General features: G+C 46.8%; 2 protein-coding genes across 3 annotated transcripts in view; both read right to left on the bottom strand.

The window, feature by feature from the left end:
• HDAC1 (histone deacetylase 1) overlaps positions 1–8,651 on the bottom strand; it is a 28,032-nt gene extending 19,381 nt beyond the window's left edge. The window contains exons 1-2 of one of the 2 annotated variants that reach the window (XM_015408060.1): positions 8,606–8,651; positions 933–1,045 (exon numbers count right to left, since the gene is read on the bottom strand). In XM_015408060.1, coding sequence (XP_015263546.1) covers positions 933–1,007 — 75 coding nt within the window. In that variant the 5' untranslated portion in view covers positions 1,008–1,045; positions 8,606–8,651. Of the gene's footprint in view, positions 1–932; positions 1,046–8,407; positions 8,559–8,605 lie in introns of those variants that run through there. The other variant, XM_015408059.1, reaches the window with a different exon arrangement.
• A 4,732-nt stretch (positions 8,652–13,383) lies between these two features.
• On the bottom strand, positions 13,384–69,651 carry LCK (LCK proto-oncogene, Src family tyrosine kinase). Its single transcript, XM_015408061.1, has 13 exons — positions 69,549–69,651; positions 56,398–56,498; positions 55,629–55,710; positions 53,203–53,293; positions 51,964–52,062; positions 47,746–47,849; positions 45,274–45,423; positions 43,105–43,257; positions 35,022–35,201; positions 23,795–23,871; positions 22,802–22,955; positions 18,093–18,224; positions 13,384–13,771 (listed from the first exon to the last, which is right to left on the bottom strand). The coding sequence occupies exons 2-13, from the start codon at positions 56,494–56,496 to the stop codon at positions 13,569–13,571; spliced, it is 1,524 nt and encodes a 507-aa protein (XP_015263547.1). The 5' UTR covers positions 56,497–56,498; positions 69,549–69,651; the 3' UTR covers positions 13,384–13,568.
• Between the last annotated feature and the right edge of the window lie 1,845 nt (positions 69,652–71,496).

Below are 71,496 nucleotides of genomic sequence, written 5' to 3'. Positions count from 1 at the left end.
AGACTACCAGATTTGCTATGGCCAAAGCTTTCATGGCTACAGTGTCCTTTGCTAGATGCATAAAATGAATTCTGAAATACAGATTTATATAAACACACAAAGGGGAAACTTTGAACAAAGGTGTGAAGTGGTCATAAAAGTAGTATACCTGCTGACATTTGTGCAAAACTCACAATTCACAATAAGCGCTGTAAACATTCATAACATAAACGGCAATAACAGAGTCTACCTAGTTATATACACTTAACATCTGAAGAAGCTAAAAAAGGTACCTGTTCTATTTAACCTCCCCTGCCTCGACGGGAAGGGTGGGGTATAAACTAAATAAATAGGTTAATACAGTTAAACTTATTAATTCTAACTCAGCTATTTCCTGTCAGAATCTCCCTTTTCTCTGTTGACAAGTGGAGACTTTCAGGTCAGCCACAGCTTAAAAAACCCCATGTTCTCATTGGCTCCTAAATACCGCTACTCTTTCAATGCCAAATTGTTGATCATTTGTTTTTTTGTGCAGAGACTGAAGTATGACATTGTTGACAGAGGCTGACATATATTAAATTCTAGGATGAGTGAGAAATGAGCCCCTGATGGGAGGGCCAAAGTAGTAACCGATTTAAACTAGGGAGCTATTCATAAGCAAGGAAAACCTACAGCTCAAAACTTCTAAAACACAAGTATTAGTATCTAGCATGGGCTGTACTGTAGATCACTGACAATGTGACACAGTGATTTGAGCCAGGAACTCTAGGTGACACCAGGGATGTGCTATCTATTTCTTGACATCCCAATTACAGATTTCTTTTTTTTAAAAAAATTATTATTATTTTGATGTAACTGAGAACGTTTGTTTCTTCAACACGGCTTCTTGACTGATGTGTCTTGCCCCTGGCTTAAGTGTGGAATTTAAAAACAGATCTGTTTATTATACTCACATAGATTTCCATTTTTCTGTAAAGGCCATAGTTGAGGAGGAGGTTGTGGGTCATCCTGATCCTGTGGGGTTTCATAGGGTGGCCTTGACCATAATAATAGTTCCCAATATCCCCTGAGAGGTGAGATGAAAACAAAATAGTTACATCTTGGGTACTGGGGCTGAAAGATCTGACTAGGCACAACTTCCCACAGCACTCCAGGCACAGAAAGGGTTTAAGTAGCACTAGATGATATGGAACAGTGGCATAAGTCAGGGAAAAGCTGATTTATTAACAGTTATACGAAGGCTTAAAGCAAAGGTGTCGAACTCATTTGTTACAAGGGCCGAATCTGACATAAATGTCATTGCCAGGCTGGACCACGTGTACTATAAAATGTAACATGAGCTACTGCAGATATAAACTTTATAAGGATGATTTCAGATGCCAAATGGCAATGGGCTTGATTGGATTAGGTGTGATATGCAGAGGGGTAGTAGGCGTGGAGATATCAGCAATGGTAATGTGACAGGAAACCTAGGTCTCAGTTTAGTCCAGGATGCAAAGAATAAATGGACCTAAGTCTGAAGAAGTGAACAATGATTCACAAAAGCTCATACCTTGCCACAAATTCTGTTAGTCTTCAAGGTGCTTCTGGACTTTTACTCTTTCTACAGCTATAAGAAGCCACAGCATTCAAAAACCAGTGGGGAGACATTTTAACCTTCCAGGACATTCAGTTGCTGACCTAAGAGTAGCAGTTCTCTTACAAACGAATTTCAAAGGGAGATTAGAGAGAGAGACTGATGAATTGCAAACCGATAATGAAGCTCAATGCATCCTCCTGGGCTGAACTGAAACCTACGTTTCTTCTCTCGTTACCAATGGCCGCTATTATTTTTTGGCGTCTGAAATCACTTCACTCTTCAAGATACAAGGACAGATGGACTCACATTCTAGCTGTATCTGAAGAAGTGAGCAGTGACTCATAAAAGCTCATGCCCTGCCACAAATTTTGTTAGTCATTAAGGTGCTACTGGACTCTTGCTCCCTTCCACTAATAAAGATTGCAATCTGTGCTGTTAGGTTTCTTTTATTATTATTTTTTCATCTGTTAGAACTGGAAAGGGGATCTCTCCAAGTAAAATAATGTGTTGCTTTCAGACTGGACAAAATCCACTCATTGCTAATGATGATAATAAAGACGTCGATACCAGGTAAATTGGTGGAAACTATTATTAAGGAAAGAATTAGTAGGCACACAGATGAACAAAACCTATTGAAGCAGAGCATGAGTTCTGTAAGGGAAGATCTTGTCTCACTAACCTCTTAGTGTTCTTTGAGGGGGTGAACAAATATGTGGACAAGGAGGATCCAATAGATATTGTTTACCTTGACTTCCAGGAAACTTTTGATAAAGTTCCTCATCAAAGGCTCCTAAGTAAGCTCAAAAATCATGGGATAAAAGGACAAGTCCTTTTATGGATCAAAAACTGGCTAATTAAAACAGAGAGTGAGTATAAATGGGCAATTTTCTCAGTGGAGGGTGGTAAGCAGTGGGGTACCGCAGGGATCAGTACTTGGTACACTGCTTTTTAACTTGTTCATTAATGATTTGGAGTTGGGAGTAAGCAGTGAAGTGGCTAAATTTGCGGATGATACAAAGTTGTTCAGGGTGGTGAAAACCAGTGAGGATTGTGAGGCACTCCAAAGGGATCCGTCAAGGATGGGCAAGTGGGTCTTAAACCCACTTGTAAGAGCAACCTCCTACAAAGAAAACATAATAAAGATGATAAATAGGTGGCACTGGACGCCAGATAGGTTGCAAAAATGGTATACAAATGTCTCAGGCTCCTGTTGGAGATGCAAACATAATATCGGCACGTATTTCCACATTTGGTGGAAATGCGAAAAAATACAAAAATTTTGGAAAAGTGTTAAACAGATGTTAAAAGAAATAACAGGGAAAGACTTAGCACTGATACCAGAGATCTTTTTGCTGAATGTAACACCTGATGGGCTAAAGTTTAACGAGAAATGTAGTATCTTATATGTTATTACAATGTCTAGGATTTCTATTGCTAAAAACTGGAAGTCTGATAAGTTACCGAGAAGGGATGACTTGACCAATATCTTGTATGAAGTAATTGAGATGGATAAGCTCAATATGTGTTTGGCGGGTAGAACAGAAGAACAATTTAATTCGAAATGGCAAAAGGCCATAAAATGGTATGAAGACAAAAGTTGATTTAACCCCCAAATGTATGTAACTGTAACAAGACTATATGTAAAGTTGGAAAACTCAAAATAAATTAAAAAAAAAAAAGGATGGGCAAGTGGGCATCGACATAGCAAATGGGGTTCAATGTGGCCAAGTGCAAGGTGATGCACAGTGGAGCCAAAAATCCTAAATATAAATACACATCGATGGGGTCTGAACTGGCAGAGACTGATCAAGAGAGAGATCTTGGAGTTGTAGTAGATAACTCACTGAAAATGTCGAGACAGTGTGTGACTGCAATAAAGAAGGCCAATGCTATCCTGGGGATTATTAGGAAGGGTATTGAAAACAGATCAGCCAATATCATAATGCCCCTATATAAATCAATGGTGAGACCTCATTTGGAATACTGTGTGCAGTTCTGGTCACCACACCTTAAAAAGGATATTATAGCTTTGGGAAAAGTGCAGAAAAGGGCAACTCGAATGATAAAAGGGTTGGAACACTTTGCCTATGAGGAAAGGTAAAAGCGCTTAGGGCTCTTTAGCTTGGGGAAAAGATGACTGAGGGGTGACATGATTGAGGTTTATAAGATTATGCATGGGAAAGAACAGGTAGAGAAAGAGGTACTTTTCTCCGTTTCTCACAATACAAGAACTCGTGGGCACTCCATGAAATTGCTGAGCGGTCGGGTTAGAACGGATAAAAGGAAGTACTTCTTCACCCAAAGAGTGATTAACACATGGAATTCACTGCTACAGGAAGTGGTGGTGGCTACAAGCATGGACGGCTTCAAAAGAGAATTAGATAAGCATATGGAGCAAAGTTCCATCTGTGGCTATTAGCCACAAGGTATAGATAGGGACTCTGGGGCAAGTGATGCTCTGTCTTCTTGGTGCTTGGGGGGGTCAACAGTGGGAGGGCTTCTAATGTCCTGGTCCCACTGGTGGACCTCCTGATGGCACCTGGTATTTCTGGCCACTGTGTGACACAGTGTGTTGGACTGAATGGGCCTTTGGCCTGATCCAACATTGGCATCTCTTATGTTCTTATGTTCTTAAAGTTTAAAAAGAAAGGGGAGAGTTAATGTGAAGAAAGGCAGCCAGTGAGGTGGGAGGGGAGAGAGGGAGACCACGTGTTGAACTGGAAAATATGGAACTATTAATTTATTTTTAAATACTTAGCCATCTACTTCCAGTCATTAAACAATGGAATCCAATTCAGGTGCTGTAATTCCTAATCAGGGTCTGTCACGGCTCAGGTGGGTTGTCACCTGACGCTGCCACCACTCTGGTTCCAGGCTCTCTTGAAAAGGCCCAGAGCACCCTCCCAAGACCTTAAGACCTCTCTTTTGGCCAAATAATAGGCGTGAGGACCAGGCAGAGTGAACAATGAAAATACTTTATTTTATAGGAGGTCAAACAAACAAGGTGCAGAATAATAACAGTAAGTGGGTGGGGGAAAAAATCAAATGCCTTAACGCGTCTAAATATATACTGTCCCTAGCTAGTAGGCCTCTGGTGGCACTGCCCAGATCATGACAGGGTCTTTTTGAAAGAAAATCCCAGATAGGCAAAGAGAAATCTAATCTCAAAAAAAAAACCCCACCACTTTTCTGAATAAGCCAAAATAATTCCCCTTTAATTCCCCTTATCCCAGATGCATCTCTTTCCTGACCCCCTTCCTTTTTTAACATGAGTGTGTGTGAGTGATCAGGTCCCAAAGTAAACAGCAGAGCATGGCTTGTCAGAAGAATCTCCCTCCCTTTCAAAGAACTGTGCATGCACAGGAAGGCTTTTACCTGGAATAAAACTTTGTTGGTCCTGAAAGTGCCATGGGACTCCCTCTCCAAATGTGGGAAGAGTGGCTTGGGAATGCAGCAGCAGCCCCAGAGGAGGAAGCAGGAGGAAGTGGAGGGAGGTTTTCACTAGTGTGCGTGTGTGCACTCTCTTTTTCCTTCCCCCTCCCTTCCTCCCTAAAGGAGGCTTGGCAACACAGCCGCAGCCACAGAGGAAGAAGCAGGAGAGAGCAGAGGGAACTTTTATCTGGTGCGCACATGTGCACTCTTTTTCCTTCCCCCTTTACAGCAGCAGTAGTGGCCATACAAAGGAAGCAGCTGTTTGTAGGCTGGATATCAGCCCTGCGGAGGCTAGATCCAGCCCGCAGGCCGCATGTTTGACACCCCTGGCCTAGAGTTTGCCGCAGCTGCAGATAGGGTGTACACTGAGACCAAAATGTCCAGACAGGGAATTTATGCAGAGCAAAGGAGCTCCAATAGCTAACAACACACTCCTAAAGACACACACAGGTCTTGGGGAAGCTTCACATATTAAAAGGCAATCATGCTGGCTGCAAGTGTAACTGTTTCCTGCTCCAGAAACAAGACCTGAACAGTGGAATACAGTCACTCAACCTCAAACACGACGCATCAAAAAGAGTTACAGAAAAAAACCACAAACACAGTCAAAGGAGGAGACACCCCTTCCTTAGGAGGAAAGGCTAAGGTGAGCCTGCACCCTTTAACAAGAACAGTATGTTGGAGTCTGGATGGAGCATGAGAACATAAGAGAAGCCAATGTTAGATCAGGCCAATGGCCCATCTAGTCCAACACTCTGTGTCACACAGTGGCCAAAAATACCAGGTGCCATCAGGAGGTCCAGCAGTGGGGCCAGGACACTAGAAGGACACTGTTTGCCCCCCCCCAGCACAGAGTGCATCACCTGCCCCAGCCTGTGAGTTCCTATCTATATCTCGTGGCTAATAGCCTCTGATGGACCTCTCTTCCATACTTCAAAATTATGGCTACCAGCAGATGAGACCTTTAAAAATGCAGCAAACCAAGGAATTTGGACCTTTCAGAACTTGCAAAATCATGTGACTGTAGCCAGCATCAGTCCTTCTTCGAAAACATGGCTCTTGGTGGTCTGGAAAAGGGAGGAAAGGCTGCCTAGAGTAGGAAAGTGGCCTACCTTTCTTCTATCAACACTATGTTAAAGAGAAGAGCCAGGAGGCAGAAGAGAAACAGCCTAAGTTGGAGCGCAGCTGTGGGAGAGAGCTAATACCTCAGCACTTGGGAAAGCACCCAGATTGAAACATTTCCTGGCACCCCACTGTATAAAGCTCTCTGCCTCCCCACAGATATAAGAAGCTACCCTGGGAAGTGTGGGAAGGAAATCAGAGGCAGGCATGTGGGGGGGGGGATTGTTCCTGTGGTTGAGCAGTAGATTTTTAAGGCACCACAATCTTCACAACTGAGTTGGCAACACTGAAGAACATGCCCCATTCTTACTGCCTCTCCCAACTGAGTTTTCCTTCCCAGCACCACTACTTCACTCATTTCTCTTCTAAGACCTTCCGATAGCACCCCCTAGTTACAGTTCCTATCCACAGCAGACCAAGGGCTCATCTCTTGTAGCACTCATTTCTTTGCAAGACTTTCTTCCTGCACATGGCACTCAACTCCTAGGGCCCCCACACTGACCTTCCAGCCCCCTTGCTTCCAGCCTCAAAGATGTGCCAAGGAGAAATTGTCTCATGAAAGTTGGGCTTTGGTCAACTGGAAGACAGTTGTGGCCTTTTACCACTTTTAGGGGGAAATAAAGGATTACTAATGTTCTTATTTGTGGGAACACATACTAATGAAAGCTTCTGCAGGTCAAAAGCGTATCTGAAGAAGTGAGCAGTGACTCCTGAAAACTCATAAAGGTAAAGTTTTCCCTTGATCGAAAGCTAGTCAATTCCGACTCCAATCCAAATAACCAGCGCTGTTTGAAGACTTCTCCGTGGGCATGTGGCCAGAATAACTAAACCCTGAGGTGCACAGAACACTGTTACCTTCCTACCAAAGCGGTACCTATTTATCTACTTGCAATTTCTTGCTTTCAAAAACTGCTAGGTTGGCAGGAGCTGGCCCAGAGACGGGAGCTCACTCTATTAGGTGGCACTAGGGTCTTGAACTGCCAAGCTACCAATCTTCCCTGAGCCACCGTGGCCCCGCAAAAGCTCATACCTTGCCACAAATTTTGTTAGTCTTTAAGGTGCTACTGGACTCTTGCTCTTTTCTACTGCTACAGACAGACTAACAAGACTACCCATCTTGAAATAACTTTTCTGAGATTCTTTGCCAGGTTTTGAACCCTGGCCCAAGTTTTTGCTGCTCATCTCCCAGTTTCTCCCCGCAGCATCTTCACAGTGCCATCCTGCTCCTTCCAACTAGCTCTAGTATTTGCTTCTCACTTCCAGACCCTGCACACCTTCACTTTCACTCTAGTCCAGCCACTAACCACCACACCCTGCCACCTTGATTCCTCCCTTCTTATCCAAGCCCCAAACTGCCTTGTCCTCCAAATACTTCTCTAGCAAGCACAGCAGCCAACAGTGCAATCCAAGAAATGGCCACAAGGAAACCCCCACTGTATTTCAGTATTTCCTTTTCTATATACTTCCCTTCCCTCCCACCGGTAGTATAGAGGTACGTTCATCTGCCAAGGTTGTTGTATGGATTACTGAGGATACATCAAACACACCAAATAAGGGCAACATAAGCACTTTGGTATGATTACAACCAGCTAATTTCTCCCCTTGTGATTATCCCTTTTCCTTCTCCAGGCTTTAATCACGGTGGGGTGGTCATCACTTGCCTCTCCTGAGAACTTCCCCTCCTCCTGCACTTTTCCTCCTCTTTCCCACCCTGCATTCTTTATTGCCCCACCCAGCAACCCTCCTCCACCTTTCCATTCCCACCCTCCTCCCCACCCAGCTTGGTGTAGTGATAAGCAAGCACATCAAATCCCCACCTGGGTGACCTGCAGCCACCCAGTCACTCTCAGCCTAGCCTACCTCACAGGGCTGATGCTACGAGATTAAAAGAGAGGGAAAAAGAGACGTAAGCCGTTTTAGATTCCTCACTGGGGGGAAAAGCAGAGTATAAATAGCTTAATAAATAAAACTGCCACAGCTAGAGTCCTCCCTTGCTCTCCCACTGCTTTCCCCCACTCTTCCCTCCCCGAGTTTCCCCACTGTCCCCTTAGATCCCCAGGTCCTCTTGCATCCCTCACCCCCTCCCAGCCTTCCTCTCTACCTCTGTCCTCCTCCTCCACCCGTCATAGGACGCTCCCCCAGCTCCAACTCTCTCTACCTTTCCCCAAAACCTTCATCTTCAGCGCCCCCCAAGCCCTCATCACCCCTCCTCCTCGGTTCCCTTTCCCCAGCCCCCTCCTCCTTTGGCCCTCCCCTTCCTCGCCAGGCCCCTCCCCCAAAGCCCCCCTTACCCACCGTCGTAGTAGTAGCAGACTTTCCGCTTGGTCCCCTGAGTGAGCGCCATTTTCCACCCCCTCCTCCTCCTCCTCCTCCCGCCGCCTCCCGACAGCTCCTCCGTCCGACCCCAAGTTCTACCACACAACAGAGCGCGCCCGATGGAGAAAGGAAAGGCTTCTCCGATGCTTGCCCCGCACCCTTTCTAAGCTTACCGACCTATCGCAGCGTCGACGGCTGTCGTGTTACCCAATTAGAAGTCGAGGGAGGCGGAGCGATTCCCGCCAACAAGTTAGATAGAGCAGGCGAGCAGTTGCTCGGACTGTACCATTTCATCGCAGGAGGGTGATAGGCAGGGAAAGATAGGATCGTACCATTTCCATGGAAGAGGGAGGCGGTGGCTGGGCGGGGTTGCGACCCCCGATGAGTAGGCGGGATTCACCCCTGGCTAAGGGGAGAAGGGAAAGTGGATGCGCGAGCGTGCCGTTACCGTGGCGGGGAAGGCTGAGCGAGCACGTCCCGTCTCCCGGACATCAAAACTTTCTCCTCGAATCGTTTTCCCCCAAGTTTCTTAAGAAACCTGAGTTGTCACTGTCAGGCAAATAATGTATGTGGTCAATGGCCTTGGATTTTGCGGAGAGATCTTTGCGTTGCCCCTTGGCCTGCCAGTTGCGATCTCTTTGGATCCCTGGGGGGGGGGTTCTTCACATTTTATTCCGATGCTTTTGATCTCTCTGATAGTTTTTACCGTTTTCATTGCTTTGGGGCTGTTTTTCGACTGTTCATTGCCACTTTTTAAAAGAAAAGTAGTTTGATACTTTGCATTTTGTTGTTTTCGTTGTGAGAATGACAGGGTAGAAATCTTTAGAATAAAAAATACTCAAATATATTTTCGAGCTTTAGCAGAGATTTGGCCTAAACACACACGGGAAAAGCAGGTGGAGTCAGTCTACCTGTGACATGGCCTCCTTTTTTCCTCCATGCAGAGAAAATTTACACGGCAAAGAATCAAAATGTAAGTGATTCCCTGCCTTCCTCCCCACCTACATGTAATAAGGGTTCTCAGTTTGATTTCCACACATACCCAAAAAAGTGAGCTGTGGCTCAGGAAAGCTTCCCCACTTCTCATAACTCCCCTACTCTTTCCTCCCAGCCTTGATCTACAGCCAGCCTGTTTCCCCTTCCTTGTGTCACCTGCCTTGGACCAGAGTTAGGGGGATTTCTGAGACTTTCTTCTTGGGAACATCCCTGCCTACGGTTGCCAACCTCATGGTGGGACTTGAAGATCTCCCACTATTACCATTGATTCCCAGAAAACAGAGATGGAGAAAATGGCTGCTTTTGAGGGTTGAGGTCCCTCCCTTCCCCAAACCCTGCTCTCCCCAAGCTCCACCCCCCTAATCTCCAAGTATTTCACCACCCTATCCCTGCCAAAGGTGGGGAGGAGCACATGAAGCCGCCTTCTACTGAACTGGTCCCTTGGTCCATCAAGGTCAGTATTGTCTACTCAGGCTGGCAGCAGCTCTCCAGGGTCTCAGGCAGAGGTCTTTCACATCACCTTACCCTTTTCCAGGGCTTTTTTTGTAGAAAAAGTCCAGCAGGAACTCATTAGCATAATAGGCCACACCCAGCAGCAGAAACTCATTAGCATATTAGGCCACCCCCCTGACTGCACCACTCATTAGCCTATTAGGCCGCATTCCCATGTTACCAGAAGTGTGGTCATCCAGCCACACCCACCTTTTGCTTCTTATTCTGTTTACCTTGTTTGTTGTCAAAACCCAAGGCTTTTTTTGTTGCAGGAACTCCTTTGCATGTTAGGCCACACACCCCAATGTAGCCAATCCTAATGAGTTCCTGCTGTTGGGTGTGGCCTAATATGCTAATACAGGGGTCCTCAAACTACGGCCCACATGCGGCCCGCCGAAAACATTTATCCGGCCCGCCGGCAGGGCTGGCTCGCTCGTACGTGGCCCGGGGTCGCCTCTTGGCCTGCGTGGCTCCCCCCACTCCACGCCCCCATCCCGCGGGAGCGCCGCGTGTGGGCTGAGTGCCGCCGCGCCTCTCGGAGCTGCAGCCCTGGGCGGGGAAGCTGGAGCGGCCCAGTCGGCTCCGCGGAGGAGATGCCATGGCGCCGCCAGCTCCAGGGCTCACCTGCTTCAGTTGCCGGGTGTGCAAGGTGCGCGGCGGGGGGAGCCAGTGGCTGGACCGGGCTTTTGAGGGCTGCTGCCCGCCGCACCACCTGGGACCCCGCTGGAGTGTGGGCGCTGCCAGCCTGCCGGGTCCCGACGGGGTTGCCCGCCAGAAGTGCCGGCGGTGGCGGCAGCACAAGGGAAGGGGCCAGGTCTCTCCCTCCGCCAGGTCCTTCTGTCTGTCCCCGGGAAGGGAAGCGCCGTGCGTGCGGGTGCTGGGAACAACTCTTCTGAAGCGGGGGGAGGGGAGACCTGGCGGGGGCGTGACTGCGAGGGACCCGGCGGTGCAGGGCACTGGCCAGAGGGGCTCGGTCCCGAGAGGAGGGCAGCGGGGCCATGGACAGGCGGAGGACATGGATTTGCCGCTGACCGCGCTCGGAGCCTGTGTGTTTGTGCGCGCGCGCATGAGCGCAGCAGAGCATCGCCGCCTTTGGCTCTCGGACGTTGTGAGCCACCCACCCACCGCACCCACCGCTTGGGGCCTGCAGAGTGAGAGAAAGCGGAACCCCACCCGGGCAATTTTCCCTCTAAAGCACTGGTGTCTTGTGAGCAAAAATTCTACTGGCATTCAAGTTGTGATTAGTTTGCTCTGGAGCCCTCCTTCCTGAGCTAAGACAAACATCGCTTCACCTCGAGCCCTACAATAAGGCACTCCGGGGCTAGATTAACAGGTTGCTGGAGTGGAGCGGCAGAAAGAGAGACCCTCGCTGGAGGGAAGTGTGTCTGTATTGCAGGGCTTTCCCTTTTGAAATCAAGCCTTGGCGGGCTTCACTTGCCCTTTCGCTCGGCTGTCGCCATGACTTCTTCCCACATGCGGCGCTTCTCCCGCCTGGCCACACGCCGGGCCCTGGAGGCCTGGCTTCACACTGCGGTGGTGGGGAGGGACATTTTCGGAGGGATCCCTCGCTCACAGTTTTAATGCCAGGAGCTCACAAGACTCCACAGGGAGCATTGGTCAGGAGCGTGTCTCAGGATTTAGGTGGGGAGACTCTCTTGCTAGGTGCCCTCCCCTTCAAGTTAAAGCCATCTACATCACCAAAAGGGCGTTATACTGGAAACTGAGGCAACATGGAAGTGCATTTGACTTGAGCCAATGAGTCAATGCAAAGAGAGGTGTGAGCGGCTGCGGCGACTAGCAATGACAAATATGGGACCGGACAATGACCATCTCATTAGCCAAAAGCAGGCCCATAGTTCCCATTTAAATACTGGTAAGTTTGTTGATTTAACTTTACTTGTTCTTCATTTTAATTATTGTATTTGTTCCCATTTTGTATTTTTACTTCAAAATAAGATATGTGCAGTGTGCATAGGAATTTGTTCATAGTTATTTTAAACCTATAGTCCGGCCCTCCAACAGTCTGAGGGACAGTGAACTGGCCCCCTGTTTAAAAAGTTTGAGGACACCTGTGCTAATGAGTTCCTGCTGGGTGTGGCCAACTTGGGAGCCAGCCGGAACTCCGTTCCTGTGCGTTCCTGCCCAAAAATAGCCCTGCCCTTTTCACTAGGATGCCGGGTATTGTACCTAGGACCTTCTGCATACCAAGCAGATGCTCTACCACGACCCCTCCCTTGGGAAGAGATAAACTACCAAGTTCAGCATGAACCTAAGCACAGACATACAACCCATGGTCTTTTCCCTGCTAGATCAGAAGATTCAGCGAGACAGCGACTGCTTCTTGTACAGCAATAGAGCATCTTTGGCCCCTGGCACACGGGACGGCTGAAACGCGGCTACTCAGAGCCGCTCCAAACTTGAGACGCCGCGGCGGGATCCCACGGATCCCCTAGCCGCGGCGCATCACTCCCCGGCACGATCAGATGCCGGGGAGGAAAAGTCCGAGGGGAGGGGGGAGGCTGCCGAACTGCGCATGCTCGGGCATGCGCAGTACGGCCGGGGGGCGGGATGCGGCGGCGCAAGGATGCGCCGCCGATCCCACAGCCCGACCTGAGCCGCACCAATGGATGCAACCACCTAGAGAGGTGGTTCTTTTTTACGGCGCAGTATGGGCTGTTGGGACGGATCAGGGACGGAGACGGCACGCTCCCCAGATGTTGAGGTGAGATCGCGCCTGTTTGCTCCGCCCCAGTTCCGTCCCGCTCCCAGACCAAATGGGCTCGTATGAACAGGGCCTTTGCTGGGTATTTACAGTGCTGGAAGCTCACCCAGGATTCATTCCAGAGCTTGGTTTTGGTTGCCACCACCCAGTGCTGGAATGGGTTGTGTGCTAGTCACCAAGGAACAAATGCAAATGGCCTTCTCACAACTAAAAATGGTCATGATTGTCTTGGATTATTTATATTTATCCTTGTACATGGTGCTTTGCAGAGCAATGTAAGCAAAATGAAACCCAAAAAACAAAGGTAGGGCTCTGCCCCAAGAAGCTTACAGTCTAACAAAGTGCTGCATCTAGGATTATGGGGTGGGTGCTCCCATCACCGACAGAGTTGCCTCCAGTTGGGAGCCCAGAGATATCCTGGAATTACAACTGATCTCCAGACTACAGTGCTCAGTGCACCTGGAGAAAATGGCTGCTTTGGAAGGTGGCATTATATATGTATGGCATTATAACCTGCTGAGGTCCTCCCCTCCCCAAACCTTGCCCTCCTGAGACTCTACCTCTAAATCTCCAGGAATTTCCCAACCTGGAGTTGACACCCTAGATGGCTTTGTCCAAATACACTTAAACATTTTACAGATGAAGCATTGATTAAGACAGTGAAGGCCGGGCTTGCTTGGAGCCAGGCTTAGCCCCAGGACCATGTTTCTTAGCCCTGGTATATGTGAGGTAATAGAGGGAATAATCATCTCCCAGCCGTATCCACAGCTTACCCCACAGAATGGGGACTTAATGAGAAAGCCTTTCAAGTCTCAGAGGGTGTAGCATCTAGCTGCATTGAGCCTTTCCAGGCTGTGCCAGTGCAAAATGTTTTAAGAAGGGATTGGCATGCTTGGAGATTTGGTCAGCATTATATGTCTGGTGCTGTGGTCACACCTGCTGCTCGTACTGTCCCTCTGTGGCAGTGAAAAAGTCCTCCAGGACAGCCTTTAGGTATTCGAAGGTGGGCCTCTGCTCTGGGCTGTCCTTCCAGCACTGCAGCATCAGCTTATACAGCTCATCTGGGCAGTTGTCAGGTGGGGGCATGCGGTAGCCACGTTCCAAATTCTGGATGACTTCCGGGTTGCTCATCCCTATGATCACAATGCAAAACACTGAGTCAGAAAAGGCTGAGAAAGACAGCACAAAGACTTTCCACATTACCATTCTAAACCAGATGTTATTCGTTGTTGGCCTGATTTTGAGTAAAGCGATACAGGGACGGGGGGTTCATACAGCTAATCCTTCCATTAATGAGCTGTCTCTGAAGCCCTATGGTAATTTCAAATAGTGCTGTTTTCCCACACACACCCTTTTTCACCGCACAATCTTCCTCGGACTTTTAAAAAAATGTTCTAAGGTGAGAACTCACCTTAGGCTGAGGTCACATGGAGCATTAGCCACACTACTGAGACGGATGATAGGTGGATTTTCCGGGCGCGATCACACTGCAACATCTGGGAAGCGTAGAGCTCCCATGGCGAACCCGAGGCTTCCCGCCGAAGATGTGGAGTTAAAAACTAGTACCGCCGAGGAAACGTCTGATCGCGTTTCCGGTGGTAGTCCGTGGCCTCTGGCGCCCACCCATGTCCCGTCGCAAACAGGGTTCCCCCCCCCCAAGTCTCCACAGGATGCGCACAAGCACCCAACGGCGCATGCGCATGAAGAGGAAAGCTAAAGTTCCGTTGCTCCGCAGAATCGCGTATGCCGTTGGTGAAATCGCGCCACGCCGCTTCTTTGCCACGCTGCAGGATCGTGTGATCGCCACCTTACCCCTACCCACGGGACCTCGACGGGACCTGTGATCGGGCGGCCGCGCGTTATTTTGCTCCGGGCCAAACTGCCACGCTTCCCCCCAGCATTTTACAGCCCGTGTGACCGGGACCATAGAATGTTTTTTAAAAGTCTGAGGAAATGGCATTGTAGGAAGTGCTATGGACATTTTAAACAGCACACCACAGTGATTCAGAAGTGCAACAAAGGGGTTAAAAATGGGGGGGGGAGCAGTTTTCCTCAAAAGTGCTCAACCACACTTTGCTAACCTGATGTAAGCGGGTTTGTATGAACAGGTAAATCCGTTAGCAGCCACTTACTAAAAGGACAGAAAAAACTCTGAAATGACAGAAAAAATCCTTTAGCAACCAGTTACTAAAATGGAATACAAAGGCAGTTTGAAAAGGGTCATATAGACTGGAGATGGAGGTGTCCCCCACCCATCTTTGGGTCCCCTTAAAGGTCCAAGGTACACCTCTGGATCCTTGAATCTTTAGTTGCAATGCAAACAAGAATTCTATCAGAACAGTTTTATTAGGACTAACTAGAATCACAACACAGTTAACTTGCTGTCATGTTTCAGAGAACTCTTGCTGAAGCCCAATGTAAGTAAAAAAGGAAGTGTTGATTGGAGACATGAATAGAAGCTGCATGAGTCTGCAATTTTTTTGTTGTTGGTTCTAGTCCCATACAGCTTCACTTTATCCCCTGATTTCTGCACTAATTTTTGTGCCTTTAGTTTTCACTTTTTGTGGCCGGTTTTGTATCCCCCCCCCCCCTTCTCTTGAAACCACTTTTACCCCAATCCTTTCCTGGAAGCTGATTCTGAGCCACCTTTTTTCCTGTGCATAACTGCCATCCACCTCCAGCCTCCTTTTTAATGATAGACTGTGGTCATCATCAAACCACTCCTTATCCTCCCACTCCATGAAGATGAGTTTTTCATTTTTTAAAAAAAATACAACCCTTATAGCAATATAGTGATATAAGCGTGCACATACTGATATAAGCATGCACCAAAAAAAATAGATTTAGCAGATTCTCTGAATTTCCCAGCTTTCATTTTGTAAAAAGTCAGTCCTTGAGGAGATATGCCTTTTTCCTTATATCTCCATAAAGGAAGGAACTAGAGACGATCTTTCTTTTAAAAATGAAAGCTGGTAATTCAGAGTTACCCTAACCCTAACCCTAAACCTATCATTACAATGGTATAGCGATATAACAATATTTCAGTGCTAATTTTAAAAGAAATGATGCCATGATATCACTATATCAATATAAGGATGCACAAAAAATAAGGGGGGGGGTACTATGATGCCACCAATGACAACAGCATCCTTCCTTGAAAATCCTGGTTATTTAAGGTACGTGTGGAAGAAAATGAACTGACTCCACAACTGTGAAAATGCAGAGGAAGGGCAGATGTGCAGAAGAACCATGCCCAAACCAATTCCAATGCTTGTGGATTGGTTGCCAAGAAAATCATAAGTCAAGCACATGGACAAGCCCTTAGTCTGGTAACTCAGGAGAATCTTGGCAAACTAACATGGGCAGCGTTCACACGCATGAGATAATGCGGGGGGGAAGTGAGGCTATTTGCTCTGCAGGAATTTGACCTGCATTTGGGAGCTGCAGGAGCGGCCCGCCACTGCGTGATAAGACACAACCACGGGTGAGTGTGTGTAGGGTTTGGCCGCGTATTTCCGGTGCGCTTCAACGAGGGATTGATGATTCGCATCTCCGCACCGAGTGCTCCCTATGCAGTGTGCAATGATGCGCATACCGAAATGGGGGGGGGGGACAACGCCATGGAGTCAGGATAGCCCGATCAGACCATCACGACGATATGAAAGTGCGCTGGCACAATCACACTGGGGAAAGTCCGTTCCTGGCCTGTAGCAATCCCGTTTGCTACTGCGTTTTCCCCGGTGTCTATTTACTCCACATCTGCAGTGGAGCAAAACAGGTTGCCGACGGGAGCGGGACGCTTGGCAGATGTTGGCGTCTGATCACCCCCTTAAAATCTGCTTGGCATTTGCGCCTATGGCGCGGCTAATTCTGCATCTGATTGCGCCCATGGTTAGTTTGTAGCTGGTGTACCATTGAATCCTATAGTGCATCTGAGATTCTAGGGAACAGAATTTCTGGATCAGAAGGGAAGGTTTCCATGCAGGCTTAAGCCTAGGGTTGCTAGCTCTGGGTTGGGAAATACCTAGAGATTTGGGGCATGGAGCCTCTGGAGGGCAGGGTTTGCAAAGGGGAGGAGCCTCAGTGGGGTATAATGCCATAAAGTCCACCCTCCAAAGCAGCCATTTTTTCCAGGGGAACTGATCTGGGTTGTCTGGAAAGTCACTGTAATAGCGAAAGATCTCTAGGTGCCGTCTGGAGGCTGGCAACCCTGCTTAAGCCCCAACACTGCATTAAGAAAGGAAATGGACCTGATGGCAGATCTAAATTCACAATGGAACAGGGAGGGCATACTGGAGAATATGTGTTCCATTGCTGACTAACAAATAGCAGGAAAATAGGTGGTTGCAAAAAATATGCTATTTATGGCTGCAGTCCTATAAATACTTTCCTGGTAGTAAGCGCCCCTGAATAAAATGGGACTTACATCTGACTAGCTTATAACTTATGATGACCCTATGAATTACTGGCCTCCAAAATGTCCTATCATTATCCTCGCTCAGGTCTTGCAAGCTGAAGGTTGTTGTTTCCTTTTTTGAGTCAACCCATCTTATTTTGGGTCTTCCTTTTCCTGCTGCCTTCACCTTATCCTAATGTTTTTGGCTTTTCCAATGAGTCTTGTCTTCTCATGATGTAATCAAAGTCCAATAGCTTCAGATTAGTCATTTTAGCTTCTAGGGAGAATTCAGGCTTGATTTGATTCAGAACCCACTTATTTGTCTTTTTGACTTCTAAGTAGAGTGGTCCAGAATATCACTGAGGTCATGAGATCCTCTTTCCCTTTTAAAAACACTCTTCATTCGGCTCAACAGTGCAATCCCATGCAGAGTTATGCCAGTCTAAATCCACTTAAATCAATGGGGATGCAAAAAAACTTTTTTGCAACCACCTGTTTTGCAAACAGAAGTAGCTCTGCATTACAAAGGGGATGCAAAAAAACTTTTCTACTTGGCCAAGCTTTCTGGAGTCAAGGATAATAAGAGGAAGGCTGGTGTGTGTGATTTCTTTAATGGTGATATTTTACAGTTCTGGCTTATAGTTGATCATTTTTGTATGCCGCTAAGTTTTTAAGATTGGTAGAAGATAAATCCGATAAATAAATACATTTGGGAGGGAGCTAGATTCAAGTACAGCAGTACTTTAGAAACCAACAAGATTTTCGGCGTATAAGCTTTTGAGAGTCAAAACTCCCTTTGTCAGCTTCGACTCTCAAAAGCTTATACCCCAAAAATCTTGTTTGTCTCTACTGGACTTGAATCAAGCTGTTCCACTGCAGAAGAACACAGGCACCCTCCAAAAACTACATTTTTATTTATTGGAAGAGATGATAGTTGTTGTAGCAACAACAACAGCAGTAGTAATATTAGTAATAGTTCAGAGATTATGAAATATCAAAATGCAGGCCAGAGAAAAATGAGGAAAAATGGCTGTATACTGCTGCTGAAAAATCCTGACCTGGATAAGGAATCCGGCCGTAGGTGACGATCTCCGTCAGCAGAATCCCAAATGACCAAACATCCGATTTTATGGTGAATGTCCCGTAATTAATGGCCTCTGGTGCTGTCCACTTAATGGGGAACTTTGCTCCTGTGATACGCAACAGAATGGTCAATGTTAGGTTGACAACCTGGGCAGACATTTGTTTCTTGGTGCTGTTTCTGGTGCCTTGACTTTCATTGGCCACAAGAAGGGGCTCTACTTCCACTTGATGTCAAAGACCTTACAAAGCAAGCCCACTTCCTTGTCCTGAGCAAACGCATACTTTGCACATTACTATAAACCTTCCCTAATGAGGTCTGCACAAATGTAAAAGAAATGGTGATTGGAACATGACCCTTCACTGAAGCCTTCTGATCTACTCAATAGTCAAAGTGGCAAACAACAGTTTAGGCTGTGATATATATACCTGTGACCTGTCTATAAAGCACAACAGGATGTTGTGTTCTGTCTCGTGTGGGCAATTGTCTCCAAACTTGTCAATTCCAACCCGCCCTCCCATTACACCGGGCAAGATTCTTGGGGATAAATCTGCCATACAGCTCAACCTTTGCAAAGCCTTTATGTACATCACAGGGGTCCCTGTTTTCTTTCTACCTGATTTCCACAGGGGCATTTAGTCCTATAACCAAACAGCTACCAATGTTTGGTCTTCTTCCCGCAGGGGAACATGCCCTACTCTGCTGTCCACTGGGGGACCAGAGAAGCCCCAGAACTCTCCTGTTTTGCTTCCTAGAGAAAAAGAAGTCACTTCACTCTGTTGGAGCATCCACACAGCAATTTTCCATGTATTTTCCTTGTCTTAGCTGCCAACAGCAATTATCCCTCCCCCTGGGATTTTTTAAAAAGGTAATTGCTAGATCACTATGTGTTATGATGTTATAATGATCTATTAGCTGGAATCTACTGGATCCCTGCATACAGTCGTTATTTTAAAAGTAAGTCTCTGGCCCTTTTCTTTGTGGAATTAAAAAGGGAAATGTGCAGCATCTTTCCCTTTATGTAACAATAATTGCCAGAGATGTACTTTATTAAAAATGAGAGCTGAGAACTAGTGGGTTGTGTCATTATAATGTAAAACACTATAGTGATCTAGTAATTACCAATATTTTATTAATAAGCCTTCCATGGGGGGGGGTAGCCATGGGTGACTGAAGCAAGGAAAACGGTGTTTATGTGGCCAGGACTTGTAAAAATGTACTGCTTCCAATCCACACAGTGTCCAAAGACACTTATCTTTCAAAAGCTATTGTACCAAACCAGGTTTGGGAAAGATCACAGCCAACTGGTAGACTGCCTCTGCCCACAGGGGTCTCCATTTAACCATCAATAGGAATAGCAAAAGATAAACGTATTCTCCATTAACTGAGTAAATTCCTAATTAAAATAGTGGTGGTCACCACAGATTGAGGTAGTGACTTCCATAAGGTGACCATGGACTATAGTATTAAAAACTGATTCAATATTTACAAGATCCAACACTCCAGAAGCAGGGTTACCTTTTGTTTAAAAAGAAGCCTGTCTTTCTATTCTTTCCACTTCTACTGAGAACAGAAACAGAAATCATTAAACTAAAGTAACACAGTTCAGGAATATAATTTCAAAACTGTTTTGCCATTTGGGCTATCCAAAACTGTGATCCTTCCGCTCACCATTAGTGAACTGGGGTGGGGAGGAAATAGCCAGGCAGTTCCAAGAAAGGGAGTGGCTTCCTGTGCTCCCATCATGCACTGCAATGCACAAAATTTCCTCCTCCAGCTCCAACTCAAAACCACAGGCCCCCCCATATACCGTGTGCGCAAAGCATTCTTTCACACTTCTCACCTCAATCATACAAAGTGGCCTCCTGTGGGCTCCAGCTTCCTCCAAGATGTGAGGCTGTTGTGTCAAGTAAGAGCCAAAGAAGAGAGAGAAGCAGAGGCTGCCTCGGAGATGGGTGGTAGAGAGATTCAGGTTGCCACCTCTGGGTTGGGAAATACCTGGAGATCAGGGAGGTGGAGCCTGAGGAGTATTGGGTTTCGTGAGGCAAGGGACTTCAACGGAGTATAATGCCAGAGAGTTAGGGTTCCCAAGTACTTACCACGATTTGGCGGGGGACACATGCTCCCCAGCCGGAACATTCCTCCTTGTAACGCACCATGCCGTCATCAGGAAGTGACGCTGGGCGACGCTCTGACAATGGGGCTGCCCCATTCCAGCCCCATTGCCAGAGCGTCACCTGCCGTCACTTCCTGGCGACGGCATGGTGCGGCCCGTGCGGGAATGGTCCTGGGAAGACGTATGTGTCCCCTGCCGAATCACGGTAAGTACTTGGTAAGCCAGCGAGTCCACCTTCCAAAGTGGCCATTTTCTCCAGGTGAACTGATCTCTATCACCCTGAGATCAGTTGTAATCCCAGGAGGTTACACCTGGAGGCTGGCAATCCTAGGAGAGATGCTCATGTGAATTCTCTGACATGGGGAAGATTAAATCAGGAAAGCTCCCCCGGATGTACCACAGAGCCGGGACCCAGTTGTCAGTTCTTGTGCCAGGACAGGCTCCACTGTATGCAGGCACACCTTTCCCTAAACTTCGATTGTAAATAATCCCTCAAAATGTGCTAGCTGAGGGCGGGATATTATAGAGTTGCCAGCAGGCCTGAAGAAAAGTGGTGTCTTGTCCCTTTACGAGAGGCTGAATGTGTGGAAATGGGCAGGGCACGGAAAATAAAACAAAAATCCAGTGGCTCCTATTATAACAACATTTATTTCAAAATAAGTTTTTGTGAGTCACTCACAGCTCACTTCCACATATATGTGGGAAATAAATAGACTTAGGGTTGCGAACCCCCAGCAGCCGACTTTTCCTTGCAAACAACTTCCTGCCCTTCCCAGGGCTTTGTTCCCTGATCCCAGCGGTTGATTTGCAAAAGTCTAGCCACCCTGCCAGGACTGCCCTACAACCTCTCCCTCACTACTAGATTAGAGTCCAGTATACCTGAAAAAGGGGAGGGAAGGCAGCATGGTATAGCCCAGTCTTGTTAGATCTCAGAAGCTAAGCAGGGTCAGTACTTGGAAGGGAGACCACCATGGCAAGCCACCTCTGCTTCTCTCTCCCTTTGAAAGCCCCTTGCTGGGGTCACCATAAGTTGGTTGTGACTTGACGGCACTTTACACACACACACACACACACACACAGGTCTTTAAGGTGCTACTGGACTTGAATCTTGTTCTTCTACTGAAGACCAATGTGGCTACCCACCTGAAACTACTGCTACGAGGGAGTGAGCCCTCCATTCAGGCCCATAGCAAGGATTTTGTGACTTGTGGGGCAATTTTTTTTTGTGGGGCTGAAGTTCTCAGTGCAGAAAGAAAAGCAGTTTAGCCAATAGAAAGCTGTGATCAGGATAGATCTCTCAATTGCAAGCTGTCACTTTAGATGACAGTTCTCAGCTGCTGCAAGTCAATTGCTTCTGCCAGCCTAAGCAACAATTCTGAGAACAAGCCAGCAGGTGAAATTGATGACTTCTGTAGTCAAGAAAGCCAACACTTAGGCAGAAAAATTCTCTTAAAGGAGACTAGTTTCTTGACACAGAGTTAGAAGGTATCCTAGAGGTCACCTACTCCAACCCCCTTGCTCAATGAGGAAATTAGTCAACTACAGCACCACACTCTGCTTAAAGGAGCACAGGGCTTAAAATGTTTTTAAATTATGGGGAAAGAATTATTGAAATTCTCGTGGGGCTGTGCTTATAAGAAAGGGGGCAGAGCTCCCAAAAGCCCCACTGTAGCTACGTGTCTGCCTCCACTCTTGTAAGAAATGGTTTTAGTGTTACTGTGAATACACTGGGGAATGTACAGCGGACACACAGGCAGCTGCCTTATACAGAGTCAGACCACTGTTCTGCCAGGGTCAGTATTGCCCACTCTGACTGCCAGTAGCTCTCCAAAATCTCAGGCTGAGGTCTCTCACATAACCAGCTCTGCCTGATCCTTTTAACTAGAGATGCCAGGGACTAAACCTGGGACCTTCCATGCATAAAGCTGATACTGTGCCACTGAGCTATAGGGTTACCTGGGTATGGAGGTGGAACATGGGGAGGGCAGGGTTTGGGGAGGGTAGGAATGTCAATGGCCTCCACCCTCCAAAGCAGCCATTTTCTCCAGGGAAATTGATCTGCGTAATCTGGAGATCAGATATAATCCCAGGAGATCTCCAGGAGGTAACCCTATGAGCTGACACAGAACAGGGCTGACATTACTAGCATGGTGGTTTGTTGTGGTTGCCAATATTATTCCTAGCATAACTAATAAAAATTAGGACTAGTGAAAAATACTTGGGCTGACACATTTTGTTGTAGATTCATTTGGGTGGCATTGCAGCCTCAGTGAGGGTGCTGATGTGTAGCAATGTGTGGAGTGAGGGGTTTGCCTCCCAGACTCACACTGGCAGCAGCTGTGAGTGGACAGAGCCCTTTGCTCCCCGCTGGATGTGGAGCAGCAGGAGAGGACAGGCCAGTCTCACTAGGAGTGACAAAATATTTTGAATCGGCTTTGGAGTGCGAGGTCTAAATGCTTTCCACATCTTGGCGGATACCAGCCAGCACTCCTTGGATTGGGCCAGCTGACCTCCATTCCCCTGCTTCTCACAAAAAGGCCTTGAGGAAAAGATAAGGGAAGAAGACCCACCCTCTTGTGCAGTATACTCATCATCTTCTATCAGACGGGCCAAGCCGAAATCTGCAATCTTGCAGCAAAGGGTCTCGGACACAAGGATGTTGGCGGCTCGCAGGTCACGGTGGATGTAATTCTTCTTCTCCAGGAAAGCCATTCCTTCAGCTACCTTTTTTGGGGAAGAGGATGGGCTTGTTATTACATGAGGGTGTGGCAGGCCAAGGCCGTGGTCAGACATGCCTTTAGATCCAACTCAGCTGCGAATGCCTGATGGCTCTAAGGGCACAATCAGACAGTCATATCTGGGAAAGGTCCCACAGTCGTCGGCAACAGAAGCGGAGTTAAAAGATACCAGGGAAAGTCCGGTTCTAATGGCTTCCGAAGGGCCACGGACCAACTTTCCACTGTCTGATCGCGCAAGTCAAGCTGTTGGGATGGGCTACCCATTCCATCCCCATTCGGCGTCATTTTTTTTTGTTCACTTAGCAGTAGGCGCATAATTGCATAAGCTATCCATAGTCATGGACTGCTGTGGCAGTTTGATTCCTCGTTTATGCACATGTGGGGGGAAAGGCAAACCCCCCCCCGGCCCGAACATGCCATCTGATTGGGTAGTGATGGGCTGAGCCCACAGCACCAAAGGATGTGTGATCGCATGACTCTGTTTCAGTTTCCACCGGAGGAAATAGGATCACTTCCCCTCCGTGCCAAATGGCACGTCTGACTGCAGAGGTAGGGTTTCCAAATCCAGGTTGGGAGATTCCTGGAGAATAGTGACGCCCCCTACCATTTCCCAAGATAATTATTCTTAGAGTTGCCAACCTGGAGATTTTTGTGGTGGAGCCTGAGGAGGGAGGGATTTGTGGAGGGGCAGAACCTCAGTGGGGTATAATGCCCTACAGTCCACCCTCCAAAACAGCCATTTTCTCCCAATCGCCATGTTCTTCCCTGCTGTCTTGCTAGGTGTTGTTCCCTCCAGACTCACCCGCCCTCACCTCCATTACATACCTGTGCTGCCATATCCAGGAGTTTATAAATGGTTAACCGGAGTCCTTCTTCACCCTTGAGAAAGTCTACCAAGTTTCCTGCCAGGTAAGAAAAACATACACAAGTACAGTCAAGTTGCAACTGATTTATGGTGACTCCAGCACGGGGCTTTCCAGGCAAGCGAGAAGCAGAGGTGGTTTGCCATTGCCTTCCTCTACAAAGTCTTCCTTGGTGGTCTCCCATCAAAGTACCAACACCCCGCTTAGTTTCCAAGATCTGATGAGATCAGGCTAAACCCTGCTATCTTCCCTCTTCCAGTCAAAATATACAAAGTAATAGCATGGATGCAAGTGCCTCTGACTAGATGTAGAGTGCATTTCCTTCACTAGGGAATATCTACAACCAACGCATATATACATACATCCACATATATACATAAAGAGCCTCTAGAACAGAGGACGTATTTTCTAAGAATGGCTCAACTTTGGTCTCTTTTTAGAAAAAGTCCATCACTTAATAGGGGGACAGTGTCTTTCTATTACAATCATCTGTTACAAAGGTTGTGTACAGATGATTGCTTCTCCCCAAATTCCCTCTTGCCTGCAGAGGATACCAATGTGTCCCCTGGTAGTGGCTCCTAGTGAGTGGAAGTCACTGGCTATGATTATTCTTCAGGGAAAGCAAGGGGGAGCAACAACACCCCACTGCAAATGAATTTTGCATGCCATTCAAAGTAGCTTAGGGGGAGGCCAGTAAGCTAGTAAATGATCACAATCCACTGGGAAGTTCTACTGTGCCGATCCCACTGAAATTAATAGGAGCTGTGTAGGCCATGGGTGGACTGTGGTCCATGTTAATCTGTGGGAAGTTGCCATTAAATAGACTTGCCAACCTCCAGGTGGAGCCTGTCGACCTCTCAGAATTACAACTGTTCTCCAGAGATCAGTTTCCCTGGGGAAAATACTGCTTTGGAGGGTGGACTGTATGGTATTATACCCTGCTGAGGTCCCTCTCCATCCTAGGCTCCACAACCACCGGCATCCCTAGGCTCCACAACCACATCTCCAGGAATTTTCCAACAAGGAGTGTGTTTGCATCTGGAAGTCACGTTGACCTCTGGTGACTGACCCCTACTGGGGGCCTGGAAGACATTCAGAGAGGTGGCTGAAAGCCTGATTCTGTCCTCCCGACTTGGTATTCTAAGGAAGTCTCTCATCCAAGTACTAACCACAGTTGATCCTGCTTAGCTTCCAAAATCTGACGAGATTGGGCTTGCCTGGGCTACCCAGGTCAGGGCGGCAACCATATATTTTGATCTCCATCTCACATACTGAACATCTAGAGCCTACTCTGTTCTCCCTTCAGCTAGAATCTCCAGTGTTGCTGGATTGCTAAGTAACAAATATAACTGTTATCAGCACCCGACTGGTCAATGCCCATACCACCAACAACCATAAAGGACATTTTAGATCCCTTTCAGTCTGGTTTTCACCTGGGCCATGGGACAGAGACAGCACTGGTCGCCCTCATGGACGATCTCCGGAGGAATCTGGATCGGGGCAGTTCAGCGGTGCTGTTGTTATTGGGTCTGTTGGCTGCGTTCAACATGGTCAGCCATCAGTTACCGATCCACTGCCTCACCGACATAGGAGTTCAGGGGCTCGCCTTGCAATGGCTTGCCTCCTTTCTCCATGGTTGGGGACAAAGGGTGGCATTAGGGGAACAGCTCTCCCAGAGGTACCCACTAGAGTGTGGAGTGCCTCAAGGGGCGGTGCTTTCCCCAATGTTATTCAACATCTACATGCGTCCCCTTGCCCAGATTGCCTGGAGTTATTTATTTATTTATTTATTTATTATATTTATACCCCGCCCATCCCGCAAGCGGGCTCAGGGCGGCTAACACTGGGGTACAATGTACCTAATTGACATACATAAGACTTAAAACTCTATAAAATATCATAAACCAGTACTTTAAAACATAAATTAACAATTTCTACTAAAGTGCATACAGTACAAGGCATTAGATGGCGCGCTTCCAGATCTCATGTTGCATTATTACACCACTCATCATCCCTCGCGCCGGAAAGCCTAGCGATATAAAGGACCAGGCTGGGATGTCACCAGTATGCGGATGACACCCAGCTCTGTCTGATGCTGAGAGGTCAGTCTGGCTCCAGACCAGAAGATCTGGACCGGGCGTTACAAGCTGTGGTGGCAGCTAGGCCGCCGTCATAGCTAGTGGAGGGGGAGAAGCTAATGGATAGTTTGTTGCTGTAATGGAATCTTAGCTTTCGTTTCTTCTTGTCTCGTCTTATCTGCTAGCTTAGGCCAGTGACCTTGGTACCTTGCTGCTGCTTTCCCTGGGAACGCAAACTTGTTAACTTAGGCAGGCTTTTAGCTTATTCCCTGATTGGCTCAGACCGATCAGGGGGACCCCTTTGAATTTTGTATAACTACCCATTTTGCGCGCTTGCAATCAGTTCTGACACAGAGTGTACACGCAGATGACCTGCCTTTACTGTCTCAATAAACTTGAACCTTTCTGAAGGAGCGTTGTTGAGAACTGATCTCTTTGGGACTCTGACAGAGTGTCAGAACTCTTATAATCCCTGACCCTGTACCTACCATGAGTGACGAGGAAGACGGGGATGTTCCAGCTACTACTGCAGAACAGGCCCCCATGGGGACCGTTACCACCACAGGGGCATGTGGTGGGGGAGATGGACTCAGCCACGAGAAGCCCTGGTGGGACCCGTACTCGTGGGCCCACTTCTCCACCCAGACTCAGGAGTCATGGGTGACCACCCCTCGCCCGGGGGGCACCAGCCAATATGATTACCTTCCCCCCGTGGAAAGTGAGCAGGACTTCGGGAGGTATGGCGGTTGGGCTGAAGACTAGTTGGAACGTGTGAAACGCCAGCTGCAAGCCCAACAAGAGGAGATGTGAAGAGAGATGCAGTACATGATGCTTGACCTGCCCCGTATCATCGCTACTACGGTGCAACATGAGCTGCGCCTGCAGCACCCCGCCGTGCCAGCAGCTCCCCCAGTCAGCCAGGTACCCCCAGGACAGCAGCAGCCTCCCAGGCAGCAGCCAGTCGTTCAGCAGCAGCTGCTAAAGGATTTATGTCCTTGTGAAGAAAGAGTGTTAGAGGTTTATCTGTTTATTTACAAAGATCAGCATTAAGCATGGGGAGGAGGCAGGGTTGTCAACCTCCAGGTGGGGCCTGGAGAGCTACTGGAATTAAGACTGATCTCCAGATTACAGAGGTCAGTTTCCCTAAAGCAGGGATCCCCAACATGCTGCTTGTGGTTGCCATGGCACCCACCAATGCCATTCCTGGTGCCCACCAAGTGTTCTTAGGAGGTGTCTGGGGCCAGTGGGGCTCTTGCCGAGCAAGACTTCTGATTGGCCACTGATGATTTGATTGGCTGTGCTGATTTTTAAAAATGTTACTTTGGCAGCAGATGCCAGCACAGCACGAGGATCTGCACTATGTGACTGAAGGTAAGCTGAGCAGGCATTTTGTGGTGGGCTTTGCTTCCTCCAGCAGCCATTTTGTGGTTGCACACACCACATTGCATCAGAATTACAAAGTTGCCTCCAAGCTCAAAAAGCCTGAGGACCCCTGCCCTACAGCAAATGGCTGCTTTGGGGTGTGGTCTCTATGGCATTATACCCTATACAGGGCTCTTTTTGTAGAAAAAGACCAGCATGAACTCATTAGCATAATAGGCCACACCCAACAGCAGGAACTCATTAGCATAGTGGGCCACACCCCTGACAGCACAGCTCATTAGCACATTAGGCCGCACCCACATGTTACCAGAAGTGTGGTTATCCAGCCACACCCACCTTTTGCTTCTTATTCTGTTTACCTTGTTTGTTGTCAAAACCCAGGGCCTTTTTTTGTAGCAGGAACTCCTTTGCATGTTAGGCCACACACCCCTAATATAGCCAATCCTAATGAGTTCCTGCTCTTGGGTGTGGCCTATTATGCTAATGCGGTCCTGCTGGGCGTGGCCAACTTGGGAGCCAGCCGGAACTCCATTCCTGTGCGTTCCTGCCCAAAAATAGCCCTGCAGTGTCCTCAACAACCTTTAGAAACTGTTCACTGGCCATCAGCATGCAGGTGAAAGATAGTAACTTCTTCATGTGACAAGCTGTTTCATTCAGCCTTCTCCGTCTCTGCCCAGTTCCTCTGTTTCACTCTTGCTCTGGGTCAGGAGGAGTAGGCAATTCTTTTGGCTCAAGGGTCATGTCAGGGTCTCTGCCTGATTTTGAGGGTTCCTGAACTGGATGCCACCTCTTCTTGTTTCCAGCACAAGTTACAGGAACAGTTGTCTAATATGAAGCCCTCTGAAACAGGCAGAGACCCACATGTGGACCTTTCTCCTATTCTGTCCTTGCACCTCCTGCCATTTAAGAGGTTTTGGGAGTGTGCATTAGGAGCGCCGATAATTGATGCTGCCATTAAACAGCTTCAGGGCTGGAGGAAAAGCTCCCGCGGGCAGGAAGTGGTCCTGGAGCTATAATTTGTCCACCTCTGTTCTAGATAATGGAGGTCAAGACCCTCTTTAGCTGCATCTGAAACAAGGAGGTGGAGGGGGAAGAGGAATGGGGAAAGAAGGAAATTAAAGGTTGTCGTGACACAGCTGCAATTGGAGTCGCCTGCCAGGGATACAAGAATAGCCAGAGGATTCGGGAGGGGTTTCCTTCCTTTCCAAGCAGGGAGGAGAGGCTTGAGTGCTGGCTCTCCTTCTCAGATGCAACCTGGTTCAGCCTGAAACAGGGCTGTAATGTGCTGGCTAGATCTCATGTGCCATAGGGGAGACCCTTTTAAAGGTTGCCAGTCAGCAAGTATGTTGCTATAGAGTCCACCCTCCCAAACAGCCATTTTCTCCAGGGAAGGACTGATCTCTGGAGTCTGGAGATCAGCTGACATCTTTAGGCCCTACCTGGAGGTTGGAATGGCAACCCTAGGTCCTGTGTCTCTGTTAAGTCAGGTGAGGTCATTGTCTTGTGCTCCTCCAGTATGCAGCTGAGGTGAAGGCAGGGGAGGGGTGGAAAAGTCCCTGGGATACCCCAGTGCTGAAGCAGGGAATGAGATGGTCCACAGAGCATTCTGGACATGCTGGTTCAGACCGTGGACAAGGTACCCTCAGTAGCCCCCTTAACCTGGAAGAGGCAGGGGAGGCAAATCACGAAGCAAGGTTTCTGACCTTTTGGGGTTCCCTCTGCAATAATGTGAGAATGGTGACCTGGCTGGAGTGGAAGGCCCTTTGCCAATCTTGGGGACCCAGCCGATGCCCAACCTCGTTACCTGGTTGAGCCAGCCTTCATGTCTGTGGAAAGCAAGGACCACCTGCCCCACAATGGAGTGAGCTACAGGAATGGGGCGGTGCTCCTTCCTCTGAGAGTTTGTTGTCCCATCACGGGAGCTTGGTTATGAATTGGAATTCAAGGGAAGACTTGGAAGGGATCCTCACATGGCCATGCACACATAAAAGTTTGTCCTCTTGCCAAAACCTGGGTTATTTCTGGTCTGTTTCTATACCTGCCTGGTGGGCAAGACATGAACAGGGGATTTAAGATTCTCCCCCCACTACACAGATGGTAATTTTTGAAGAAACAATATAAGAGCTCTCTACCTGCCCTCCCACCGCCCCAATCCCCTGTCTCCATTAATAAGGAAGTGTTTGCCTTGGAGAGAAAAACTTCACAAATCTTTTAAAAATTAGATAATTTTACAAGGGGGAAAGGGGGGATTTATGTATTATTTATTTATTTATTTATTTATTCTGATTTATACCCCATCCTCCCTGCCGGAGCAGGCTCAGGGTGGCTTACACAGGGTAAAATACATAACAACAATCAGAATTCCATAAAACATTTAAAAACAGTTCATTAAAATAATATAATATTAAAGTGCTAAATATGTTATTTGATGTCATATCAATGGCATTACCACATGAGTGCATTCCATATACAGCTCACTGATCTTCCTCAGATATGATCGGTGCGCACAGACTGTCAGTAACCAACCAGGGACCAGGCTCTACAGGTTTCAGTTGTTATTGATAGTGGTGGCGGCTCCTAGTTAAAAGCCTGGTGGAAGAGCTCCATCTTGCAGGCCCTGCGGAACTGTAAAAGGTCCTGCAGGGCCCTGAACTCTTCCAGGAGCTCATTCCACCAGTGTGGAGCCGCCACTGAGAAAGCTCTGGCCCTGATTGCAGCCAGCCTGGCGTCCTTGGGACCTGGGAGGGCCAATCGGTTTTGTGACCCTGACTGTAGTGCTCTCTGGGGTATACATGGGGAAAGGCGGTCCCTCAGGTGAGTTGGACCCTGCCCATAAAGGGCTTTAAAGGTAACCAGCACTTTGAAGCGAATCCGGTATGCTATCGGCAGTCAGTGCAGTGCCTTCAAGGCAGGCTGGATGTGTTCCTTCATGGGGAGACCCATCAAAAGCCTAGCCGCTGCATTTTGCACTAGCTGCAGCTTCTGGATCTGCAACAAGGGCAGCCCCATGTAGTGAGCGTTACAGTAGTCTAGTCTCAAGGTGACCATTGCGTGGATCACCGCTGCTAAATTGTTGCGTTCAAGGAAGGGAACCAGCTGCCTGATCAGCCGAAGACGGTAAAAGGCCGACTTGGCAGTGGCTGCTACCTGGACCTCCATTGTTAAGGAGGCATCCAGGAGCACTCCCAAACTCCTAACCTCCGGCACTGGCAACAGTGGTGCCCCATTGAAGGTCAGGAGTGGGATCCCTACCCTCAGACCGCCCCGACTCAAGCACAGGACCTCCGTCTTCGTCGGATTCAATTTCAATCGGCTCAGTCTAAGCCAACCAGCCACGTGTCAGAGTCCCACAGCAATCAGTTCTCAACAACGTTCCTTCAGAAAGGTTCAAGTTTATTGAGACAGTAAAGGCAGGTCATCTCTGCATACACTCTGTGTCAGAACTGATTGCAAGTGCGCGAAAGGGGTAGTTATACAAAATTCAAAGGGATCCCCCTGATGGGTCTGAGCCAATCAGGGAACAAGCTAAAAGCCCGCCTAAGCTAACGGGTTTGCGTTACCAGCAAAATCAGCAGCAAGGTACCAAGGTCACTGGCCTAAGCTAGCAGATAAGACGAGACAGGAAGAAACGAAGGTTAAGATTCCATTATAAGTGTTAACTTGCAATAACTGTTAACAGGTCTTGTAAGATTTAATAACCAGAGAACAAGGTCAACACTATGCAGCCTTGAGAATGACAGGAGCCATGAATTTTAGCTGCACAATGTGGTAAGAAAACTTATGAAGCCAAGCTATACTAGAAATATTGTATTACTTTTAGACTTATGAATTATGTCTTTTAAATAGTCTTTTGTAGGACCGGCAATAAGCATCAACACAACTATAAATGAAAGCTTTCCCCCTTCTGGAAGATTTCATGCAAGTAGAAGCGGGTGTGTAATTCTGGAAACTCCGGTTGGGGTTTGACTTTTAAAATACTGATGCTAAATTGACTGGTAGTTGTTATATTGTATGAACTATATGTTATTGTTATATTGAATGTACTGAATATATATACCTGATTAGGATGTTATAAGAATACATAATGCACTTTATATAATGTTAATTATAAACAGAACACATTAATTTACAAAAGTATTCATTACTTGACCCATCTGGAAGTTGACAACCCTCAGTCCACATAACAGACCTAAAGTCTTAAAGACGTGGCACCTGAACCACTCAGATCTATAGAGATATAGCTGTACAGACCCCTTTTCCACCCTTTCCTTTGCCCCCTTGCCTAACTCTTAAGGCATGTTGTTATTCCTCCTCCCCCCCAGTTCATGTCCCACCTGTACTGTGATACATAATTTTTTTAAATTATTGCAATAAACAAATAATTTAAAAATGCATACAAAGGGCCCTTGAATCAGTCCCCTTCCCAAAAGTACAGCTGTCCACTCACATATTCAAAGCCCAGGATACAACAAGCAGAAAGCAGAGACCTTACAAAAATTGCCAACCAACATTGTTTCAGAAGACCTGTACCAAGTCATATTTTGTAGGGGAAATGGGGAGGAAAATCACATTTAATTAATCAATCCTAAGAGTGAGAAAAATAATTCAGACAGACACTCCTAAAGAAAATGTTACTGGAGGCTATTCTATGAGGTTCCTCAACAATAGCATCCTTCCCTTGGTTAAAGGGAAGTATGAAGTGTAGAGAGACAGGGAGATGTCCACCAAAAAAGTCATCTGGGACTTCCGGTTTATGGCGACACGCAGGCAGACGCATCTCCCGGACATCCTGGGGATGCAAACTACACACCAGCGTGTAGGAGGGGGTGCGACGGGTCGTGACCCCCGCCCACGGAGCCTTGGTAAAAGGCTCCTGGCCAGGGGGCTTTTGAGGGGCAACCTCTTCGATGGCGCGATGCCGGAGAATTGAGGCGCTCCTCCGCCCCGAAGGTCCTGCCGCTGAGTGACTGTATGATACGAGTGCTGCTGACTGGGACAAGCGTTGGAGATCGGGCAGAAAAGAAACCGATGCCGAGTGAGGCCGGTTAGCCAACAACAAACTGTGAGTCAGGTTGAAGCGAAATGAAAATTTAAAAAGAAAGCTGCCCTCCTTAAAGAGTGACGGGAAGCAATCGGGGGAGTGGCCCCTCCCAAACGCATAAACGAAAACACAGAATAAAGAGGAGGGAGCAGAAAAATAAGCATTTGAAACTGTTTTCAGAGACTTACCAGAGCGCAGATAACCATTTCGGCGAAAATCAGAGACTTTAGCAACTTTTTTATAAGTAAACAAATCCAAAAAGATGGCGGGGAAGAAACCAGAGAAAGAAAAACTTTTGAAAGTGAAACTTGTGGGTAGTCCTTGAACGGAAGAGACCACTGAGCTTTCAAAAATGTTGGCAGATTCCTTGCACCCTCTGCTGGATGAGATGACTAATATCAAGCAACAACTGCCAATAATTGGTCAAAGCTTGGCTTCACAGCAGTTACAATTGACTCAATCCTTAAAAGCAACAGAGCAAATGGGGGAGAAGGTGAAGGAAATGGATGCCAATACTAAAACAGAAAGCCAATTTGGTCCTACGGTTTCAAGGGGTCCCAGAAATTAAAGGAGAGAATCTGAAGCAACGGGTGAGTGAAGCAATAGTCCCACTGACAGATTTGACAGCGGAATATCTCTATAGTGAGATGAATGTGGCCTATAGGTCCTATTCCTCATACATCAAGAAAAATAATCTGCCTGGGGAAATAATAGTCAGATTCTCGAAGAAACATGTGAGAGACTCTATTCTGAAAGCAACCACAGGAGCTCCCTTGAAAATTGGGGACAACAACATCAGGATTTTAAAAGACATTCCATTTGATATAAAACAGAAGAGAAAGAACTATAAAGAACTAATCATATTTCTACAAACAAATGGCATCAGTTACAGATGGTTAATCCCAGAAGGTCTCATTTTCAAACTTCACGACAAAAAAAAAAAGATTGACTCTGTTCTTAAGGCATGTGATTTTCTGCGAACACAGCTCGGGGAACCAGTTGAGGATGAGAAGGAAGAAGAAGAAAGCAAATATGATGGCGAGTTAGGCTCGGGGTCTTTGGACAAGGACTCACCCTCTGAAAAGGGGGCAGCTGCCCCCAAAAGTTCATATAAACTGAGGATTAGAAAAGAGAAGAATAAATAGTGGCTGAAGGACTCTGATTTGTGCCTGAAAACTCTGAAATGGATTTGGGATGCTCAGGGGGTTTCTTTAAGCAGTTAAAAGAATAGTTAAAGATAATTAACCTAGCATAACCAACTATGTTAATTGTTTTATTAGTTTTTTAAAAAAATAACATTGAGTTAAGCTGATGTAAAGATCTCCTACTCTTGGGCTTTTAGTTAGTAGTGGGTCTTTTTTCATTCTCCTAGATGTAGTTCCCCTTCCCATATTTTTGGTTGTAGTTTGTAAAAAATCAATAAAAAATTCCCCTTAGGGGGATCCAAAAAAAAAAAGTCATCTGGTAATTAGGGCTGCCAGCTCCAGCTTGGGAAATTCCTGGAGATTTGGGGATGGAGCCTGGGGAGGGCAGATTTTGAAAAGAAGAATTGGATTTATACCATGCCCTTTACTCGGAGTCTCAGAGCAGCTTACAGTCTCCTTCCCTTCCTCTCCCCACAACACCCCGTGAGGTAGGTGGGGCTGAGAGAGCTCAGAGAGAACTGCTCTTGAGAGAACAGCTCTGAGAGAACTTGTAACTGACCCAGAGTCACCTAGCTGGCTGCATGTGGAAGAGTGGGGAATCAAACCCAGTTCTCCAGATTAGAGTCCACCACTCTTAACCACTACACTAAGCTGGCGTAGCCTACCTCACAGGGCTGTTGAGGGTAGACCTCAGCAGGGATGTGATGTCATAGAGTCCACCCACCAAAGCTGCCATTCCTACAGGAGTGGAGTCCTACAGACTCTCTGGAGTCTGGAGATCACTTGTCATTGCAGGAGATTGCCAGGCCCCCAAGACCAACCAAGGGCCTGCCACTCTAAGGGTGTGATCAAACTGGCAGCTTGGTGCGATATGGCGCCACCTCTAATTGTACCAGTTTAAAATGTTGTTGGGCATATCAACCAGACACCACACCCTGCTGCGAGTTACCCACGTGGCCATACCTTGATCAAGCATCCACACTACTGCAGCACCTCAGCCACGGAGCCTGGTCATTTTTTAAATGCAGGTGGTGCTTGTGCACCCACGTGCGCACATATGCACGCACATGCACATATACATGCATGCTCATATAGGCAAAAGCTCCAAAAAACACACCTCAGTGGCGGAAGTGGATCTGCAGGTTCAGACTGCCAATCTGTTTTGCACATGCTCCCCTGCGTTCAGACACCTGGCCATACATAATGAATATGCGGGGAACTGAAAACACCACTTGTGATGTGGTGGTGCCTTTTTCACCCAGCTCCAAGTTGTCCTATGATGCGGTGAGTTTGCCTGGGGAATGCCTGACAGATGTGGCTGTGTGACTGCGCCCATTTAATCTGGAGAAGATGGGTGGCTATGTCGAACCAAACTGCTCATCTGATCCCACCCTAAGTCACCATTTTCATACCACAACACAAAAAACCCCAAGAATGTCAGAAGGTTGGTAATGTGGTAGATTCTGCAGCCCAGGGGAATCCTGCCTCTACACAAAGCCCCACCTAGAGCGTGAAGACAGGAAACAGGATTTATTCTCTCACCTTTTTCCATGTACTCCGTTATGATGTATACAGGCTTTTGGGTTACCACAGCATAAAGCCTCACCAGCCGCTGATGCCGCAATTTCTTCATCAGATTGGCTTCGGCAAGGAAGGCCTCAGGGGACATGCTGCCTTGCTTCAGGCTTTTGACTGCAACTTTGGTGTGACCATTATAGAAACCTACAGAGGAATGGAGTGAAGGGCTGAGTCCAAGAAACCGTATCTGCCTAGTGCATGTTTATCTCATCTGCCATTCAAGGATCTTAGGGTGCTGTACATGGTTTTCCCTTCCACAGTTTATCTTCACAACAATAACCCTGCAAGGTAGGTTATGCCAAGAAAGAATGACTAGCCTAATGTCACCCAATAACTCTCCTGGCAGACTGGGGATTTGTGCTTGGACTTCCCAGATCCTAGTTCAATGCTCCAACCACTACGCAACATTGCCTCTCTAATCCTGTCAATATTTTTCTTCAGCTTCCATACTAGAACTAAAGCACTTGTAATCCATTGGCTCCTAGGCCAGTTTTCACATGCCTTCTGGGAGGCAATGTTTCCTTGTGATTAGCGTGTCAGACTAGGATCTGAAAGCTACAGGTTCGAGTCTCCACTCTGCCATGGAAGTTTGCTGGGTGACCACGAACACACTCTCAGCCTAACCTACCTCACAGGGTTGTTGTGAAAAACAAATGGAGGAGAGGAGGAGGATGTAAACCAGGGGTCCCCAACATTTTTGACCCTATGGGCACCTTTGGGTGGTGGTATAACCACAAAATGGCCACCACAGGCGGTGAAGCCAAGCACAGAATGTCAGAGATTGAGGTTACGCATAATTCTAACAGTAACTCCTCAGCATTTCAGGGAGAAGCTCTGTTTAACAGGATGTTTTTTAAATGAAACATATTGTTTTAAAATATTTTGTTGCATACAAACAGCTTACCTTCAGTGACAGAATAAAGATCCTTGTGCAGTGGTGGCAGCTACTCTGTCCTGAAGCAACATTTAAAAAAAATCTGCTCAGCCAATCAGATTTCCAATGGCTGATCAGAAGCTCTGCTGGGCAAAAGCCCCCACCTGGCCCCCACCCACTTTCTAAAAACACTTAGTGGGCACCGTGCTGGGGATCCCCAATATAAACTACTTTGGGTCCCTGCTGGGGAGAAAGCCATCAAGAGGTGGCTTACACGTGCAAATGATCCACGATACAGGAACTTCGAACAACTATTGTTATTGGAGTTAGTTCGTATATTCAGCAGTGAGGGCTGCAAAGGCCAGTTTAACATACCACTCAACATTCAGTGAAAGTGTGAATAAACTGACTCTGTTGAAAAGAACTGTGTCTGACATGTGTTGCTTCCACAGGAGCCATTTTATATCTGGAATGCTATCATCCATTCATTATGTCAGCTACGCCTCTAGCTGCTATGGAGTGAAGGGGTCCTCTGGAATTTTAAGTTTCTTTTCTCTGTGTCTCTAGTATTCCTTATCTCTGTAACATGAGTGTTTGGCCTTTGTGTCTAGCACCAGCTTTCTCTTGGGAAAGTGGACCTGTTAACTTGGTGGGCTTTTACCTATTATTTGATTGGCTCCTGGCCATCTGGAGCCCCCTTGAATTGTGTATATCTGCTTGCTTCATGCGTTTATTGCCAGTTCTAACACAAGATGTGTAAAGATAATCTGCATACTTCAGTGTCTCAATAAACTTCACTTCTTTGCAAAGCGTTGTTGGGAACTGATTGCTGCAGGAGTCTGACAGAGTGTTAGAACTCCCTATAGTTCCTGGACTCGTACCCTACCATGGCTGACGATAACAGGAATGTGCCAGTTACCATGGAGGAAGAAGTCACCACCACGACTATGACAACCGTGATGACCATGGCAGCCAGCAATGGTGCAGAGGTGAGAGGGCTGGGGAAATACTGGTAAGACTCCTACTTGTGGTCCAACTTCGCCTCCGGGACCAGAGAATCCTGAGAGATTACACCTGACCCGAGACTGCCTTCCTATGGGCGAAGGTACAGACGCATGACTATGAGTGGGGCCATGAGAGGATGTCTGCCCTGGAAGACAACCCTGTGGAACGTGTCCAACGTGAGTTCCAAGCGCAGGCGGAGGAGCTGCGACAGGAGATGCACGAGATGATGTTGGATCTACCCCGGCTTATCGTGCAAGCAGTTCACCATGAATTCCAACTCCAGCACCCCAGAGGAGGTGAGGAAAAAGAGGGGGGGGCAGGCGATCAGGCACCGCCAGTGCAAGTACCAGCCCCCGCGGAGCCACCTGCTCTGATCCAAGTGCCAGCGGGACTCCCTCCCTCCTGGGCCTGTGGGGCCTCCAGCGCCGGAGGCGCCTGCAGCCCCACCTGAGAGGCACCAAGAGATGCTGGATGCTACCTTCAATGGCAACCCCGAGAGACTGGCTTTCTTCCTGTTGCAAGTGTGCAAGTTTCTCAGAGATTGGGGACCTACCTTCCCATCGGATGAGCACCGTGTAGACTACATCAGGTTGAAGCTGAGAGAGAGGGCTTCAGATTGGTACGTGGGGCTCCACAATATTAGATGCCCCAAACTACACAATGTCCAGGCTTTCATCTGGGCACTGTGGGAGCAGTACGAAGACCCCATGGAATTAGAAAAGGCGTGTACTCGCCTGTGAGGCTTGAAGCAAGGGAGCAGATCAGTGAGTGAATTCTCGGATGAATTCAAGATGTACGCCGCCAAAGTGCAGGGGTGGCCAGAAGAGGTACTGACTGAACAGTACCATTTAGGCTTAAATCATCAAGTGCTGGAGACAGTCCTGTGCAGCGGGAACCCACTAACCCTGGCTGGATGGATCCAGAAAGCAGGTGATGCTTCACACGATCCGGATGTATACTCCCAAGGCGACCCTGAAAGCTCCCGTCGGAGAGGCAAAAGGCCAGCACCCCAAACCCAAGGAGTCAGTGAGAGATCGATGGATGAAGCAAGGCATGTGTCTGCGCTGCGGGGAACCTGGCCACTATGCGGCTTTCTGCCCAGCCACCCTGGCACCCCAAGGGGGAAAAGCACCAGAGTGGCGTAGCTCCAAAACCCCAACGAAGGAGGGGAAGGCCGTGGCCAAAGCCACTCCGGGCTCTCTAGTTGAGCGTGCCTCCTGATGGGGCTTCATCCATGTAATGTATCCATATCAGACCCCGTGCGCGGCCATTTCGCCACGTGGTCTGGTGAAGCGACCGAGCTTCACTCTCAGTAACAATGGGACAAGCGGATCCTAGCTGGCACCTATCGGCAGGCTAGGCTCCGGGCTGAGAGCCTATGGAACTCTCGGCCACTGTAAATAGCCAATCACTTGTGTGTGGGTGTGTTTGGGGAACGGGGTTTGTGCACATATAAACCAGCCTGCGAGCTGGGTACTCTCATCTTGGTCTGAGCTGAAATAAAGTATGAGAGCTGAAATCACTAGTAAGGTTCAGTACTTTTCAATCCAGCAGAGACGAGGTGCCCCAGCCGGCGGAAAAAGGCTGGGACCTGCTGTAAGAGGCGCAACCCAGCAGGTCCAAAAGCAGTCGGCGCCACGTTTGGTGAGCAGCACTCCCCCTTTGTTTTTCATGACTGTGTCAGTTGTAAACCCCGAGATGGGCACCTACTAGCATACGTGTCAAAAAAGTTTAAAGCTATGAACAGAACTGGGCGGTGTGGGACAAGGAAGCCGCAGCCATTAAGCTAGCCTTGACTACTTGGCAGCATTGGTTGGAGGGAGCAAGAGTGCCTTTCAAGGTTTGGACTGATCATAAGAAACTAGAAGCCTTGTGCACCCCCTGAAATCTGAACGCCAAACAGTTCAGATGGGTAGAGTTTTTCTCTAAGTTTTGTTTCACCCTCCAGCACTTCCCCGGAAAGGCTAATTCCTTGGCTGATGCTTTATCATGCCTCCCCCAACATGCCAGTCAGAAGGAGGAGGTGGTGGACTCCATGTTCACGCCCTCCCAGTTGGGAGGGGCAGTAGTGACGCATAGCCAGGCGAAGGCAGAGGCCAGGGAGGGAGGCGAGCCATGGATTACAAAGTTCAAAGCTGCTTTCACAGACTCTGATAGAGAGGAAACCTCTAAAGACCCCTCCATCCAATTGGGCCCGAATGGGTGTTGGTATGGGGGGGAGACTGTTTGTGCCACAGGCCCTCTGTGGGGAAGTTTTGCATTTTGGACATGAATCCTGGCTAGCTGGACATTTCGGTTATTTGAAAACCCTCCATCTGCTTCAACGGCAGCTCTGGTGGCCCCACATGAAGACTGGCATCTCTCAATATGTGGGGTCATGTCAGACATGCTTGATGAGCAAACAAAAGCCGGGCAAGCCACCCAGAACACTCCAGCCCATAGAGACGCCTAGCAGGCCTTGGGAGGTTATTTCTATGGACTTTATAACGAACTTACCTCCCAGCAAGGGAAAGACAGTTATCTGGGTGGTTGTTGACCTATTCTCCAAACAGGCGCATTTCATCCCTTGTAAGCAACTGCCTATGGCCAAGGCCCTGGCTAAATTGTTCATGCATCACATTGTGAGGTTGCATTCGGTTCCGGCCAAAATAATATCCGACAGATGGGCTCAGTTCATTGCTAAGTTCTGGAAGGAGCTCCTGCAGGTCTTGGGCATTGAAAGAGGCCTCAGCAGCGCTCATCACCCTGAGACTGATCGTCAGACCGAACGGGTCAACCAGGTGGTGGAGCAATTCCTAAGGTGCTTCACTATCAGCAGGACGATTGGGTCAAATTGTTACCTTATGCTGAGTACAGTTATAACAATTCTGTTCATAGTTCCACCGGACTGTCTCCTTTTAAGGCATTGCATGGCTATGAGGGGGGCCCTCTCCACACATTGGGGACTCCCTCCCCTCCCCCAGGGATCTCCAGATTTGGTGGCAGGGTCTAAGTGACCATTAGACTATTATTCATAAGACTTTGGAGAAAGCTAAAGCGGATTACAAAAATCAGGCTGACAAAAGCAGGGTCCTGAATGGGACTTGCAACCAGGGAACACAGTGTATCTCTCTACCATGAACATGAAAGGCCTCCAGCCTCAAAGGAAATTGGGCTGGAAGTATATTGGGCCTTTCAAAGTGTTGCACAAAATCAATGATGTGACTGTTGAACTTGAGTTGCCTAAATCACTCAAAGATGTGCATCCTGTTTTTCATTTCAGTCTGTTAAAGAGGGACCCGGGTCCAAACAAGTGAAGACCTCGACCTCCAGCCCCTCCTTCTCTGATGCAAAATGGTGAGCCACAAAAAGAGGCGGCTCAGATTTTGGACTCTAAATTTAGGCGTGGTAATCTGTACTATCTTGTTCAATGGAAAGACTTTGACCCCTCCCACAATGAATGGGTGAAAGACTCATGTACATGCTCCTAAACTTATACGCAGTTTTCACAAAATGTACCCCAATAAACCTGGTGGGTGAGATCTTGGCAGCCTCTAGCTCTAGCTCTGGAATTTTAAGTTTCTTTTCTCTGTGTGTTTCCTTATCTCTGTAACATGAGTGTTTGGCCTTGGTGTCTAGAACCAGCTTTTTTTTGGACAAATGGACCTGTTAGCTTGGCGGGCTTTTACCTATTCTTTGATTGGCTCCTGGCCATCAGGGGACCCCCTTGAATTGTGTATATCTGCTTGCTTCGTGCGTTTATTGCCAGATGTGTAAAGATAATCTGCATACTTGAATGTCTCATTAAACTTCACTTCTTTTCAAGAAAGTTGTTGGGAACTGATTGCTGCAGGAGTCTGACACAATCATTTATTCATTAATTAATTTGTTCCACTTTAACAGAGAATCCACACAACATAATTAGAAAACTTTTTGCATTCAAGTGTTTTTACTGTTCTCCTCCCCTGTTCTCAAACCTGATTGGTGGTTTTAAAAACAGTGTAATTTGTATCCAGTGTTGACCACCATAGGGCTACTGAAATTTTGAGGGGTTAAATTTTCCTCCTTTCCCTTCTTCTTCTTCTTCTTTTGATCTTCATTGATTACTTCCTGTTCCTTCCACCCTTTTGGCCATGGCATTCATGAAGCAATTTTTAATTATTGGTTCTTGAGGTATTGGGAGATAGGGAGGATAGATTAAAGGCTGCTTTTAAGTTTGCCACCAAAGCCATTATATTTTATTTTATTTTAATTATTGTTATCTCTAGAATTTATAGAATTATTTGTGCTAAGAATATTGATGTTCATCTCAGCTACCAAAATGCTTGGGGTGCGGATTTTAATACTCAGTTAACTGATGATCAATGGTCCTCTATTTGGAGAACACAATCTACTTTATCTAAATCATCAGAAATCCTTGAAACCTCCTTTAAGGTATTGTCGCGGTGGTATTTAACTCCGGTTAAACTCTCACATATGTCTGCGTCGATCTCCCCTCTCTGTTGGAAACTCTGCTGGGAGAAAGCGACTTACTATCATACATGGTGGTCATGTAGATTCATTTCTAAATTCTGGTCTCAAGTTCGATCTCAAATATTGAGTCTTACTGGTTGTGATGTTCCTTTAGATCCTCGATTGATGTTACTAAATCTATGGCCGGAGAGTGTAATTCCTAACAAACAGAGAAAATTGATTAATCTACTCCTTACAGCTGCGAAAAACAGTATTGCCAAAAAATGGAAAGATAAATGTCCTCCGACAATTAATTTATGGCTATCTAAAGTTTGGGAATATTTTATGTTTGAAACTGTTTCAATCTTTAATACAAATGATCAAAACTTGTACACTGCTTGACTTATTCAGGTTTTAATTGCTATACTGACACTAGAGAACCTGTATGTATTTGATGTTTTATGTTAAAACCTAATAAAATATTATGGTTAAAAAATTTTAATTATTGTTATAGCAACATAATTAATTGTTATATATTTTTTAAAAAGCAATAAATTTGAAAGCAAAGCGAATAACAGAACTCAAGGCTGCGGCCGTGGCTCAGTGGTAGAGCATCTGCTTTGCATGTAGAAGACCCCAGGATCAATTTCTAGTTTAAAAGATCAAGGAGTAGGCGATATGAAAGACCTCTAGAGAAAAATGAATTAATCTATAGTGAGTAAAACATAATCATATACATTTCTTTTTTCTCTTCTTTTCTTGTTTGTTTTTGTTGGGAAAATCTTAAAGATTTTTAAAATCATCATGGGTTCTTCATATTCTATTTAGTGCGTATTCTGGGGCTCTGGCTCAGTGGCAGAGCATCTGCTTGGCACGCAGAAGATCCCAGGCTCGATCCCCATCATCTCCAGTTAAAAGGCCCAGGTAGGAGGTGATGTAAACGACCACAGCCTGAGACCCTGGAGAGCCACTGCCAGTCTAAGTAGACAGTACTGACCTTGATGGACCAATGGTCTGATTCAGTAGAACACAGCTTCATGTGTTCATTACTTCACATGCTTCCATATGAACAGCTTATCGAGTGTTATGTATTAAGCTCAAAGTGCACCAGAGAACTGACCTAGCTTGAACACCTAAATAATAGACTACTAGGATCCTGAAAGGGACCTATTGAACGGGAGTTATCATGTAAATAGCCTATCACGGGGAGTGTGTGTGTGTTGGGTGTGGTGTTTCGCATGCATTTAAGCAGGGCTCCGGTCCTACTAGAGTTGTCTTTTAGTTTAGTTGAACTCACTAATAAAGTATGAGCTGATCACTCTACGCATCTGAACCCAGTATATTTCACAAGTTTAGGAAAATGCCCATAAACATTTCTTTATATGGTGTGATGTCCTTTGTTTCTTCTAGTGGTGGGGGAGACAAAGAGCTGATTTTGCCAAAGTACACCCATGTTGTATTTGGGGGTCCCCTCTCCCCCAGGAGCAGGATTTCAGGGGGACATTTTGGGATGAAGTGAGAAGGGAAGGGTGGAGACAGGGAAGTCCTCCTTGCTCCACTGATGGAAATCCCTTCCGTCAGTGGAGATTTTGTGCAGGATCCAACCCACTGTAAAACTTATCATCACACAATCATAAGAGCTAGGCATTTACTGGATTTTTTAAAAAAACAGGCCCCCAAGATGCTGAAGTGCAGAAAAGGCAAACCTCCCTCATTCCCAGCCCGCACCGCACTCACCCATCCAGACTTCTCCAAACTGCCCGGCTCCCAGCTTCTCCACCAGCTTGAGGGTCTCCCGGGGTACCTCCCATTCATCCTGCCACCAGGGTTTCTGTGGCTTCTGGGTCTGGCAGGGTTTGCCAAGGAGGGTGCACAGCCCATCAGTATGGTCTGGCATGCGGAAAGCAGAAACAAAGCAGACAAGATGAAGCAAAGAGTAGGAGCAAAGGTTCTGTTGAAGGGGCAGGCCCGTGTGGCAATTAAAACGTTCACTGGGAAGAAAGGGTCTCTAGAAATCCTAGGAATGGGTTGGAGCGGAAAGTCATCAAGTCAACTCCCCATCCTACAATAGGTCTCTACAGCACATAATCCACAGCAGCAGGCTAAAGACACAATGGGTGTGCTGCAGAAAGGGCAATGCAAATATCTCCATGTGACTGCAAAGGGTGATTCACACATTACCTTCTCAAGGGACATGGGGCATTTCAGTGCACCTCTGCCTGTTCTGCCCTGACCTGGAGAGCCCAGGCTAGCCCAGTCTTGTCAGAAGCTAAGCAGGGTCATTCCTGGTTAGTACTTGGATGGGAGACCACCAAAGAGGTCCAGGGTTGCTCTGCAGAGGCAGGCAATGGCAAACCACCTCTGTTCACCTCTTGCCTTGAAAATTCTACAGGGTCACTGTCAGTTGGCCGCAACTTGATGGCACTTTCCGCCACCTGCCTGTTCTAAAATAGCATAGAATGGAGCAAATTCCAAAAGGAAAAAGAAACAGCACCTGTAGCACCTTTAACATGTGTATATATTTTTAATTCCAGCATAAGTGCTCATGGACGACAGCCCACCTTGTATGATGCAATAAGTGGATCCATAGTTAGGTGGACGTTTTAAGCAGGTGTATGGAAAAAACGAACAAGCAGACAGCAGGCTGAAGGGGCCATGAAATGGAACAAGCACAGTGTGAAACTTAATTCTGTTAAGTGTAAGTCTAATCGGGAAAAGGGTAGAGTCCATTCACTGGTTATGTGAAGCTAGTTAATACCTGTACTGGGTGGGGAGTCCAGCAACACCTAAAACTTAAGCATTAAAAAATTAATCCACAAATTTTTTTAGCAAAACCTGGGACACTCCACAGGTGTTTACTAGCTTAGCATAGCTCGCGAATGGTGTGTTTTCCTTGATTCGATTTAAACTTTACATCATCACATTTCACCCGATAGTTCCTGCATGGCATGGTCTCATGGCCCTGCTGTTTGTTTTCATACCCCAGTTTGGTGTAGTGGTTAAGTGTGTGCACTCTAATCTGGGAAAACTGGATTTGATTCCCCACTCCTCCACTTCCAGCTACTGGATGATCTTGGGCAAGCCATAGTTCTGTCAGAGCTGCTCTTGAAAGAGCAGTTCTCAAAAGAGCTCTCTCAGCCCCACCTACCTCACAGGGTGTCTGTTGTGGGGAAGGGAAGAGAAAGGAGATTGTAAACTACTCTGAGATTCCGAGTGAAGGACGGGGTATAAATCCAATCTCTTCTTCTCTTCTTCTTAAAATGTCTACCTTGCAAAGACCCACTGCCCGCTTCTGACAAAGTCCATGAAGGCTGATGCCAGAATAAAATGTTGGCTCTCCAGGTGCCATGAGATTCTGGCTTATTTTTGCTGCAACAAACTAACATGGTTACCCCTTGGCCATTGAAGATTTAATTGGCCGTGCAAACTTTTTAAAATGTTGCTTTGGCAGCAGGTGCTATAACTGCACAAGGATCTTCACTGTGTAATCGAAGGTAAGCTGCAGCAGCTGTTTTGTGGCTGGCTCCACCTCCTGCAGCAGCCATTTTGTGCCTGCACCCACCATGCTGTGCCTGAATTATAAAGGTACCTGCAAGCTCAAAAGGGTCAGGGACCCCTGCCTTAACAAGTCTCATGGCATGACAAAGATCACCAAACACATTGGTAGAAGAGGGCCTGGAGAGCTCCTGCAGAATCCAGAGATGAGTTCCCTGGGGGGGAAAATGACTGCTTAGGAGGGTGGGCTCTATAGCATCACTTCCCTGCTGAGGTGCCTCCCCAGACTTCATCCCCAAACCTCCAGGAATTTCCCAACTTGGAGCTGACAGTCCTACTCCCGCCAATGGCCAGAACAGGTAGAGAAAGATGGAGAGGCTCCCAGGACTGGCCAGTGTCTTTTAGCCTTACGTGTGTAATGCTCCACCAGCTTGTGCAAGCTGTCAAAAGGGATGCGAGGGGAGATGTAGAAGCCGCCGTTGTCCATGTTGCGGATCTTGTAATGCTTCACTACTTCCCCTTGGTTCTGATCAAAGTCCCGCACGGAGAGGGAAAAGGATCCTAGGAAGACCCACAAGAAAAAGAGAAATCAAGTACTTCCTTTCCTTCTGTCTTGAAATGACTGTGCCTTACCAGCTATTATCAGTATTATCAACATTGGTTGTTGGCTCTCCAGGATCTCAAAGGGCGATTCTGCATCTAGCATTCACTCCACATTTTCTCAACTGGGAGGAAAAAGTGCAGCTCAAAACCACATTCAAATGCCCTGGGCCAATGCCATACTGACTGCAAAGTCACCCCAGGACGGTCATAAAATGGCCATAAATCTATGCAGAAGGTACCATAAAATCTGATGATCAAAGAAAGTGAACGCAGCATGCAATGCAGAGGGGAATTTCTGTTCCAACATGGGTTTTGTAAAACAACAGAGGGAAAAGCCAATGCAGAATCATCAAAAGAAAGTCTTAGCACTTGCCACTAAAGATGCTCGGCATTTGAACCCAAGACCTTTTGCATACACAGCAAGTGCATTCCCCTGACCCATGCTAGCCTGATCTCGTCAGATCTCAGAAGCTAAGTAGGGTCAGCCCTAGCTAGTATTTGGATGTGTGACCTCCAAGGAATACCAGGGTTGTGATGCAGAGATAGGCAATGGCAAATCACCACTGAAATGTTTCTTGCCTTAAAAACAAGTCTAGCTCACTACCTAGTGGTGAATAACGCTAAAAGAGCTAGAACTTCTGGCTGCCAGACAATTTTAGCAAGTGGTTTACCATTGAGCCATGGCTCCCCCACAAAAAATGTCACTACTGAAATACTGTCTTCCTCCCATACAATTTAAAAAATATGTTTCTCCCTCCAAATGTACTTGAAATTTTACTTTCAGTGAGAATTGGCAGAATGTCTAAGTTGCGGTGGCTCAAGTGGTTAAGATGCTCAACTGCAGGCTGTGAAAGGTCGGTAGTTCAGCAGTTCGAGACCCGAGTGTGCCGCATGACGGAGTGAGCTCCCATCTCTGGCTCCTGCCAACCTAGCAGTTCAAAAGCAAGAAATTGCAAGTAGATAAATAGGTACCACTTCGGTGGGAAGGTAACAGCGTTCTGTGCGCCTTGGTGTTTAGTCATGCCAGCCACATGACCATGGAAACGTCTTCGGACAGCACTGGCTCTTCGGCTTTGAAATGGAGATGAGCACCGCAACCCTAGAGTCGGATTCGACTGGCTTTCGAGCAAGGGAACCTTTACTTTTTACTAAGCTATTACCACCTTTGCTAGACTGTATGGGGAGTTCAGCAGTTGGGGTCCCAAAAGAAAATCCAGAGCTCATCAGAGGCAGATATAATAGCCATAGCCTATCTTCACTGACAAATTTTTGATGAATCCCAGGAGGACTGTGTGGATACTGTTCCCCCCTCATCTCAAGATTTCCCTTTCTTTTTGTTATAAAAGAAAAGAAAAGAGGTACCAATGAATCATATATAAGGTTGCACGGATTCCCCTGAGGACTTGGGAGAGCCCCCCCCCCCCCCAAGGTTGACAGGACTCAGTACTGGTGAGTACTACCACCCAACACCCCCCCGCCCGGGAATCTCCAAATTTATACCTCACCTTGAACAACAAGGAAAAGTGGGGTATAAATGTTTTAATATATTAAAAAAATTGACTCAAAGAGGGCCAACTTTCCTAACAATTCTGGTCACTTCATCATGTTACTTTTGAAAGGGGCTGGGCTGGGTTTGACTCAAGGACCAGAAAGCATTAAAAAGGTAAAGGTTTCCCTTGCTCAAAAGCTACTTGAATCCAACTCTACAGGGCGGTGCTCATCTCCGCTTCCAAGCCAAAGAGAAAGCGCTGTTCGACGACATTTCCGTGGTCATGTGGCCGGCATGACTAAACACCAACTCCGTCATGCGGCATTAGGGTCTTGAACTGCTGAATTACAGACCTTCCAGTCTGCAGCTCAGTGGCTTAACCTCTGAGCCACCATGGTTTCACTCTCATGGTTTCTTCCAAAGTCTCATGTTTAGTGAGGGTGATAGGAATTTTCCAACTGGAAACACACAAATTATTTTCCTCAAGGCAGGTGAAAGCAGATGGAAAGGGAATGAAGTTTATAGGACACACATTTTTATTCTACTTGGTATTGTTTCAGAAACCTGTCTGACCAGAAGTGGGACAAAAGAAGTAATCTGGGTGCCTCAAGGCAAGCAAAACCTCTCTCCACTCAACTTCAGCCCTCTAACAGTTTCTGTTAGCGTTTCCAGCATTTCCTGGGGGGGAAATGAATGACAGTTTAGCCAACTGGAGTCTGTAGTATGGCTACAGCCCCCCCCCCCCAGGCCTCCCTACAGCTTTAATTCTCATCTGCATGACTGCTGATTACCTTTGGTGGATTCGCTCTCCCGGATTAGAAAAGCACCATGAATGTTGCCCGCAGTCAGGAGCTGCCTTTCAGCATCCTGCCTGCTGATGGCTTTGAAAAACCACCTACAAGAAACAACAAAAAGCACATAAGCATCTTCCCCACTATCTAGTTTGCGCTCGATGTAAGTAATTTGAAATGAGTTTCTTTTTTGAAAAAGCAGCAGAACATTGATTATTCAGGTTTTTAAACGTGCAAGGAAAAACTCCCCCAAACATGAAACATGAGATTTAAAACATTCCAAAAGAGCAGAGGTCATTTCGGGGGGGATCGCGGGGGATCGCAGTTCCCCCGGGTGAGGTACAGGGGGCGGGGCACATGACGAAGCCCCGCCCCCCGCTTCCGGCCGCCCCGCTTCCGACCCTCATTCAGCCAGGAGGAGGCAGGAGAAGAGGGAGGGTACGGTAAGTTGCTTCCTCCCTGCCTCTCCCCACCCCTGCCTGCCTGGGGCCAGGGAGGGCCTTCGCGGGGCTTCCTTGCACTCCCACCAGCCTTGCAGGTCCACCGCCGGGCCCCTCATGGGGCTCGGCAGTGGAGCTGCAAGGCCGGCGCTGGCGGCCGGGACCGTTGGGGGCGGTGTGTGTGGCCTTATGACACACTTCCGGTGATGTCAGGGGGTGTGTCATATGCTAATGAGTTATGCTAATGAATTCCCCTAGCTCTTTTTCTATGAAACGACCCCTGCAAAAGAGCATCCTCCCAACATGACCCCTACCTCTCAAGTTCAGACAGACAGACAGACAGACTTGCATCAGTTCACAAATAATTTTTTTAACAGTTCTTTTATTAACTTACAATTATATAGACAGATAATAGGAAACACAAGACATAGCAAAACATATACAACATATCACATAAAACAACACATTTAAACAGATCCTTTCTTCTTTCCCTCTTTAAGCATACCTAAATAAAAACTTATTTTTCTCTGCTTAAGTATTCATTTCAATCCATTTATACACTTTCTACCATATTTTTTGAAAAACTGAATTCATATTTCCGTGGATTTTTTGGGTTAAATTATCCATTTCAATCACTTCAATCACTTTATTAATAAAATCCCATCTATCTGGTATCTTTTCATTTTTCCAGTACTTAGCCAGTAGTATTCTTGCTGCTGTCAGTAAGTGAATTACCATATATTTTTCACCCTTTTTCCAGTTCTCAGGTAACACATTTAGTAAACATATTTCAGGGTCTAATGGTATTTGTAATTCCGTTGCTTGCGTTATTAACAAATGAACCTCCTTCCAACATTTTTTTTACGGCTTTACATGTCCACCACGCATGGTAGAAAGAGCCTGCTTGGGATTTACATTTCCAGCACGTGTTACTGATCCCAGGGTAAAAACGGGCTAACCTATCAGGTGTCAGATGCCAACGGTAACACATCTTAAAGACATTTTCTTTTAGTGGTACAGCCTTCAGCCATCTCACATTCTGCCAGATCCTCTCCCATTTATTTAAATCAATAGCCTTCCCTATACTGCTAGCCCATGCAGTCACTGACGTTTTATTACTCTCATCTTTCATCCTATAATCTAACATCAAATAATATATCTTCCGTATCATCTTAACATCCGGGCCTACTAATATTTTATCAAATTCTGACATTTCTGTACAGACACCTGTTTGTTTATCTTTCAGTTCACAAATAATAAACACAGTGGAAACTAGGATAGTCAACCTCCAGGTGTGGCCTGGAGATCTGGAGTTACAACTGATCTCCAAACTATAGAGATTAGTTATCCTAGAGAATATGGGTGCTTTGGAGGGCGGAATTGACAGCATCACATCCCTACTGAGGTTCCCCCCCTCCCTAAACTCCACACCAAAATCTCCAGGAATTTCCCAACATGGAGTTGGCAACCTTAGTGTACACTGTGATAGGGATTAAAATCTCTGTTCTGTGCACCAGTGGATCAAAGTGTCCCAAAACATTTGAGCATGAAAACTTCTTCATCATGGGGAGGAATTTACCAGGCACACAAGAAAACTATGGTGCAAAGCACTTTGCTGAGAACTCACAGCTCAGTTCTAGATTTGTCCTTCAGGGTGCTTCTAGGGTAGAGACAATCGGATGGAGCAAAGACTTTGGTGGGTTTCTGCTGTATTTGGGGGCATGCCCAGCCACAAAACAACACCTCTGTTGTGCTCTCAAATTAAGGTTGCCAACTTCCAGGTGGGGGTTGAAATGTTCTCGGAGTTACAACTGATTTCCAGACTACAGAGATCAGTTCCCGCAGAGAACATGGACGCTTCAGAAGGTGGATATCCTGTATCTAATGAGCTCCCTTCTCGCCCCCAAAGCTACCCTCCCCAGGCTCTGCCCCCAGGAATTTCCTAACCAGGAGTTGGCAACCCTCTCTGGCAGCCATTATCAATGGCAGGGAATAGGTGCTGCCCCCACTGCTGTCGCTGCATTTCACTTTTGCTCCTTATCTGCCCATTGGCCTTGAGCGTGCATGGCTTCGATGGGAAGCCTCTGGTCCTCCCACTCACCCTTGACCGTTGAACAGTTCCCCGAGCTCCGCACTAATTGCTTATTGGCTCCTATGTGTCAGGGGGTATTATATGAACCCACTATAATTACTATTGCCATTTTGTATGTCTCATTCCTGACTCAAAGAGTCTAAGGCTGAATCTGCATTTGTCTTTCCCACCGGTGTCCCAGCCTTTTGACTCCGTCTTCAAAAAAGCTGTCTAAATTTGGTGTGGTTCTCACACCTCAAGAGTGCTAGCATACTTTTGCATGTCCACATATGTTTATCGTCCTTTCGGGGTGGCTCCACTGTCACTGCACCCCTGCACTGCTTTAAAAGAATCTTCTCCAAACAACAGGTACTTCAATAACTCAGTATCAACAGCAGGTCCTTAAACAGGTTCAGCTTTATTGACCAGAGCAAGGTGAAGTCAACTTAGGTCAAATTTGCATTTGTATTTTTAAATTAGTTTCATGCTGCTGTGACGCCGTCTTTCTCTATGCTTGTTTGAATGTTGTTTGCAGAAGATTCTTTTAAAGCAGTGCAGGGGTGCAATGACATAGGTACATATATAAAATAACTCGACTCAATACAACAATAAATACAGTTAAAACTATTTAAGTATGGCGGTGCCATATAATAAAGTACAGGCGCAGCTCAGCCGATATAATGTCATTCCTACTGAAACACCCAGCGAAAAAGTTCCGTTTTCACGGCCCTGTGGAATTGCTGGAGGTCCCGCAGGGCCCTGATCTCGTTGGAGAGCTCAGAGGTTTGAAAGGAGCAAAAAGTTTTTTTTTTCTCTAGGCAGAGAACAGGCAGGAAGGGAGGACGTCAGTCCAACTGCTTCCCAGACATACCTCAGCTCACCTTTGTACAAATACTAATAGATCTAGCAGGAGAAATAATGGGTGGGTCAAGCTCTTCCCCTTCTCCAAGCAGGGAATGTATTTTTGGATGACTTTAGGCTAGAATGGATCCAGGGATAATCTCCAGGAAGAAGCCCTAGGAAACGCTTCTCTAACCTGTCCTGTCCTGGTCAGGAGGAGGGGGAAAGAGAGGTGATTAAAAACTCCTTGCAACAGGAAGGAGGTCTCTTTTCCTTGGGAGCTGAGACCATGAGTGCACACAGACCTCTCCACTGAGGAGGCAGCCATTGACCATGTGGTTGGCTTAGACAGTTGAAGGGAGCTTCAAGGTAATGAAACTATATAAAGATCTGTAATTTATTAAAGCTAAGGTGTCTGTCCTATATTTTAACATCTGATAGGGCATGTTTAGAGAGAGAGACAGAGGATTTGTGTTTTACCTGTTTCTTTTGGGATCCCTTGCTCAGTCTGGTGCTGTGCTAAAACTATGCTTGTAAGGCAGGCAGTTGGCAAGTGGTCATTCTTCCAGAGGTGCACAAGGCAGTGAACTGTCACCGTGATGACCAGGTGCTGGGCAGTGGGAGACACAGAGGCAAGGCCTCAGAACTTGGAAGGGAAGCTGGGAGTCCTGACCCTCCCAGCGGGCAATTATGTACAAAGGTCAGGTGGTGGTGGCAAGCCGCCTGAGAGTGGAAGAAAGGTGTGGAGAAAGACTTAGGAGGGCAGGACGGAATAGGGCCTGCAGGCCAAAGCAGGCACATTCCGCCACAATTAGAGGGTTGTTTATGAATTATACTAGGAGGGAAAACACGATGATTTCTACTCACGGTTCTTGTTCCAAACTGTTATATTTCACAACGAAATTGCACGGAATAAAGCCCACCTGCCCCGTAGTGAGGGATTGGGCTTTCCACCACTCTCCATTCCTGGAACAGAAAAAATAAAGGTCAGTCGTCCCCCCTTGCTCTGTAGTTTTATTTTATTCATTCTACAACAAATATTTCTGTACCACTTTTCCTGCTCAGGGTGATTAACAGGAAAATCTAAATACCAATTCACTAAAAGATACAACAAAAAAAGCAATAACAAATGCAAGATATCAGTCACTACAGAGAAGCCAACTAAACCAGACTCAACTGTCTCTGGCAGAAACAAAGGGAATTTTGTATCCTTTACTGAAAAGAAAGGGGGCTTTGCACAGCTAGATGATGAGGAGTGGGAGGACCATAACCAAAAAAGTCCTGGTTCTTGCCCCACCAGAGAAAGGGGAAAAAAGAACCATGGGCTGGATGCCCTGGATCAGTCCCACAAATGTCAGCAGTTTCCCTTTGTCTGGGCACTGGGGAAGGCTGCCCCTTAGGAGAAAGAATCCATGGAATCCATCTCCATGCCTTTATGAGTTCCTAGAGTGGCCTGTTTTCATTCCACAGGAAATGGTTGGCTCAAAGATCTGGTTTATTAGTGAGGCAGGACCAGCAAGGTGAGAAGCTGGGAGATGCTGAAGGAAGAGAGCAGCAAGGAGGCAAGGAGAGGAAAAGAGCTGACTCACTAGGGAGCTGGGCTACAAGAGCTGCTGTGGTGAGATGGAGCACCAGCAAAGTCCAGGGCTAAGGCTGCCAGACTCTAGGTGGGGCCTGAAGATCTTACAGAATTACAACTGATCTTCAGGCAACAGCAATCAGTTCCCCTAGAGAAAACAGCTGCTTTGGAGGGTGGACTTTATGGCATTATACTCTGCTGAAGTCCAACCCCTCCCCAAAATCCTACCTTCCCCATGCTCTACCACCCCCAATCTCCAGGAATTTGCCAGCCCAGAACTGGCAACCTTAGCCCAGGTAGCTACACAGGTAGTTGCCTTTCTCTGTTGCCTTTCTCTGTTTCTAATTATCAAGGGCCTGCAGAAATCCTGGCCAGGAGGTCCATCTTTTATTGAAATGGAATGGTAGGAGAGCATTGCATCACAGGATGCAAGCCCACAATGCAATTCATTCTGCTACTGGATGTGAGAGACAAGAGCTCTTGTCACTAGACCCGCAGGTAAAACTCTGAAGTGGGAACAGACTTACTCTTCCAGTACCCGCAGCTGTTCCCCTTTCCGAAGCACCAAGTCTCCATCGTGGGTTGATTGGTAATCGTATAATGCAACCACTAGTTTATCTGAAAGGAAAATTAATATGCCTCTAAAAGACATTCAGAGTTGCTCGACGGGGGGAAGATATCTCAAGCTCGGCTTGCATAACTGGGCATTCCTTGGAGATAATCTGACATTCCCAAATGTTGCAAACAACAGCCAGCCCAATTGCACAAGGAACCAAAGCTGCCCCTTGAGAAGGGGATGCAATATTTTTAGGGACAACTATAGAGCAGTCTGAAAATTCATCCTCAGATCATTTGCAATGCCTCCAAAGATATTGCCCACACTTCTCCCAGACAGTCTGGGGCATCCACTCCTCTGCTCTGTCTATACCATGGGAATGTCTCCTTGCTCTTTCCTCTGTCCTAGATTGGCTCACTGGCCAGCCCCAACTTCAAGACTCTGCAGCAGTAGTGGCTATGTTCCCAGTGGAGCAGTCAGGCAATTTTCAGCTCTGGACTTAAAGGTCTGTTGCCCTTCCCCTCCAGTTCAAGATCTGACTAGAATGAGAGATGTTGGATCCAAGAGCAAGAGATGCTTCCAGCTGACCTTATTTTGCTGGGATGGTAAATCTGAGCCAAAGGGGGGGGGAACTCCTTTTACCACCCCACCCCAGTTTATCAGCCATGCTGATGAAGAGAATTGCAGTGGCTATGTGTGAGACAGCTGAAAGGAGAGAAAATTCTTGCAGCATATTTCCTCTCCATCTTCCTTTATACCTCCACTCCCCACCAACGCCACTAACTAGGGCATTCTGGAAACCAGAAGTTGTAGAATTCCCAGAACAGCTGGTTTAAAAGCCCTGTTCACACGTTGTAGTTAAGGCACATGCATCTGTTTGTATGCATGAGCCGACGGGTCCACTTTACGAAGGAAACAAATGACCAGTACCTGGGTAAGTGTTGGATTTGTAAGGTTCTCAGCCTTCAAGTGGGGCTGGATTTCCCTCAGAAATATGGATGCCAGCCTCCAGGTGGGACCTGGGAATCTCCCAGAATTACAGCTCATCTCCAGACTACAGAGATCAGCTTCCATGGAGAAAATGGAAGCGCTGGAGGGTGGAGTCTATGGCATTGAACCTCACTGAGGTCTCTGTCCTCCCCAGGCACCATCCCCAAATCTCCAGGAGTTTCCCAACCTGGATGTGACAACTCTACCCCCCATTCCCTGCTGAGGGCCAGGGAGGACCTAACAACCCTATCCCAGAATTGCAACAGATCTCCACATTACAGGATCACTTTCCTTGTGGAAAATAGCGGCTTTCAGAGGGTGGACTCTATTGCATTATATCCCTGTTGTCAGGGAGTTGACATATAGGGAGGGGCTGAAGCTCAAATACTTTGGCCACCAAATGAGAAGGGAGCACTCACTGGAGAAGACCCTGATGCTGGGAAAGATTGACAGTCAAAGAAGAAGGGGACGGCAAAGGATGAGATGGTTAGACAGTGTTATCGAGGAGGACCTCTGCCTGTTATTTTAGTTTTCGGTTCTTACTGCCTGACAATGCTCTGTTATCTCTATGTTTTATGTGCCTGACCTTGAGTGCCTAGCTGTAATACATTCCCTGAGAACTATCCCGTTGTCGGAGCCCATTACTTTGGGCGGGTTCCTCCTAATGCCTTGATTGGCTATGCACCATCAGGGTACCCCTTTGAACCCAGTATAACTCCCATCCCCACGCCTTTTTCATTAGTCTTAACACAGATCCTGAAATGTAGATGTTCTGCCAATACTGTACCAATAAACTTCTATTCTGAGGAAGAGAGTTGTTGGTTCTGATTGCTGCAGGAGTCTGATACCTGCTGACTGAGCCCCTTTCCCTTTCCAAACTCTGCCCTCCACAAACTTTGCCCCCAGATCGCCTGGAATTTCCCAATCTTAACTTGGCAACCCTATTAGCATCTTCAGCTGTACATACATGCATTGAATGTAACACGAGAATTACTTAATGTTGCACATATAGAGCAAACAAAAGTACACTTTATGTGTGTTGACTGTAACTTGTGAACAGGGCTTTCAGGCATTTTTTAAATATTCCCATAATATACATCCAGACAACCCCATTTCTTTCTGAGAACTATAGCTCTCAGATGTCTGATAATTAATGTCAGGCATTTTGGGAACTACAGTTCCCAGAATACACTGCATGGGAGGCTATAAGTAGAGGATTAAAGATGGAGGAGTACTGGGGAGGAGTTTACAGATCTCTAGGTACAGTCTACTTTTGGGGCCTCCAGCATTTAACCCCAAGTTCCCAAAGTGCTGTCCTGACAATGCCAGAGGATGTCACTAGGGAATCCAGATAGACGTTTTGGCCTACATTGCAGTCAGGAGAGGGGGAGGTAGTAAAATCTTAACCTTGAAGAGGGGAACTGGGAGGAAGAACCACTTCATTAGACAGCAGAGGATTCCAAGCTTCAGAGCCATTGGCTGTCAGCCTCTGAGGGGAAAATAAAGACCAAGTTAAGATCATTTGGTAGCACTTTTCAAGAAGGTGACCATCACATTTCTCATGTAGGGTTGCCAACCTCCAGGTCAAGCTGGGAATTACAACTGATCTCCAGACAACAATGATCATTCCCCTGGAGAAAATGGCTGCTTTGGAGGGTGGACTCTATGGCACTATAACCCACTAAGGTTCCTAAACCTCCCCAGGCTCCACCCCTCCATTCTCTAGGAATTTTTCAACCCAGATTTGGCAACCCTAGTTTCCTGTACTTTTTGGAGGTGCTGTCTAGTGGGGAAATAATGTGGATGCAAAGAAGTATGTAAAAATTATATGCTGAATTAGCGGGCATCTATAATAGACTCGAGAGGATTGCTTTTTGAAAGAACAACAAGTGTTCAAATTGTCTCAATTGAAAAGGAAATTAACAGTCACATAAGAGTCCAGTTGCAACCTAAATGCTGGTATTTGTCCAGCTAAAGACAAAAAGTGCATTGTGCTGGGGAGACAGACAGGGCAGGTTAGGGGAGAAAGGAACCTTAACAGTGACATGCTGTAACATGTGGTTTGGCTCTCAGAGCCAGGGCCAGGGGAATGTTCAGGAACTTTGCACAAAGCATTATGGCAAGGAGCCAAAGCAGAAAGAAAGCTCTGGGAAGTTTCCACAGAAGGGTCTCTCACCTCTGACCTGGCATCTGGGTCGATGGGGTAGTGGCAGATCTCACAAATTTCAATATTCTCCATCCACTCATCCTCTGAACTGTAGCAGCAACCCATCATCTCTGCCAGGGTAGAAGGTGGAGACAAAGATATCCCATTTAAAATCCCTATTCAGCTACATGTGACTTTGGGTAAATCACTCAGGAAAAGAAAAACATCATATGTGATATCACAGAAACTAGCCAATATTGTGGAATTTCACAAAACATTTCAGGCCCACAATGGATATATTAGTTGGGTGTGGGCAGAGGTCAGCCGGCACGCTGGTCCTGATTTTCAGCCCATATTTCCAGACTCTGTAGATATCTGGATTGATCAGTAACTCTGATCAACAGGACATAGCTTTAAGTCTGATTACCTTTGCCCATCCGGAGTACCTATGGAGGTAGCTTGTTAATCATTGTACCAATGTAAGCATCCCTAAGATAATCTCCCTAAAAGTATCTGTTTCCTCTGGTTTCTGTACGTGATTCCAACCTCAGCGCACGGTGAGTGGGGTGGGGGCAGAGTGTGCATAAAATAAACTGCTTGCTGCCTTAAGGGGCAGACGGATTTCTCTACCCTCAAGAGAATTGTCTCGCGTGATTCCTTCAGTTGGGTCAATGATACAGACAATGACATTGCAAAGTCCTGGGGGGGGGGGCAACAACTTTGTGCTTTGAAATATTAGGGAAATGTGGTATCCTGAGGCATATACAAAGGCAGTCTTCGTTTATTTACAATATTTCTGCCTCTCCAGAAAATGCTCAAGGCAACTCATAGCAACTAAAACAGGAAATTAGTTGTTGTAGATTTTCTGGGCTGTATGGCTGTGGTCTTGGCATTGTAGGACCTGACGTTTTGCCAGCAGCTGTGACTGACATCCTCAGAGGAATAACACAGAAAGATGGAGTACTCTCTGTGGCAAGGTGAGAAGAAAAATGGTAGGCAGGTAATTTATATCTACTCAGGAATGTGGGTTAGTGCTGAGTCATTATCTTGTAGGAGTTCCCCAGGCTGTGACATGCTAATGGAGGAGCTTTCCTGAGGAGGTTCTTTTGCATATGGATTGGCTGTTGAAATTCTGATCTTCTGTAGTGCTGTTGTAAGATGTAGAACATTTTGTGTTTTTCAGGACAGGAAACCATGCCCTATTTATTTTTAAACTCTCTTCTTTCCTGTTGAAATTGTGTTTATGTTTATGAATTCAATGGCTTCCCTGTGTAATCTGACATGGTAATTGGATGTGTTGTCCAGCCTTTCAGTGTCTTGGAATAAGATACTGCACCCTGTTTGAATTAGGCTATGTTCACCCACTGCTGATTTTTCAGGTTGGCCCAATCTGCAGTGTCTTTCATGTTCTTTTATTCTTGACTGAATGCTATGCTGTGTGGTCCCAATGTAAACCTGTCCACAACTATATGGTATGCGGTATACTCCTGCAGAAGTGAGGGGTTCTCTTCTGTCTTTTGCCGATTGTAGCATCTGTTGTATTTTTCTGGTGGGTCTGAAAACTGTCTGATATGTGAACCGCACTTTCTCAACGATGAACTAAATCATCTAAACCACTCACTTCAAGCAAATGGCTGCTCCAAGAATGAAATCAGAAGAGCAATTAAACCAAAGATAAAATAAACAACTGAGGAAAAACAGTCTCCCACAGGAAATGTGTTTTTGCCATATATCAAAGGAATCACTGATCAGATGGGAAAACGTATGAAAAAACACAACCTACAAAGGCTGGACAACACATCCAATTACCATGTCAGATTACACAGGAAAGCCATTGAAATGCTCTACATCTTACAACAGCACTACAGATAATATTAGAATTTCAACAGCCAATCTATACGCAAAAGAACCTCCTCAGGAAAGCTCCTCCATTAGCATGTTTCACAGCCTGGAGAACTTCTACAAGATAATGACTCAGCCCTACCCCACCTTCCTGAGTAGATATAAATTACCTGCCTCCCATTTTTCTTCTCACCTTGACACAGAGAGTACTCCATCTTTCTGTGTTATACCTCTGAGGATGCCAGTCACAGCTGCTGGTGAAACGTCAGGACCTACAATGCCAAGACAATGGCCATACAGCCCAGAAAATCTACAACAACTAATGAACTCCAGCCATGAAAGCCTTCGGCAACATATTAAAACAGGAAAACTATACCAACAAGTAAATAGAAGCACATCAAGCCAATAAAAACAAGTTAGGCCCATAAAATCAAGTCAGTAAAAAAAAATTTTGGCTGTCAAGTCACAGCTGACTTATGGCAACCCCATGGGCTTTTTAAGGCAAGAGATGTTCAGAGGTGCCATTGCCATTGCCTGCCTCCACATTGCCACCCTGGTATTTCTTGGTAGTCTCCCATACATATATAGACCAGAGGCAAAACTGCTTAACTTCCGCAATATTATGTGATTGAGCTAGCCTGGGCTATCCAGGTCAGGACCTTGAGGCTGACCCGGAAATTCAGACTGGTACAGAACACAGCAGTCCCCACATACAGGACACATCCATCCTGTGCTGCAAGAGCTGCACTGGCTTCTGATGGCGTACTGGATCAACTTCAAGGTTCTGGTGTTGACCTTGTCAGGGACCCGCATATTTTCAGGACTGCCTCTCCCAGTATACACCCAGAAGAGCATTGCACTCAGTAGATCAGAAGTTCCTGGTGGTCCCTGGCTTGAGGGATGTCTGGCTGTCCTCGACCAGGGCCAGGGTGGGAAACGCCCTGGCCCCAACCTGGTAGAACTCTCTGCTTAATAACATCCATGCCCTGCAGGATTTGATGCAGTTCTGCAGGGCATGTAAGGCAGAGATATTCCACCAGGCATTTGGTCGAGGACAGGGACAATGTCAGCGAGCTGCCATGGTGTTCTGTGTTAGTTGTATCTCTGTACAGTTGCTAACCCCCCCCCTGCCTGTGCGCCTGTATTTTACTCTGCTGTAATGCCTAAGCCAAACAACTGGAGGATGTGATGGGGGAGTAAGCTTGACTGCCAGCTTGTTGCTTTTAGAGCCTGGGAACTGCACCTGTATTATGTCTGGAGATAGCCTGGTTCTCAGGGAATGAGCGCGCAACCGTTTCCTTTCACCCGCCAGCGGGAAAGTGACCCATTGGTCCTGTACCTGGTTCAAATCCCTTTATCATGTTTGCCCTAACCGTTTGTAGTCAGTTCTAACAAAGAACGTGTTTGAGTGTCTTTCCAAAGCTTTGAAATAAATTTTGCTTTTCTTTAAAACATGGATTTATTCTCGATGCTTGGGGATCCAACAGACAGTCTCATCCTCCTGGCACTCCCATCCCCTGCCCACCCCCATGCGGCAGTGGCACTACCGGAATTCTCTTTTAGACTAATCAGTATGTTATTATTGTTTTAAACCATTTTTAAATTATATATGTTATGAATTTACTAAAATGATATTGATGAAACCAGGGCTCTTTTTGTAGAAAAAGCCCAGCAGGAACTCATTAGCATAACAGGCCACACCCAACAGCAGAAACTCATTAGCATATTAGGCCACACCCCTGACAGCACCTCTCATTTGCACATTAGGCCGCACCCCCATGTTACCAGAAGTGTGGTTATCCAGCCACACCCACCTTTTGCTTGTTATTCTGTTTACCTTGTTTTGTAGCAGGAACTCCTTTGCATGTTAGGCCACCCCCCTAATGTGTGCCAATCCTAATGAGTTTCGCCCTATTATGTTAATGAGTTCCGGGTGGGTGTGGCCAGCGTGGGAGCCAGCCGGAGCTCCGTTCCTGTGCGTTCCCATGGCCGGCTCGCCCGCTAGGCGAGCTAGGGGCTCGCCTAGAGCGCGCCGGCTCTCAGGGGCGCCAAACTGCGCCCCGCCACCGCCCTAACCGGGGCCCACTCCTCTCTCGCGCTCTCTCTCTGCCGTGACTCAAGGGAGGGAAGCAGGGCAGGGAGGGAGGGAGGAAGGCGGCGAGGAGGCAGAGGGCGCCAAGGTACTACAGCCCCGCCGGCTGCCGGCTGCCTGCCCCGCCCTGAGAAGGGGCTTCAAAAGAGGCTGCCAATTATGCCGGCCGAGGGAGAGAGAAATTGCGGAGGGGGCGGCGTTCGCGGCCTGTGGTGAGTGACGCTCCTCCCCTCCTCGTTTTCCCTCCGCTAGGGTCAGGGGTGCCTCAGCCGGCGAGGCGGAGCGCCCAGGGGCTCGCTGGGCAGCCTCTCCGCGCGGCGCGCCTTCTCCGTTCTCCTCTGCTGCTCGGGTCTCGTTCGAGGGAGGAAGGGAGGGAGGAAGGGGGGCGGTTATGTTCACGGCCCTCACGGGGGTGTCAAGTGGCTGCTCCTCGGCCAAAATGAAAGAGAACTTGTTGGCGCTTTACAGGCTGCCCCGCAAGGCTGGGCCGCCACTTCTCAGACAGGGAGGGGCACCTCGGGGAGGGCCAAGGTAAGCCGGACGGGAGGGAAGGAGGGAAGGAACTTTAACGCCGGTAGCTCACAAGGGAGCATTTTTGCCCACAACACTCCACAGCTCAGAGGGAGCGCTGGTTCCAAGTATCTGAAGAAGAGAGCAGTGACTCCCGAAAGCTCCCACCCGGCCACCAATGTTGTTAATCTTGAAGGTGCTCCTGGAATTGCCCGTTTCTCCAGCTACAGACAGACCTACTCATCTTGCTTAGAATTCTTTGGTCTCCCAAAGCAGCGCGAAGTTTCCCCTCCCCTTTACTTCCATCCACCCACGTCTGCTGCGTCGCAGAAATCCCTCTCCCCCTTTCCACCCCCCCTTCTCTAGAAGACATTTGGTGGGGGTGGGGAAGGCCGGAGAGATAACCCATACGATCAGGGGTTGAGACATTTCGTTCTTCCTGCGGGGCGCGCGAATTTCCAAGCTGACTGGAAAGGACAGACCCTCCCCTCCTCTCTCTGTCTGTCCCCCCCCCCCATTTGCAAAGACTGCAGCTTATGTGTGTGCTTTTCTGCAGCTCCGCTGGAAGCAGTCTTCCCTCTAAGCTGAGTGAGTGTGTGCTGGCTCACAGTTTTTTAGCCTCCAGCTCACACATTTTTGTCTCGGCTCAGGAAGGAATGGCTCCAGAGCAAGCTGATTTATGTGGCGGCGGAGGGGGGCAAGGACCCATCGGGATCCTTCTCTCCAGGCCCCGCCTGGAGGTTGGCAACCCCCATAATTGGTAGGCGTGTGGGCGGGGGGGGCGCCAGAAGATAGCCCCGCCTAGGGCACAAAAACGCCTGGAGCCGGCCCTGTGCGTTCCTGCCCAAAAATAGCCCTGGATGAAACAGATAAACTGAGAGCAGGAAAAAAGTGGTATTAGCCTAGCTTAGCCTGACCTGGGAGCTAAGCAGGGCTGGGCAAGGTCAGTATTTGGATGGGAGACCACCAAGGAAGACTGGGTTTGCTATTTGGAGGATTACAATAGAGAACCAACTCTGCTCATTTCCTGCCTGGAATGCCCCATGGATGGGGTTGGCCATGAGTCAGTTGTGACTCAGCATCATGTTTTTTTCATTTTCTTAGTTAAAAGCCTAGGTAAAGAGAAATGCTTTTTGCCTAAGGGAAACTAAGGTAGATGAAAAGTGAGCCTCAAGGGGGGACATTACAAAGATGAGGCACGGCACCACCATCCAAAAGGCCCTGTTTCTGGGTGCCACAAGCTGGATCTTCTCGAGCAGATTCAGAAACCTTGACTGGTGGAGGAACAGACAGCTGCACTGGCAAAAAGGATCGTAGCTCTGTTTGTGTCCTGCTTGTGGATGTCTGTGAGTAGAATGGTAGACTTAGATGAATTGATCCTGCCTGGGATGTTATGTACCTTAGTGAAAGCTGCCTAGATACTTTGAGCACTGGAGGCACATTTTAATTTTTTGTAGCTTAATGTAATCAAGGTAATAGAGAGTAGTCTGGATAACGGTGAATAAAGTAAAGCTCAAGGCCAATATGGTGGGGCTGCCCTCTCCCAGGAAGAGCTGGTGCAAGAATTGGATGCATTCCTGGATCTACCCCTCAAGATCAAGCTGGTATCTGTGACCAGGATTGCTTTGGATCCATTTTGGCTGATATATCACCCTTGGCTACCTTTATAAGTCCTGGAAACTTTCCAGTTGGATCACTGTAGCACTTTCTTTGTGGTGCTATCCTTGAAGACTATCTGAAAACTTAAATGGGTTCCAAATACGGCAAATCGAGAATGGGAATTAACTGCTTGTACAGAAAGATTTCATAGTTCCTACTTAGTTCCTAGTTAGTTTTTGGGCTCCATTCAAAATGTTGGCATTGACCTTGAAATCTTTAAATTGCTTCAAACATCTGCTCCTCGATGAACTTCATTACTAATTCACACATTACAGGGTTCACATGGTGGACACGTGAGCACCTCAGGGATTACAGGTCAAATGTGTACATGGCATTCCATACTGGGGAACTCAAGTTACCAGACAAGTGCAGGACTTATTTGGACCAAAATTGTAGCACTCAAAGCTTTGGCTTCTCTCTACCCATGCACCAGTCAGCCATTTTCCCCACCTGGAACAACCCCAGATAGCCACCGTTTACCCCACTGGGAAAACTTACATGCCACCATTAGTACACATAAATCTCCCCGGTGGGCAAATAGCAGCTCCTGGGGGACAGTTTCAGACTGGGAAAATGGCATTGGGGGACAGCTGAAATCACTCCCCTTGTGTGCCATGATCCTGATCCAAACTGTATCTGCACATGCCTGGAAATTAAGTTCCTAGGTGAGAACACCCAGAACAACTCTCTAAAAAGTCCACACGGGGGACAGATAGTTGTGCCAACCTCCAGATGGGCCTTCAAGTTCTTCCAGTTGGGGCCTGGAGTTCTGGGAAAGGGCTGTGGTTCAGCGGAAGAGTCTTTGCTTTGCATCCAGATGATCCCAGGTTTATCCCCAGCATCTCCAGTTAGGTGGTAGGTGATGTGAAAGTCTGCTTGAGACCCTGGAGAGCTGCTGCCAGTGAAGAGTAGACAGCAATGTTCCCTCTAAGCTGAGTTAGTGTGAGCTAGCTCACAGTTTTTTAGTCTCTGGCTCACAGATTTTTGTCTTGGCTCAGGAAGGATGGCTCCAGAGCAAACTAATTTATGTAGTAGCCAACTCACTTGCTCACAACTTCAGTGTCAGTTAGTTGCCAATTTTTCTTACCGGCAGGGGAGCCTCGTTGGGCTCCGGGAGCCGTCCGTTGATGTGTGCGCACATGCGCCACCAGCACGTCACCAGAAGTGACGCGCAACGTCGATCACGTTGAGGGCGTGGCCCCGATAGTCGGAGGGAAAACCATAGAGTTTTCCCTCCGACAATCAGGGCCACGCCCCCAATGTGATCAATGTGGTTGCGTCACCTCCAGTGACGCAGCCATGCTGCGCTTCGGGGGGCGGATTTCCCCCCGGGGCCCAATTCCACAGCGGCGGGAATCGGGCCTCCGAAGCGGGGGTTTACCCGCCACCCCACTTGGCAGCCCTAGTGCCAGTAGCTCACAAAGTAGAATTTTTGCTCACAAGACTCCACAGCTTAGAGGGAGCATTGGTAGACAGTACTGACCTAGATGGACCAATGGTCTGATTCAGTACAAGGCAGCTGCCATTACAACTGATCTCCAGACTACAGAGTTCTGTTCTCCTGGATAAAATGACAGCTTCAGAGGGTGGACTCTATGGCATCACAACCCCAAACTCCATCCTCCCTAGGCCCCGACCCCAGATCTCCAGGAGCTTCCCAATGTGGAGCTGGCAACCCTTGCCTGGACACATGGACGTAGTAATGTGTGAATTAGCCTAATATGATTAGGAATGAGAAGCATCTGTGCTTTGTTATTTGGAGCAGGCAAGTTCTCAACTTAGTGGTGATTATTTAGAACCAGGCCAATTATTGAAGTCAATATTGAGTTTACAGTAATTTGGGATATGAACTCTCTTCAGCAGCACATATGCTAAAATAAACTGGAACTATACAGAGAAGATCTCCTGCCAACCTAGCAGTTTGAAAGCAAGAAATTGCAAGTAGATAAATAGGTACCACTTTGGTGGGAATGTAACAGCGTTCCGTGCGCCTTGGTGTTTAGTCATGCCGGCCACATGACCACGGAAACATCTTCAGACAGCGCTGGCTCTACGGCTTTGAAACGGGGATGAGCACCGCAACCCTAGATTCGGACTCGACTGGCTTTCGAGCAAGGGAACCTTTACCTTTACCTTTATACAGAGAAGATAGAATAATCTGGGATAGATTTAAGGGTTTTCTACTATAAAGTAGTGGAAATGAGCCACAACAACAAAGTTTATTATATGGACAGCGGACCTTTCAGTAATGCAATAGTTATATGCAAAATATAACAAGTGTACAATTTTGACTTCTTTCAAAATCCAGGATCTGGTCTCCCTGACTACACGGATACAATGATATGTACATTCTCCCCAGAAAAAAGGGTAACAAGCTGTTCTCCTGAACAGCCTGATACCATATCCAAGAGTGGAGCAATTATTATAAACTCCTTTATAAAAATGACAAAACAGCTCATGGGCAACATTCTCAGTCACCTCTTCACCACAAAGACAAAGTCAGTGATTTGAAGAGATGTGATCATAAGAACCCTGAGCAACAAAAAAAGGCAAATACCAACAAGTAAATTTGCTGATGGGAAAATGTTACAACATGACAATGTAAATGCTCTCATATAAAGCAGTACAAATCACCACATTTATGGATATGGTATATAATTTGTGGATATGGTTTATCATTTGATGACTTAAGAATGCTAGCATGGCAAAGGTCATGATTTATTTTATTTACTTTATTTTTACCCCCCCCTTTCTCCCCAAGGAGGACCCAAAGTGGCTTACATTGTTCTCCTTTCCTCCACTTTATCCTCACAACCAATCAATCAATCAATCAGTTTATTACGGTCAAAGACCCATCAGACAGCATACAGAATCAAAAACAGTCTCCAGATTATCGTAAGGCATTACAGAGAGGGGGGGAAAAACAAACAAACAACCAAACAAACATCTCAAGGAGTATTAAGGAGATGCTTACACTTTGTAATTGCAATAAAAAGAAATTTAGCAACATTCCTTGAAATAGCCGTGAATTTGTCCTCCAGTAAGTGTTTCAGCAAAAGTTCCTCGGACTGGATTACTAATTGTCCTTGAAATCTAAATGACCTTAATAAAGGCGTAATTAAAAGGGCTCTTTCTTCTGCATAGTGAGAGCAATGAAATAATATATGGGGGAGGGTCTCTATTGACTCGGAAGGGCATGAGCAAAATCTCAGATGTCTGGGGATACGTTGAAATCTTCCGGAAAGAACTGCAGATGGAAAAGTGTCCCTGTGAGGTAGGCTAGGCTGAGAGTGTGTGTCTGGCCCAAGATCACCCAGCAAGCTTCCATGGCAGAGCAGGGATATGAACCTGGATCTCCCAAATCCTAGTTGAGCTCTCTTATCACTACACTGAAAAGTGTACTCCGCACTGAACTGAAAAGTAGAATTCAAGATTGGATTGCATTGGAAAAAGTGCAGAAAAGGGCCACTAGAATGATAAAAGGGTTGGAACACTTTCCCTATGAAGAAACGACGCTTGGAGAAACGACGGCTGAGGGGTGACACGATGGAGGTTTATAAGATTATGCATGGGATAGAGCAGGTAGAGAAAGAGGTACTTTTCTCCCTTTCTCACAATACAAGAACTCGTGGGCACTCCATGAAATTGCTGAGCAGTCGGGTTAGAACAGATAAAAGGAAGTACTTCTTCACCCAAAGAGTGATTAACACATTGAATTCACTGCCACAGGAGGTGGTGGCGACTACAAGCATGGACGGCTTCAAGAGGGAATTAGATAAGCATATGGAGCAGAGGTCCATCAGTGGCTATTAGCCACAAGGTATAGACAGGGACTCCAGGGCAAGTGATGCTCTGTATTCTTGGTACTTGGGGGGGGGGTCAATAGTGTGAGGGCTCCTAGTGTCCTGGCCCCACTGCTGGACCTCCTGATAGCACCTGGTATTTTTGGCCACTGTGTGACAGAGTGTTGGACTGGATGGGCCATTGGCCTGATCCAACATTGGCTTCTCTTATGTTCTTATGTTCTTATAAGATATTCTTAAACTACAAGTTTAGTTGCAAGATGGGTACCTGAGTATATACTAGTTAAAACTGCCCTTGCTTTTAAAGGACATCTGTCCTATTTCCTCTGGGCGTTTATTTAAAGATCATTCCATGCAACCAAAGTATCGGAAAATAGATTTCAACTAAATATTTTAAATTTGAGATTCTAGGTTAGTGGAATCAGGTGACCTGAAAATCTACCACATTGCCTTTTGAAATGCTCTCTGGCCCAGCTTTCATGGGGAAAGTAGGCCATGCCTGTCTTGAATAAATATGGGTTTCTCTATGTTGGAAAAGAATGTAATTATCTCCTAAGAGAGAACTTTGAATAGTCAAAACCATACAGCCAATTTTGCTTATACAACTGTAAAAGTGACTTCTCATACAAGCCAAACCTGAAGTATTGGTTTGGAGGGGTTTGATTGGTTAATCAGTGGAATAGACCTGTTGGGTCCAACCAAATATACATTTGTGATTATTTGCTATAATGATCTTGACTGGCTGGCTGGTGACATGGGTTCAGGGTGTTGTTACCCAGAGAAAAAATTCTTAGATTCTTGAAGAATAAACAAAATGGCTTCTCCTCTTTATGCAGTTCTACCACAGTTCTCTGCAGCAGAATTTAAAAGTTTCCTGGCAGGTAGAACTTGAGCAAATATGTTTTTCTAGTTGCTATATCCCTCACAACTAATGAACCTGTTGAATTCTCATACAGTTATTGAAGCTTCTATCAGAAAAACAGTGGCAATTCTTTTTTCGGCTGAGGAAAAACAGTTTTTTTGAAAGCTTGCCTAGTTTGCTTTATATTTCACAATGCGTAGTGTATATATGTATATAAAACTGCATTCTGTGTTATTGTGTCACTAACAGTAATAAGAGAAGAGATGTATGTATGAACTTGGGGCAGTAAATGTTCTCTTCAGCGGCTTTTGAACCTCTGAAAATCAGTCATCTGTACCCAGTACACATTAACTGGACAGCCAGTATGGTGTAGCGGTGAGAGTGTCAGACTAGGGTTTGGGATACCCTGGTTTGAATCTCTACTCTGCCATGGAAGCTTGCTAGGTGACCTTGGGCCAGTCACATGCTCTCAGCCTAACCTACCTCACAGGTTTGTTGTGAAGATAAAAAGGAGAGGAGAACAATGTAAGCTGCTTTGAGTCTCCATTGTGGTAAAAGGTGGAAAGCCCAATCCTTCACTATGGGGCAGGTGGGCTTTATTTTGTGCAATTTCGTTGTGAGATGTAATAGTCTGGAACAAGAACCGTGAGTAGAAATGATCATGTTTTAATATTAGTATCAGCACCTTAACATTAGCATTGAAAATCTCCAGATTTTTCAATTAGATCATAGCTGACATTTAGCTTCTCTATGGATTTTCACAATATTGGTCCCAATCACACGCAGAAGTAGCCGCGCGAGAGGCAAAACTGCCGGGCGGATTTTAGGGGCGCAATCACATGGGAACATCTGGCAAGCGTCCCGCACCCGTCTGCAACCCGTCTCACTCCGCTAAAAACACGGAGTTAAAAAATACCTGGGAAAGTGCAGTATCAAATGGGTTGCGACGGGCCGCAGACAAAGTTTCCCGTGTGATCGCTCCAGCATACTCCGATTGCGTCACTGATCCCTCGATGAAGCGTGCCAGAAACACACAGCGAAGAAAAAAACCCAATTCACCTGCCACTGTGTCTGATCACGGAGTGGCGGATCAAATTACTGTAGCGCAAATAGGCTCGCTTTCCCCCCGCGTTTTCCGGCATGTGTGACCAGGACCATTGTCTTTTTTTTGCATTTGGTTTTATTGTACTCTAAATAATCAGTCGGAGTCTTTGTATATTTCTGTATATTTTTGCATATATTAATATACTTTTGCATTATATTTAATGTATTGTTTAATTCTTGTGGTCTTTTCTAATGTCCCCCCCTACCATGGCTTTTTTTTAATGTGTGTGTGTGTGTCCCCCCCCCCCGGCCCTGGTATTTCTTTGTTTGGTTTTTGTTATAAACCAGAAATCTGAAAAAATGCGGGAACAAACCAATGGTTAGAATTGGTGTGTCAGAAACAGCTATCTGTGAATGTGTACTGTATCACACAAAAGAGAAGGAAAGGTGAATGTCTGACCACTTTGGTCAGTAACAGCCAATGTGATGTGGTGATGGAGAGAGCAGGCCATGACCTGTTGTGGCAGGCACAAATCTCACCTCTGCAATGAACTCACTTGGTGGCCTCAAACAGGCCACTCAGTCCTACCATCACCGCTGCACTTGTCATACATATAGGGATACTAATACACCCCTACCTCACAAGGTTGTTGGTACAACAGGTAGAGGAAATGCTTTGACTACCTTAAAGTGCTATAAAATGCCCAGAATTCCTATTTAGGCTTATGTAGTTAAATATTACATAGTATTTATAATGATTTAATGGTTCATGTTGGACCTCTCCTCAATTTTTCTTTTCATCTCCTTTACTTTCTTTGTCTCTTTTAATTGTCACGGATGTATCTGTTTTTGTATTGATGTCACTTTATAATTTATGCAACTTTTACTTTAGTTAAAGGCAGATATTATACATTTGTGTAATAGCAAGAGTTTGTTTACTTTTTAATGTATATTTTAAAGCAGGGGAGAGGTGGAAGAAGGAAGAAGCATTGTTGTTTTAAAGGCTTCTGTTCCCTTTAACAGACTTATTTCTTTTTTTTCAATTTCCACCTTTTTCAACCTAAACAAATATCCAAAGATGCATACAACACACTTGAAACAAGGACATTTAATACAATATCAAAATTATGAGGAAACCATCAAATCAAAGATATTTAAAAGTCGCAGCTACCATCTGTTCATAACCACACAAGGCCTCCCCCACAAGAAATTAATTTACCCCTGGCCTGAAAGGTCCAGTGGAACAGATCCAGCATATCTCCTTCAGAAAGGAATCCCAGAAATGGGAAACCCTTTCCTGGGGTTCAGAAACATGTCTGTCTTGTCCCCTTTCTGCATCACGAGGAACACATTGAGCTTTAGCACTTACTTGTTACCAAGGATGGCAGATTCCCTCTGATTCCCAACTTGAAAGGGGCGGGCGGGGAGATCACTTGATAGGGTTCATCCTCTGTTTTATCTGGAGCACAGACAGCTCCTTCCAACAACAGGGTGTCTCAAAGCTAGATACTTACCGTCTGTCTCTCTTGCCACCTTCCCTGCTGATTTCCTTCCCTTTGAGGGCTTTGCACAGAGAGCCCTAGAAGCTTGTTCTCAGCACTACTGTGACCACAAAAAGTTCCAAAGCTGCGTAGAAAAACACAAAGGCTTCCTGCCAGCCTCAACCCCAGACCTTGCAATGCAGCTGTAGAACAATATGGTGCTACGGGCTCTATGTTGGCACCGAAACCCATACTATGTGGACCCCCAGAGAATCTCTGGGATGAATTGACCGACACTGAATTTGTCAGTTCAATGGACAGTGTTATGAAGACTTCTGTGCTACCAGCAACCCGGTGGGTGTGGCAGACAAGGTGTCCATCTGCATCTGGGAGACCCGGTTTAAATGCCCATTTGGCCACAAACCTCACTGGACCATCTTGAGCCAGTCACTCTCTCACTCAGCCTAACCAACTTCACACAGGAGTCTAGGGTTACCCATTGTGGCTTGGGACATTCCTGGAGATTTAAGGGTGGAGCCTGGGGAGACCAGGGGAGGGGGAGAGGAGGGACATCAGTGGTATAACTAGGGTTGCCAGCCTCCACGTGGTGGATGGCGATCTCCGGGGATCCTAACATCTCCCAGGAACAGAGATCAGTTCACCTGGAGAAAATGGTCGCTTTGGAAGGTGGACTCTGTAGCATTATACCCCACTGAAGTCCCTCTCCTCCCCAAACCCTGCCCTCCTCAGACTCCACCCCCAAAATCTCCAGGTATTTCTCAACTCAGAGCTGGCAACCTTAACTATAATGTCATAAAGAGTCCATGTGCCAAAGCAGTCATTTTCGTGGAAGGGATCTGTGAGGCCCATTCTCTTTATTTCTGGAGGGGGAGGACTGAGCTCTGTTGTCTGGAGATCAGGTGTAATTCTGGGCACTCTATAGGCCCCACCTGGAGGCTGGCAACCTTAGATGCCTTCAAGATCACAAATTATCATAGCAGAAACTTTCCTAGGCAAACAGATGCCTCCCTGGGTGAATGCTGTGCATTTAATATCGAGGGCTCCAACTCTGGAAGGCTTGTTATGCTCATGAATCCTCCTTTCCCCCCATTTTTCTTTTGCTCTCGTAACATTTAGCCTGAGGAAGAGTTCTTGCAAACTTGAATGCTTGCACACGCTTTTATGTCATTGTAACTGGTCCCAATAAAGGTATTATGTGGACTGTGGTTCCTTTCTTGATTTTGATTTTGGACTGGTATGGCTGCAAAGAAACCTTGAAAGGACCGCAGGACTCTTCTTTTGTTTCAAGAGGCAAGGAGCTCAACGGGTCAGTCCGCTGACATCCATAATTGCTTTGAATAGCACCATAAGAGCTTTTTCTACCCATATAGAGCAGGAAGTTAAAACACAGATGTAGAGCGTGGGAGAGAGTTAGTGGGTGGCGGCAGGATAGCTAGGTCAAGGAGGGTAGAAAAGATGACAGTACAAAAGAAATAAAAACGGGGGAGGCGCTATTCATGTCTGAAAGAAAGGATAAAATGCAAGTGTGTCACAATGTGTGTGTGTGTGGGGGGGGAGAGATACTTTTCCATCTCTGCTCCCGTCTTTTGCCGAGCCTAACCTTTCAGCTACTGAAAGGACCATAAAATCATTGTTTGTGGCTTGAAAGGACAACGCCTGACAACAAGGCAGGAAACTGTGAAATACGCGCACACACCCTTTAATAGTAGCAGTCTTCTTCTACCAAGTGAAAAGTGGGGAGGGGGGAGATTTTTGTTTGGATCCTGTAGATCCTCATTCTGCAAATGTGGGGAAGGCTCCTTGTGCCGGGGGAAA

This window comes from Gekko japonicus, unplaced genomic scaffold (assembly GCF_001447785.1).
Source record: "Gekko japonicus isolate JY-2015 unplaced genomic scaffold, Gekko_japonicus_V1.1 scaffold36, whole genome shotgun sequence".
In the NCBI taxonomy this organism is placed as follows: Eukaryota; Metazoa; Chordata; class Lepidosauria; order Squamata; family Gekkonidae; genus Gekko; species Gekko japonicus.
The sequence above is the reverse complement of the archived record's forward strand: the minus strand, read 5'-3'. Positions and strand labels throughout refer to the sequence as shown.

Coding starts and splice junctions, on each gene's coding strand:
- LCK (XM_015408061.1), bottom strand. CDS start 56,496: ATGATGGGTTGCTGCTACAGTTCAGAGGATGAGTGGATGGAGAATATT. Junction 47,850..51,963: donor AACAGTTTGGAACAAGAACC/GTGAGTAGAAAT, acceptor TGTTTCTTGTAG/GTGGTTTTTCAAAGCCATCA. Junction 45,424..47,745: donor GGAGAGCGAATCCACCAAAG/GTAATCAGCAGT, acceptor GGGTCTTCCTAG/GATCCTTTTCCCTCTCCGTG.